General features: G+C 36.6%; 2 protein-coding genes across 2 annotated transcripts; one reads left to right on the top strand and one right to left on the bottom strand.

Annotated features, from left to right (window-relative positions):
- Positions 1-15,928: 15,928 nt before the first annotated feature.
- Positions 15,929-64,707, top strand: LOC122026303 (protein YIPF1 homolog). The gene is made up of 6 exons (XM_042584975.1): positions 15,929-16,216; positions 16,587-16,632; positions 16,748-16,816; positions 17,337-17,496; positions 63,195-63,468; positions 64,387-64,707. Exons 1-6 carry the CDS (start codon positions 16,163-16,165, stop codon positions 64,576-64,578), a joined length of 795 nt encoding a protein of 264 aa, XP_042440909.1. The 5' UTR covers positions 15,929-16,162; the 3' UTR covers positions 64,579-64,707.
- LOC122026294 lies at positions 49,823-52,163 on the bottom strand. The gene is made up of 2 exons (XM_042584965.1): positions 50,087-52,163; positions 49,823-49,982 (listed from the first exon to the last, which is right to left on the bottom strand). Exon 1 carries the CDS (start codon positions 52,005-52,007, stop codon positions 50,289-50,291), a length of 1,719 nt encoding a protein of 572 aa, XP_042440899.1. The 5' UTR covers positions 52,008-52,163; the 3' UTR covers positions 49,823-49,982; positions 50,087-50,288.
- Positions 64,708-72,089: the final 7,382 nt, after the last annotated feature.

The raw sequence follows: 72,089 nt of genomic DNA, 5'->3' as shown, positions 1-72,089 counted from the left end.
TTAAACAAAGCGAAGGAAAGCGACTTTGAACTTACTAATCATGCTATGAAATAAAACAAAAGAGAGCTAATTCAAACTTATTAATCAGGCTATAAAATAGAGCAAAAGAAAGCTAACTTGGACTTACTAAACATGCTGTAAAATAGAGCAAAAGAAAGCTAACTAATCTTACTAATCATGCTACAAAATGGAGCAAAAGTAAGCTAATTCAAACTTGCTAATCATGCTATAAAATAAAGTAAAAGGAAGCTAATTTTGGACTTTCTAAGTATGCTGTAATAAAAGCAAAAGAATGCAACTTTACACTTTCTATCATGTTGTAAAAACAGGGCAAAGGAACCCCTTTTTGCTGGAATTTATGGAAGCAATTAGACTTACACGGGTACCACATTTAAGAACTAAAGGCATGCTTAAAAGACAACCATAGGCTGAAATCAGGGCTGTCCGGTTTAACAAGAATTCAAAACAGAAATTCCATGCAAGAGATGCTCTAATCTACCCGGTATAGAGAGCTTCAATTCTGTAATAGCATAAATTTAAACTAACAGCATGAACCAATATCATCATCAAGGAACTAATGGCACCAACAGGGAGTGCTATATTTCCCCAACCGAACACCTCTAAGCCTTGAAAACTCTCGGCAATTCTAATCACAAGAACACCTAAACCAAAATCCTTAAACGAATGAATAAAGAGTTGTTCACAGAACACCTCTATGCATTCAAAACCATCGGCAGCAATCTTCACAACAAGGTAAAACAAAAATCCAAAACTAAGGAACCAAGCTTGCTGAATTGAAACCTAATAAATCAAGCTTACTTATTATCAGAATTAAGAAGCCTAACTACTTGCCAAACCCATGGAAACCTATTCCAACCGAAACCCCTTCTTTCTTCTTGGATTCACAGCAGCAAACACAACCAACCGGCTGTACATATGATCCGAAAGCAGAGAAAGCAAGGAAACTCATGCAAGCTTCGGAAACAAGAAGAACTACTTATCCAAGACTCACCGCAGAAATCATCCAATAGGGAAACTCACGGCAGATTCAAATCAAGGAGAACTTCAATCCGAAAACAAGAAAACGAAACCCTAATTTTGGAGCAACTCCTACCACAGGTGAGTAGTACTTACCTAGCTTCTTGAACTTACAACCGAGAAGAAGAAAGGGGAAGACTTTTAGGGCTCGACGGCTTGAAAAATCTTGGCTTCCTCTTGTTCCCGCGAGCTCCTCTCCGTCGGGATAACCGCCCGCGGTGAAGGATGACTGGAATAAGGCTTCACCGGCGCCGGAGACCCAAGACCTAGCTTCCTCTTGGTTTCCGCCGAGAGAGACGGCGCTGTCGCGAGGGAGAAGGAGAAGAAAGATTTCGGGAGAAAATGTTGGGTTTTTGGAAAATACAAAACTTAATTCCCTTTTATATATAAGGGTTTTATTCCAAACTATACTATATCCTTAATTCTTTCTATATAGGGTTAACAGAAATCTGTTGGAGCAATCTAGTGACCCTAGGTTTTGATGTTTGGGCAAAGGTTTAAGTTAGTTTTATTGTTGTATTTGATATGCATTGTGAGTGTGCAGGATACAGGTACAACAAGGAAGTCCAAGTGTGATCTTGGCAAAGGAGGAAAGTCCAAGGATGAGTCTTGGCGGTGTAAGTCCAACATGTAGTCTTGGCAACGTAAGTCCAAGTGTAACTTGGCAATGGATGAAGTCCCGGAGGCGCGACCTCTTGGCAAAGGAAGACCTGACAACAATGACAAGGCCGATGGAAGCTCCAGAAGGCAAGACGTGAAGGATAGGGAGGCATCCGAGGGACGCAAGGCTGATGGAGGAGGCTAGAAGGCTAGGTCTAGGTTGGTCGGGCAGGGACGAGTGCTGAGAGATTGTACTCGGAGTAAAATATAAGAATTAGGGTTTACTGTAGCAGCACTGCAGCGTTACTGTAGCAGTACTGTAGCAGTCGACTACATGTCTGGCAGCGAACAGAATGTGTGAAATCGAGCCGTTGAGTTGTAACGGTCGAATTTCCACAGAGGGCAGTCGACTGCATGTTTTAGCAGTCGACTGGTAGGCGGGGTTTTCAACCCACGGCTATAAAACCAAAGCTTGGGAGCTTGATTTGAGTTGACGAAATTAGACTTGGTTAAGTTCTAATTAGTAGTCTACAAGTGCTCAAGAGTTTTCCTTGTGTCCAAGAGGTCTTGGTGAGTTTGTGGTGAGGTTTCTCCACCCACAAGGAGTTTGAGCTAGCCGGAGGTCTTCCGAGGAGTAATCCACCGACGGATAGGGATCGTCCACCTTACGGACACGCCGTGGTGTAGGAGCTTTATCTCCGAACCACGTAAATGATCGTGTAGCTTGGTTTGCATTTTTTTCTTGTCTTGTATTTTGTTTAGCTTGTTTATTTTTGTATTATTCCGCTGCGCAAGCTAACAACGTAGGAAGCGAACGATTTGGGTGAGCCGCTATTCACCCCCCTCTAGTGGACGTCAAGGTCCCAACAATTGGTATCAGAGCGAGGGCGCTCTTCTACGGACTAACCGCCAAGAGAGCAAGAAGGTAGAGGAAGAAGAAGATGGAGTACGAAGGACCGCTCGGATGGGATATCCGAATTCCACCTCCGTACGACAAAGAAGATTTCAATTATTGGAGGAAGCGGTTAGAGACATGGTTCCAAATGGATTGGAACCAATGGGTTATCTTGAGTGACCCATTTGAAGCTCCTACGGACAAGAAGGGTAAACGCCTCCGACCTCGGCATTGGACCGAAGAGCAACGAGAGCAATCGGAGGCAGACAAGGAGGTAACGAGAATTTTGAATAATTTACTACCTTCTAATATTTTGTTGAGTGTAGGTGAAATCACAAATGCAAGTGATCTTTGGAAAAAGATCATTGCCTATCATGAAGACCCTATAAAAATCCAAGAAGTGGAAGAGCCCAAGGAAAATGGCTCATTGGTCCAAGAAGAGAAGGACCAATCCGATGTTGACAAGAGGTCAACATTCGAGGAGGAAAAGGAAGAGGAGGAAGAGAAAGAGAAGGAAGAGGTGGAAGAGGAGAGATCTTCCACATCCTCAAGAGATGAAGAAGTGGAAGAGTCCACATCTTCAAGTGAAGAGGAAGAAGAGAAATCCGAGGAAGAGGAGATCTTGGAAGTTCAACCCTCTAGTTCAACTACCAAGAAGAGCACAAAAGACCACATCAAATGTTTTGAGTGTGGTAAGATGGGGCACTACAAGAGTAGGTGTCCTTCGCTCAAGAAGGTAAACCCTAAACTCACTAAAGTTAATTTAGAAACTAATGTGAGTTGTAGGAAGAAGAAGAAGGAGAAGAAGCACATTAGGTGCTTTACATGTGGTGAGTGGGGTCACTACCACACAAAGTGCCCAAGGAGAGGAGAGCTCAAGAAATTGGCGCACTTGAAGAAGTGGGAGAAGAAGGGAGCTTCCAAGGTAAAAACCAAGGTATCATTTAATGAATCCATTCCGTTGACATATGATAAAAAGCATGCTAGAAATAACTCTTATCATCTTAATGCTATTTATCATGAGAATAGGAGGCATGATAACCTTAAGGATAAATATATTCCTCCTTATGCTAGATTTACCACACCTAAGGTTAGGAAGGTAAATAACAACTTAGGCAATAACACCAAGGATTTTAGATATATGCCTAAAAATAGAAATGCTCAAGGATTCAATGAAAAATCAAAATCTAGAGATTTATGGGGAGAAAATCAAGTCTTGAGGACAAGACTTGATAATTTAGAAAGGACCTTAACAAGAATGGAAAATATTCTTAGGGGTCAAAATGAGCATAACCTAAGAAAAGCTAGACAAGAGCCATCCAATGGCTATAGAGGTTTGGGATACAAACCTAAAGCCAAGAAGGATGTGACTTCCTTTCATAGGGTTCCATATAGTTATGGGACCAACCCTAGGTTTAGAGGTCAAGTTAAAGATACTAGGGAAGGAATCCCTAAGAGTATTTTTGGCAAGACCAATGTGACTAAGGCTCCAAAAAGGCCTAATAAAGACACAAATAAGGTTATAAAGGGAGTTAACCCTAGAAGTGACCTAGTGGAAGTGACCAAGGCTTCTAAGAAGCCAAGAAAGGTCGTTAGGAAGGTATCTAAGGAAGTCATCCCTAGTGAGTACCTAGAGCATCCAAGGAGCACCAATAGGTATTGGGTTCCTAGGAACATATTCTCTACACCCTAGATGGGTTTAGAGAGTGTCAACTCCAATTGGAAAGGTAGTTAACCCAACCTTGGGAAAGTTGACACTTGAGAGCATTTTCAAAGTGATTGTTAACCTTTGAAAATGAAAAGGATGATAAGTGTTACTCTTTGAAAGAGTAAAATGTGTCAAAATTTGAGGAGTTAAATCTAATTTAAATTGACACACTAGAGAGAAGCAAAAGTGATTCCAAATTTAGAATTCGACATTTTCTTATGGAATTAAGGGAAATGTAAACCTTAATCCAAATTGTCACTCTTGGAAAAGAATAACATGTGGCAAATCTTAAGGAATTATGTTTGAATTAAATTGGCGCAATGTGGAAAAACATAAGAAATACCAAATTGGGATTTTGGTATCTTCTTAGAGTAATTAAAGAAAAATCTAGGTCATAATGTAAGATATTCACTCTTTGGAAGAGTGAAATGTGTCAAACTTTGAGGTTTTGAACTTAATTTAAATTGACACATTTAGAAAATGATAAGAAATGCCAAGTTGGAGTTTTGATATTTTCTTAAAAGGTAAAAGGCAAATCTAAGTTTTAATTTGATTTCATTTACTCTTGGAAAGAGTAAAATGTACCATACTTTGAGAAATTTGTTTAAGTTAAAATGACACAAATTTAGAAAGGAAAAATAAATGTCAAAATTGGGTTTTGACATTTTCATGGAAAATCATGGGCAATTTAGGGTTAAATTTTGAGTTAGCTAGGGTTAAGAATACTTAGATAGGTAATCTAGGTAAATTTTATTTATGCTAACTTGCCATGTTTTGTTTGCCTATCATATGTCATGACATCATATTTATATTTAGCATTCATATTTTATTATGAAAAATACAAAAATACCATGTCATGTCATACATACATCATGTAGCTATAGCTTGCTTTTCATTTTGAAAATTGCTTATTTTGATGTATGCCATGTAACATCATGCATTACTTTAATTCCCTTGTTATTTAAGGACAAATGACATCTATTATAAATGGTAAATATCCCAACAAGAGGGATTATATCAAGTGGCATCCTAGATGGATGATCATGATTTTTACAATGCCTAGATAGAGATGCATGATCCCTTAGTTTAGGGCAAGACCAAATATACATCTCACAAAGAACTATAAGGTGACTTGTATGTGTTTTAATACACGTTAGATACAAGTGAGATGTTAAGATGGTGAACTAAACTCAAGATGTTGATCTAGTGCATCTTGTTGAGTTTTAGGTTCATCAAAACACATAGTTATGTGTCTTCCAATCATTGGGAAAGCTAATGTACAAGTCATGTGCATTGAGCTCAAAGAACGTGGTTGGATATTGGTTTTAAAAATGATTTCAAAATACTTTTGAAAAACCTTGGTGAAGACTATCTTTTGATAGTAATCATCATTGGAAAGTTAGACACAAACTAGGAGAAAACATTGAAATTTTCAAGAGTTTTCAAATTTGTGTCAATCTTTGAAAATAGGAAGTATTTTCATAGAAAATTATTTTCCCTTGATAAAGTATACTCTAAATAATGTCTACATGAGTTTTCATGATGAAAACAAGTATGGTTTGGTTAAGAAAAACCAAAGTGAAGTTTCGGTTGAGGTTAGTTTCATTATTGAATTTTTAACCTCAAAACTTCAAGTTTTGGCTTTCCTAATTATTTAGGAACCCCAAGTCATTGTTGGTGCAATGATAGAAGTTTAACCATGTTTTTAGGGGGAGTTACTCCTTTAAAACATAAAAATCTTTTCCAAGACCAAAAGGACGTCAAATGTTAAGGTAGCACATGACATTGGTATGGGAGGTGTTGCCAAGGACAAGGGAGAGTCATCCAAGGCCAATAAGAAGGAATATGCTAGGGTAGCATATAATTATATCAAGGATGAGGTGTCCAAGATTAAGGACAAGAATAAATTAATCAAAGACAAGGTGTCTAAGGTTAAGAAGGTGAGTTTAGTAGGCCAAGTGTCACCCGAGGTGCATCGAAGTGACCTAGCTATAGTGGATGAGTCACCAAGGGAGGTGACTAAGGTTAAGATTCCTAAGGTTAGGAAGAGCCTTTGGGACCCATGGTAGATGGGTTATCAAATGTGCCAAGTGGTTAGGAGACGGACTTAAGTCTCTAACATAGTGGGTTGACACAATTGAGTTGAGTTTCATGCATAGAAATATGAATTGGGTTCATATTGCATGAAAATTAGTTTTTGATATATAGATTCCGTATAAACTAATGCTAGTGATGCATCATGGTTTAGTATGGGCAAATACATCAAGAGGAAGCCAAGACTAGGACTTTAGGTCAAGGTTCAATTGAACTTTTTAGCTAGTTTTGTGTTTTGTATCAATCTTGGGATTGGTGATAGATATATTTTTATATATATTTTTTCCAAGTAGATATTGATATAATAGACCTCTCCACAAAATTTGGGGATTTTTGGAGGTCTGTGGAATTTCTGGCGCATTTCTGAAGTTGGCTAGAAAAGGTTGATTTTTTCATGAATAGTGTACCAGTCGACTGGTACAGTTACCAGTCGACTGGTAACACTGTTCACGAGCACAGAATGTCTCTGTAAGCTCGTTTTCATGGGGGCAGTCAACTGGTACTTCTTGCAGTCGACTGATACGGTCTAAAATTATTTTTCAGCACTAGAAAATGACTAAAAGAGAGGTGAACATGTATGTAATCTTATGGGAAATTAATACATGATGTCTATGGTCATTAGAGGTCAAAGAGTCCGATAATTGGGATATTGTTGGAGCTTTTTTTGATGTATGGCAAAGGGGGAGAAATTTAGGTTTAAGTGGGAAACCTACATACCTTTGCAAGAAATCCTAACTCAAGGGGGAGCTTAGGTGAAGGGGGAGAAGTTTACCTCCGCAATAAATCCTAACTCAAGGGGGAGCTTAGGTGAAGGGGGAGAAGTTTACCTCCGCAATAAATCCTAACTCAAGGGGGAGCTTAGGTGAAGGGGGAGCCTAGGATTAGGTTCCATGATTTATGCATGTGTAGATTGCATGTTTATTTGCATTATTATTGATATATTATTTCCCTAACTTAAACGGTTTGCCAAACATCAAAAAGGGGGAGATTGTTGGAGCAATCTAGTGACCCTAAGTTTTGATGTTTGGGCAAAGGTTTAAGTTAGTTTTATTGTTGTATTTGATATGCATTGTGAGTGTGCAGGATACAGGTACAACAAGGAAGTCCAAGTGTGATCTTGGCAAAGGAGGAAAGTCCAAGGATGAGTCTTGGCGGTGTAAGTCCAAGCATGTAGTCTTGGCAACGTAAGTCCAAGTGTAACTTGGCAATGGATGAAGTCCCGGAGGCGCGACCTCTTGGCAAAGGAAGACCCGACAACAATGACAAGGCCGATGGAAGCTCCAGAAGGCAAGACGTGAAGGATAGGGAGGCATCCGAGGGACGCAAGGCTGATGGAGGAGGCTAGAAGGCTAGGTCTAGGTTGGTCGGGCAGGGACGAGTGCTGAGAGATTGTACTCGGAGTAAAATATAAGAATTAGGGTTTACTGTAGCAGTACTGTAGCGTTACTGTAGCAGTACTGTAGCGCTACTGTAGCAGTCGACTGCATGTTTTAGCAGTCGACTGGTGAAGTCAACTGGGGCAGTCGACTGGGGCAGTCGACTGGCAGCGAACAGAATGTGTGAAATCGAGCCGTTGAGGTGTAACGGTCGAATTTCCACAGAGGGCAGTCGACTGCATGTTTTAGCAGTCGACTGGTAGGCGGGGTTTTCAACCCGCGGCTATAAAACCAAAGCTTGGGAGCTTGGTTTGAGTTGACGAAATTAGACTTGGTTAAGGTCCAATTAGTAGTCTACAAGTGCTCAAGAGTTTTCCTTGTGTCCAAGAGGTCTTGGTGAGTTTGTGGTGAGGTTTCTCCACCCACAAGGAGTTTGAGCTAGCCGGAGGTCTTCCGGGGAGTAACCCACCGACGGATAGGGATCGTCCACCTTACGGACACGCCGTGGAGTAGGAGCTTTATCTCCGAACCACGTAAATGATCGTGTAGCTTGGTTTGCATTTTTTTCTTGTCTTGTATTTTGTTTAGCTTGTTTATTTTTGTATTATTCCGCTGCGCAAGCTAACAACGTAGGAAGCGAACGATTTGGGTGAGCCGCTATTCACCCCCCTCTAGCGGACGTCAAGGTCCCAACAAAATCTCCTAGCTTATTTGGTCAGGCCGGTTTTGGCTTGGGTCAGTCTGACCCGAGGTCCCGGGTTCAAACCTCGCTTCCAACGCTTTTTGCCTAAACTTCTTTGATTTTGTAAAAATACTAAACGACCTCCAAAAATTACGCAAAAATACTCTAAAAATTTCTAAAAATCTCTAGAATATTTTAAAAGCATTTTCAAATATCTTTATGGACATTTGAAACTCAGAATATGGAAAATTGGGTCGTTACAAATTTGCATCAAAAATAAATTTCCATTGGTAAGTTAACAATGAAAATTTAATTCCACCGCTAATTTAGCAATGAAAATTTAATTCCCTTGCTAAATTAGAGATAGATTTAATTTTCATCGCTAAATTAGCGATGAAATTAAATATTCATCCCTAATTTAGCAAATTTAGGATTTCTCGGCCTAATTTTTTTTCCCTATCTCACCGATCTCTCCTCTCTCTCTCTAATCGTCGGCTTCATCCTCTCTATCACATGATCTTCTCTCTGGCACACAAATAACTTTCTTTCCTCTCCTCTCCTCTCCCCTTCCCGTCGGTCATGTGGTCGAGTGTGGCTTCGGCCTAGGTGACCATGAGCAAGCTCACACATTAATGCTACGAGCTTGGCTGACAACAGCCTCAGCCCTTGCTACGATTTTAGTCGGTCGTGGCCAAGCTCATGACCTTAGCCCTTGCCATGAGCTTGGTTGGCTACGGCCAAGCTTATAGCCAAGATCGCGGCCTCAGTCCCTAGCCTTGAGCTTGGCCAACTATAAGATCGGTTGTGGCCTCAGCTAGCCCTAGCCACAAGCTTGGTCTGCTGCAAGCTCTAGCTAGCCCTAACCATGAGCTAGTCTTGATGGGATGGTGCTTGACGCGATAATTCAAATATGGTGCACATCCAAACAAGTTCAATAACATTTCTTTTTGCAAACAAAATGATAGTGAGTTGTGCCATTAGTATAGCTTGCAATACAGATTACAATTTTAGCTATTTTGATGACTAAATGCATTTGCATTAATAATTAGAAACTTAATACTTTATTGTTAGTGTTATCTATTGCTGCTTGTTTTGTTTATCACATGAGACTCTATAGAAATATCAAATAGATTCATATTATGTTACATGTGTTAGTTAGAGCCTTAGAGCCAATCATTTGATGATTGTTGTATGAACTCGTTGTATCATATTCTTGTATATAAATAAAGATATTTGTTTTTGGTTATTATACTTACTTGTATTGGTACCAAATAACTAAGTATAATAGCGTCCTTGAGTAGAAGTTAAGGTTCTTACCTATATCAATCGATTGGTTGAATCGATAGTGAGATGATATATATGGAACACTACTCTTAATCATTCCTAGTAGAGTATTAACATTCAGGGACAATGTTAATGCGACGAGACTAGCATGTAGGTCAACTCGATGACTTGATCTCACAAGTCATGGATATAGATATATCAAGTTGGCACATGAGTATGCATTGGAGAATGTATACTGAATGACCCGCCATGAGAAAGTATCATGGATCGTTATATGAGTGTCATATACTTTCTCATGTGGCTATTAGTATGACTACTAGTCCTTGGACCTGAAGTCACAATGGTTCCCTACATAAGGAGTTACATACTTTGGCTTCGTCAAACGTCACCCGTAATTGGGTGGACTATAAAGGCGATTACTGGATATGTAACAAATTATGCAGAGGGATGTGAGTGATGTAGATGAGATCTATCCCTCCTATATAACGGGAGAGACATCGATATTCTTGAAAGAGTGAGACCACTAAGTGCATGACCATGCCCAAATGAGTCAATATGAGATGTTGATCTCATTTGATTGAGTGAGTCTACTTGGGATTCAAGATTTAGATTGATTAGAGGATGACACGGTCTATGTCTCACATTGATCAATCTAGATGTCTAGGATAGAAGGACAATGTCATATATTCTGAGGAGTCACAATTAGTAGTCACAAGGTGATGTTGGATCTCAACATTCTTGTAACTTAGGTAGTAATGATGTGTTGCTAGATACTGCTCATTACTTATGCTTCTAAATGAGTTTAGGAGCATTGCCAACATTACAAGAACCTATAGGGTCACACACAAAGGGCAATTAGATGAAGATTAGGTTCATTTGATGAACCTAAAGGATTAGGTCCATGTGATGAACCAAATTAGATTAAGAGTAATCCAAATTAGGCTAATTGAGTTAGACTCAATTTGGTTCATGTGTTAGATGAGTCTAATTTGGGCTTAGACTCATTAAGTCAACTTAATTTAATGAATAGATTTCATTAAATTAAAATTGACTTGAACCAATGGTTAGATTTGATCAACCATGGGAGAGAAGTGGTCAAGTTTGACTTGACTTAAGTAGGAAGATGAAGAGTCAAATTTTGACTTGATTTTGACTTGACCAATGCCACATCATTAAAGCTTCTTCATTTGGTTAAGTTTGACTTGACCAAATGCCACCTCATGGAGGAGATCAAGAGACTTGACTCTTGATATTCCATGGGGGTTAAGAAGGATAAAGTGGCCGGCCACTTTGGATGTAAGTTACAAGAGTGAATTGATTTTCATTCAAGTGTTCTTCCTCCTCTCAACCTATCTTCTCTCCCTCTCTTCCTCCTTGCCGTGACCATCAAAGGTGCTAGAATACCTTTTTGTTTGGTTTTTCTCCATCTCTTGCTTGTGTGGATACACATAGAGGAGTATCTACTTTGATACTCTCGAGATCCAGCGAACCTTGGACGAGTGAGATTAGCGAAGGGCATCGCATCAAGGGTAAATCTCTTCTCCTTTGTAGATCTAGTTTAGATCTAGGCTTAGAAAACTTGTACGTGAAAGTTTTTACCATTTTTATTTCTTTGCACAGATCCGTGGCATGGGAATTTCGGGGTTTCCACAACGCAAAAAGCGGTTTTTGCGGTCCAAAAAATCCAACAACATGAGTTGGCTAAGACTATTGATCGAAGATTTACTAAATTTGATGAGTGGTATATTGAAAGAGTTTCATTGTTGTATTTAAGACATTATGTAATATGATTGATTTTAACTACTTTTTGGTAGTTTTTTTTTGTTATCTTTAGGTATATTGTATTTTTTTTTTGAGCTCTTACCTCTTTTAGTAGTGGAGTGGAGGCAACACCATTTTTAAGCTTTTATCTCTAGCTCGTTTGCTATCTTCTCTTTCAATGCTACTATGCTTCTTTTGAGGCTCAAAATTAATGTTTAGTTTAAGTTTAAGTGTTATTCTCTGTATTAAGTTTTAATGATTTACTTAAGATTAAGTTTAAACTATATGCCTATTTAGTTTTACACATTTAATAATGTTGTAATTTATTTCTAATTAGGTTATAATGTATATTAATAAAGCTGGGATGTACAATAGATTAGAAAATTGATTTATTACTGAAAAATATTTTAATGGAGTTGAAGAGTTTATGAATTTTACTAAGCGTCATCCAAACTATATGAATGGTAACAAATTACTTTGTTTGTGTAATTATTACAAATGTAGATATAAAATTTTCCATAATGAGGATACCGTGAAATACAATTTTAAAATACATCTAGGTAGAAATAATTTTGTTCTAAATTACTATAATTGATATAGTCATGGAGAACCTTATTTGTTTAAGCCAATTGGACCTTCAATTATTTCATCATCTAACCCTATTGCCCAATAGGAATCATCATCTAATGATAATGGAGCAAGAACATTCATACTCCTAAATTATGATAAAATCAAACCCTACATAAAGTGAGTTAACTTCTATATTCAAATATTTATCCCCTTATGTTAGTTTGTTAAATCATATATCCTAAAATTACCTTCATTAACAACTTGTATGAATAACAACTACAACTATAAAATGTATCAATAGGTGTAAGTGAGGTAGAGAAAAGTTAGAGAGGGAATTTGCATTCTGGTTTGGAATTTATGTAAGACTAAATTATTTTCTTCAAGTATATTATATAATCCATAATTTATATCATAACTACTTTTCTAGGTAAACGACCATAGAATATCAAATGTGCAAGATGAAAGGATAATAGATCTTACACTAGGATATCTCCATAATATAAGAGTGTACTCTGGTTACTATATTAATGACTTCAAATTTCACATGGAACAATGTGATTCACACAAACTGACCTATAATTTAGGTGTTTGCATAAATAATCTATCAATAATACTAATATTGAATTTGATTATTATGGTAGACTTAACAAAATTATTGAGGTTGAATATCATACTTTACCCATAAAAAGGTGTGTGTTATTCAAATGTTCATGGTATGATCCGACTCTAAGAATAGGTAGTAGAATACATTCAAACTATAATTTAGTTGAAGTTCATGCAAACAAGAGATTCAACAAGTTTGAATTTTTCATTTTCACTATATGAGCTGGTCAAGTTTTTTATTTTTAATATCCGATAAAAAGAAGAAAATCTAGTGAATTGTTAACAGTTTGTTGAATGAAGTCTCGCTTGACCATAGAAATGCCGAACTCCATCATGGCCCAACACCATAAGACATTTCAAAATGAGGAAGTAGAGATACATTTAGTTGATTCACAAATTTAATCCACATCTTAATTACTTGAAAATGTAAATGTCACTTATGAGAAAATAGATGATGGAGATATATCTAGCCGTGAGGAGCTTAATGTACTAATAGTATCTAGTGATGAAGACTTACAAACTGTTAATGTTAATGATTCAGATTATAATGATGATTAAATTTTAAGATATACTTACTTTTTACATATAAATCTTACTAGTTCTACCATATAAGTTCTGATTTAATTATTATTTGGTATGTATATGTGTTATTATATTATTTTGCAGATATTATCATGTTGGATATTGTAGTAGTATACAGTGGCTAGATTATTTTGAGAATTGTTGGGGATTGGTAAATATTAATGTTACTAGTAATTTCAATGCATCTAATCTTTTATTTATTATTTTGATAAATGATAGTTTTTTATACAATTTTACTCCTGATGGTCATAATGTAGCTGCTTGTATAAGCAAAAAATTTAATGAGCATTAGTACACTTCTGATTCTATATAGAGACATATAGACCAAGATCTTAAAGATTTTTATTATTAAGAATTTTTAGTAAATAATTTGAATATTATTGATACTATATAATATACTTTTATATGATTTTTCTTGATATTATTATAGAAAAAAATATATTTGGGAGCAACGACATGAGGCACAATTTAAAGAAACATAGAATAATTATTGTGCAAAACTATACAAGTACTTATTATACAAGTGAAGAAGGAATGAAACAAGGTCATCCTATATATCAGATGAGATTTGGGATGTATGAAAAAAACACTTGGGTTGTAGAAAAATGATAGTAAAATCCATTAATTACTTGAAATAATAAAAATACTGAGCTCATTGGCCCATGCACTTGATCCACAAAGTATATGGCTAGATCACAATCTATTGTAGAGAATGCAATAGATTTGGTAAGTTTACTATAAAGTTATACTAGAATTTTTTATTTATTAATGAACTTATTTTATTTTATAAAAAAAATTGTGCATGCAAACTGATACTTTATAGAGACCTCCCCTTTGTTGGAAGGTATTTCGCAATAAAAAAAATGATGACACTTTTCGATGCTCAATCAAAGGTCATAGATGTAAGAATATAAACTTTATTACCACTTACATTTGACAATTGCTAGTTTATTAATTGTATATTATATATTAATAATATTTTTTTACATAGAATGAAATCATTGATCTAGTTGTTGCAGAAGCATCTTAGCTTAATATTGAGGGAGATGAGTTACAAATTCTATCAGACGATGTACTAAATGATATATATTATGATTTTATTGGTGGAAGGAAAAAGAACTCCCTCTTGGATGTTGGCTCCTATACAAAAGTCACATATGATCGTGTAATGGATCCTAGGCTAAGGGGTCATCCCACTTCTTCATCTACTCGAGTGGAAACCTTAATATAAGAACATTGAAGGATCAGGTCATGCCATTAGAGCAGTCTCGGGTCAGTAGTGAACAGTCGATGGTAGATCAGGTAAAGACTTCAGAAGAGTAGTAAATGTAAGAATTCTTCTCTCACTTTCCATTAATGAGTCATTCTTCTTTCCCAATACCACATGATTTTAACTCACATAAAACTCAGGATTTGAATACTACTGAATACGATAAGTAGCTCATGGTTGTAGTTTTTTTTTGTTTATCACTAGTTATATTAATTTTAATCCCATACGCATCTCAAATTTTGTTTGTTGACTTCTTTCCAAGAACAATGTAGGTAAATGTATATTCTATTACCATTAGCAGATATTCAAATTCGTATTATGATATATTTTTTAAAAAATATGCCTAACTTATGTTTATCAGTTTATACATTTTTTTGATAAGTTGTTTTGCCCTTATATATATTTATTTTAACTTTAGGCTTACCATATGCATATGTTTTTTCATATATGAGAAGTTTTTCCCTTGTTTTTTTAATAACTTATTGTATTATACTTGTTATAGGATTCAATGATAATATGTTGCATTTAGATGTGTTGATTTTAAGTAGGATGTGATGTATGTAGGGTTTTGTGATGAAATTATTTCAGATGATACTTTAAATGAATAATGTAATTATTTTTAAATGTATCGTGGATGATTTATGAATTATTTGTTGAATTCTTTGTGGATATTTTTATCCTGTTTGTGAATTGTTTATGGATGCTTTTGAATTGTTTGTAAATATATCGTGAATTAGATATGTAATATTGTATCATTTGAAATTTGAATGTAAACAAGATTTAAATTGCAAAATTAAAGGATTTCTGTTAAAATTATAACATAAATTAACGACAGAAATAAAAAAAAATCCATCGTTGAATTTTATCTTAAATTAGCGATGAATATTTTATATCCATCCTTAATTTAGCAATAGATGTTTTATTTCCGTCACTAAATTAGCTACAATGTTTTATTTCTATTGCTAAATTAGCGGAAATAAAATATCTGTAGCTAGATTTAACAACAAAGCTAAAATTGTCTAAATGTAGTGATGACAATAAAATTCAGTTGTTAATTTTAACGATAAAAATTAAATTTTATTCTAGCGAAGTAAAATATCCTCTCATGTAATGACTTGCTCGATTTCTTAATTTATTCTTTTACATATGACTATAGGATCGACCGTGTAAGATGTCTATGATCCATGTAAGATATTTATAGAATGATTTGATTTTATTTTATAATTTAAGTATTTAAATTTTATTTAATTAATCGTAGAGGTAGATGACTGCCACTATCTTTTTTTGGTTCATTTATCAAGAATTAAAACTGAGCTTATGCATACTGAGAACAAAAAATTAAGTTTGAGAATATTTATGAAGTTTAAATTTAAATTTAAATTATTTCATTATTTTTCGAAGTGTTTTACCAGTTGTCCGGGGTCTAATAAATTTTAGACCCGTTAGCATGCATATCAGGTTCGGAGCTTGCTTCGGGGTCAATGGATCCGAGCTCGCTGTTCCTTTCACTCACTGGCTTGAGAGACTTCAAAACGTAGCTGAGACGACGAAAAGATTGTTAGGGTTCCTCGAGCTGAGAAGGGAGAGGCAATCGGACAACCGAATAAAGCTAGAAAGAATCGGAGATTTTGATCGTTTAGCTGCTTATGGTCTCTCTTTCCCTCCTCTTCTCTTCGTGTTGCTGCTGAGGCTACTCCTTATGGAAGACGGATACACCAGCCTTCCAACAAGCCACCTACTCGGCTCCGTTCCCGTACGCCTTCCTCTTTTTTCTATTCCCATTCTAATGGTCTCTCTTATGATTTCTACGTTGGTTTATTATTTATTTCTTCTTTTGCCCCGAACTATTGCTGATATCAGACATCAAATCTTTATTCGAGCATGCCGATATTTTTTTTCCTATTTGCTTTTCTTCCTAATTTTGTTAGATTTTTCTGCTGATTCGTCTCTGATCTAGCTGCAAGAGTTTCCTCGTGTTTGTAGACTTTCGCACTTGCATCTTTGAGCTTCTAGTTGAGGACTCTCTAGGCTCGCAAGATCTTTTTTTTCTCCTTTCTGTTTTATCTCCTTTTGCATTCTTTTTCTGTAGCTGGATACATAATCACGCAAGTTTCTTGTTCCAGGCTGTGGTTGCTGATGAAAAGCCCAATGTCAGTGCGATCCCATCTGGTAATTTATTTCTTCTTCTTACTAGAGAACATGGAATCCGAACTTCCCTTTTGTGCTTCACTTTCATTTCAAAATATAATTTTTTTCACTCATATTTTGTTGGTCCTCTTTTCAGCCTCACCTGCAAACTTGCATATCTTTCCACCTCCCAACGGAGGTTATTTGTCACCTGAGAGTCCATATGGTATGCATGTAAAATTAATTTGCCTCATTCTTCCACTCTGTTTACTAGTTCATCGATTCTTTTTTGGCGGCTCATGGATATGGATTTTTTTTTCTACCTTGTGATCCACAGATACATAGCCACAATAGTTCACAGAATTATCAACAATATACATCGTATTCATAAAATGCCTGAAGTTAGGTTGTATAAACTAATGGCAGTTATTCAGGTTTTTATGTAGGATGAGCAATGATAATTGAATTAGATTCTTTGCTCAATTATTTCTTTGCTTATGGCAGAATGAGTGTTGATGATTGGAGGCTAGCATTTCGTGTTCTTCAAATATGTAATATTAACCATTCCAGATACTATCCTACAGAGTAGTTTTGATGTGTTTATATAGTTTATGTTATCAGTTTCAACATGCTAGTCTATTCACTGGAGCTCTGGTATTGTAATACTTTGTATTGACCTATGTGTTTCTGCCTTATGCATTTGCTCGTTTCCTTGCGGCTCTGCTCATAGATTATCATCTATGCAGTTGGAGACGAACAAGCCACAAACAATTGGAAAGGACTATTGAGTATTTCGTCATTCACCTCATATTTCAACGTTGACACTGATGTTGTGGTTGACAGAATCATTAGTTCTGTGTATCCTTTGAATGACTTTTCAAGGAAGATCGATGGTAATCCTGATCTGTGAGTCTTCCTTCTATGCTTCTTGATTAACTTGTAGATCACATAGAGCATATGTTTATTATTTAAAATATACCTAACTTATAGTTATTTGACACACTATAATTTCCAATTTAACTGTTATAATAACCAAAATTCTTAATAGTCTATAGCCTTGCATAAAGGTTAATAGTTGGTTAAGATCCATGTAACTAACCTCAGAGAGTTGTTACTTGGAACATACACTTGTTCTAAAAAGAAAGAGGAATTGAATGACCTGGTCAGGTATAACTTAAGAAACACTTTAAGGCATCACCTCTCAGGTTTGAGTATTTGTGCTTGGATTAGCTAAAACAATAATGCAAAAATAAACTAATGTAAAATGGTGAAAACCATTGTCATGTTTGTTATTTCTTTCTTAAATTTTTTTCCTACTTTACTAGTTATTTTTGACTATGTCCAAGCTTAGTGTTTATTGAAGATTGCTTGCATGAAATGATGTAGCATGAAGACACTATTGATGTAGCATAATGAAGAAACAAGAGAGCAAACTTCACATAGAGGAAACTCACACACAAAAAAGTAAGTAAAAAATTAATTATTGACAAATACATGGACTTTAATGCAAACAAGAAATGCAATAATCCAAATAAGGAAATAACATTAAAGTCAAATTGGAAATTCAATTATCCCTAATTATTTAGTAAAAGAGAAATGCGATAATCCTTAAATTATAAAATTAAATTTAAAATTTATTTGTAAATGTGCTGATTTTAAATTATTCTCCAAGTTGTTTCAGCTAATTGTTAATGTGCTAATCTTACCATCAACTTTATTTTCTTTTTATGCATTATTCTTCTCCACCAAGTAGATCTTGTGAGGTAATGAAACTATCAAAATCAAGTCCAATGGTGTTGCATATAAGTGCCAAGTAAAGACACCTCTCAACTAGATTGAGCGGATGTTCCACGGGAAATTCATCGAAGCTCTTCTATGATGATACAAGAGCCGTCAATTTTCAAAATTCCTTTTCCATGAACTAGGTATTTATTTGTAAGTCCTTCGATCTAGCAATATTACCATTTGAGAATTCATATTGTGCTTGATCTGATTAGAGGGTTGTGGCATAAATGAGAGCGTTGGAGTTGACATCGTCCAAATGTGACTTGTACAAGAGGAAGACTTGAATGTCCACGATATGGTTGTAAGTCTTCAACATTCTTGAATGTCCCATGATATACTTGTAACTCCGTGGAAGGAGAGCCTTTGCACAACGGTAAAGTTATTAGTATGTGACCTATAAGTCATGGTTTGAGTCACGGAAACAACCTCTTGCAAAGCAGGGTAAGGATGTGTACAATAGACCCTCTCTTGGAATCTCGCATTGGCGGGAGCTTCGTGCATCGGGCTGCCCTTTATACTTGTAACTCCGTAACATTAATAATTGGATTATGCTCAACGATCATTGGAGTAAGTATGAAGCTTTTTGGAGTAAGTTTACAATGTATATTATCTGGAATTTTACAAGGTCCATTAAATGCAAATTTCCTCTTGACATGAGCATGGATCTCTCAACAAAACATTTAGTTGAAATGGGAAGTAGTAGACAAGGGAATAAGGTGAATGAGTTGATGAGCTTTCGACCCATACACATTCTCAAATCGAATAAAATTGGTGGATCGAATTATTGTAAGTAAATTTGGCAAGTGGTATCATTAGATATCAAATATTTAGATTTTTGCCCACTCAACAATTCAATAAGTTCCTTATATTGTGGTGGACAACCCTAGTCTGTCCATCAATCTGTGGGTGGGTGGAAAGTAGATAAACACTTAAGTTGCATTTCAAATAATTTCCATAGGGCTTTCTAGTAATAATTGACGAATTTTCATCTTTATCTGAAACTATAGACATGGTCAATCAACGCAACCTAATAACTTTGGAGTACAAGTTGGTTATTTGTGATGTATTGTTGGTTTTATTGTATGGAATGAAATATGTTATTTTAAAAAAATAGTTTACCACTAGTAAAAAGAATTGTGGCTTTGATTGGTTCCAGGTAACCCTAAAAATTAGTTTACCATTAGTTTACTCTATTGCATCTTTCTAAAGCTTCTGGGGAGCACTGTGGTGTGTAAAAGCCTATATTTTGCCTATATTGTAATGCAACCCATGTATATATCATTGTAGTGAGGGCCAGTAAAACCAATATAACAAGGGTTATGGCTTTATCCTTTTCAAAATGTCTAGCTAGTGTATATTTTTCAAATAAGAAAGTCGTTCTAAAAATATATAAACGTGTGCCCCTAAATATGTAATCATTTTTATCAAAAAATCAACTAAATTTTGATAGTATCCATTTTGAACATTTTAAAAAATTATCCCAAAGTGAGAACAAGCAGTGTAGTCATCTTTGACATGGTTGAATTTGATCATTATTGTGATCATGGTATACAGCGTGTGGAGACAACATGATTTATTGCATCTGCGGTTTTATAATCCACTCCTATTTAATGTTTTGGATGAGTGTATGTAGGATCACAGGAGAGGTAGAGGAGGTTGAATACCCAATTGAAATTGCTCTGCAAGAACAAGTTATCCAACAAAAAATAAAATGTGGCAAGGCAAGAACCAAAATAAGAAATACAAGTTCTTTCTCTTCTTATTCAACCGCTAAAGGTGGAGAAACCATCTAACACAATCTCTAACAAGGAAGCACAAAAGTTTCTTTACAAGAGTGCTTTTACAAAGAAAATAAAGTTGAAAGATTTGTGCATTTATTGAGTTAGAGATTCAACTTCAGGGCTTTCGCTTATGACTTCTTGAGCTACCTTGTACCCTTATTTATAACTAAATCATTAATTTTTTCTTTCCCTGAAACAACCTTTTCAGTGCTTAGTTGATTGATAGGTCATTATCAGATGACTAGTGACATGCTTTGACAATTTCTTGATTCAATTTTCAATTCTAATGGTAATTTGAGTTGGTACTGCTGGACCATTTGTTGACTATTAGGAGTTGATTGATGACTAACAATCTACTGTCCCTTTTGGCCGAAACCTATAGAAGGATTTTAGGCGATTGCACTCTAGCTGATTGACACATTCTGTTAAGCCGCTTGCAAGGTTATGTTTGTGCTTGCTTTCTAGGTTTCTTTGTTTCTCAATTTACCAACCCTTCTTGTGGAGTTAACCTTGGTGCCAAGAGGTTTCCCAAACCACCAGGACTTCCTCCATTCTAAGTAGCTTCTTGTCTTTAGGACTTCCTTGTTGTGCCTAGCATCTAGTCCACTTGAACCTGTTGGGACTCCCTTCATGCTAAGTGTCCACTTAACTCTTCTGTGCCCAGATTCTTACTGGACTTCCATTATGCTAAGAGCCTTCATGGACTTTCATAATGATAAGAGCCTTCCTGTACTTCCATTAATGTATGTGCAACTTATGTCAAACTTGTACACACTTGACATATATATGAGATACCATATAGCCTAACTTAAATATTGCTTAAACATCAAAACCCAAACCACATTTAAATACATTCTAGAGCATGATTGCACAAATAGTGTATTCTTTGAGGAACTTAGCCCACCTAACATGTGTGACATTGAGATTAAACGAAATTTAGTGCCAGGATGAACTCGTGGGGTAGGGGGTTAATGCGAATGTCTATAAGCCTGAACAATAATATAAAACTCATTGTCATAGGTGGAATAGTTCCACTCTAGATTTAGACTTCCACTCTGGTTCATAGTGTCTTAAGTTTATCTTCAACGAGCTTACACCTATTATCTACCTCTTTAGTGGTAGATGGTGGAGTTTCTCATCATAGATGAAGTAAATTTTTTTAATTATTGCCCTTTTTAAATCTATTGTTAATTTATGTTTGCCTTTCTAATTTTAACAAATTAAGTTCTGTAAATTTTGCTAACCTCTTTCCTTTTGTCAAAGGAAATGTTGGTAAAGAAAACAATTCACCATCCTTTTTTTTCCTTTAAAATTTTTAATCTTTTTTTTCCTAGTTTTCTTCATCTATCGCAAATAAGATCTTAAGCGCTTCTACCTTGTCCCCAGGGCGTAGCGCAGACGGTGGGCGCATGATATCTCTGACGTAACGGCCAGGGGTCGATTCTCAGGAACTGCCGACCTGGGGTTTACCCCGCCATGCGCCTATGACCTGTGTACCTGCATGAACCTCTCTCCATATCCGTAGGGCCGACACTAGGGGGGCTGCTAAAGTAGCGGATCTACCTTTTTTAAGCGCTTCTATCTTAACATGCCTATAACCATATCTGTCACATCTCGAAGGAGTCCCTGCCCGGGCAACATCTCCCCCTTATGACAACCTATGAATTCTGGATACATTGCCACAAGACTGCACAAGTATAATAATTACAACTTACACGGCTGAAAATAAACAAGCGGAAGATAATAATATACATCCCACACTGTCAGTATAAAGGCAAATCACGTAGATATGAACTGAATAATTGACTGTATGCTAGCACGACTTACACAACCACAACACATAACCGAATAAAAGAAACCACAAGACTTAAATCCAAGAGCAAGGTAAATTATTACATACCAAGTCCGAAAAACAAAAATGCAAGTAGTGTAGTAGGAAATAGCATAAAAAAATGATCTCAGTGTGACGTGAGACTAGAAACTAAGATCCTCCAAGCAACTCCACCATCATCTATCTGTTACCTGGGAATGGATAACAGTAAAAGAGGTGGTGAGTCTATGTGACTCCGCGGGTAATAGGCAAATGATAGTGCGTGGATAAATGTGTAAGGAGATTAAAGTATACAGTGTAGTAGGGAAATAAGAATATGATCATATATGACATAATAAATGCACATACCAGTACCGGTCTAACACACACGGTATAATGATCAATAAATCATTAGGGATCAACAATAGATCTGCTTGTAACACCTGGGTAATATATATACATATATAGACACACACACATACACTCACACACACATGACAACCATGCGCAACATGCATCTACAACATGCATCAACTATAAATAATGCAATGAGCAGAGCCAGATAATGATCAATATGGTACCGCAAAGCCTAAACATGTGTCAGTACATATAACAGTAATAGATCATCATGTGTGGGAGCAAAGCTCCACCACCAGAAATATCATTCTGTGGTGCCAACGCTCCACCACAAGCAAACCATCATATGCGAGGGCAACGCTCCACCACAAGCAATACAACATATGTGAGAGCAACGCTTCGCCACAAGCAATACATCATACGCGGGAGCAATGCTCTGTTGGGTTTTTCGGGCCACAAAAATCGCTTTTTGCGTTGTGGAAACCCCGAAACCCAGCCACCGGATCCGTATGAAGAAATAAAATTTCGTAAAAACTTTCACGTATGAGTTTTCTAAGCCTAGATCTACTTTAGATCTACAAGATAAGAATTTACCCTTGATGCGAAGCTATTCGCTTAATCCCGCTCGTCCAAGGTTCGTCGGATCTCGAGAGTATCAAAGTAGATACTCCTCTATGTGTATCCACACAAGCAAGAGATGGAGAAGAAATCTTGAGTGTGCTAGCACTCCAAGAAGTCTCGGCCAAAGAGGAGGAGAGGGAGAGAAGAGAAGAGAGCAATGAGGAAGAAGAAAGAGGTTTCAACACAAAATGAAACTTACACTTGAATTGATGTGGCCGACCACATTAAGAGGGATTATAACCTCCATGGAATGCCAAGAGTCACGACTCTTGGTAACTCCCGTGGTGGCATCCCATAGCAACCGTGATGATGTGGGCATCATCGTTGGCCACTCTTTGCTTGACTCACGATGGGGTGACAATGGTCAATCAAACTTGGTCTTTCTCTCGAGTCAAGTCAACTTGACCACTTCTCTCCTTGGTTGATCTAATCTAACCATTGGTTAAGTCAATTTTAATTTAATGAATCTCTATTCATTGAATTAAATTAATGAGTCTAAGTCCAAATTAGACTCACTTAACATAAGAACCAAATTGAGTCTAACTCAATTAGCTCAATTTGGATTACTCTTAATCCAATTTGGTTCATCACATGAACCTAATCCTTTAGGTTCATCAAATGAACCTAATCTCCATCTAATTGCCCTTTGTGTGTGCCTCTATAGGTTCATAGCGTTGGCGATCTTCTTAAACCCATTTAGAAGCATAAGTAATGGCGGTGATCATCAATAGATCATTATTACCAGTTAAAGAATGTTGAGATCCAACATCATTGTGACTACTAATTGTGACTCTTCGCGATATAATGATGTCCCATCCTTGGCGTCTAGATTGATCGATGTGAGGCATAGACCGTGTCATCCTCTAATCAATCTAAATCTTGAATCCCAGTAGACTTACTCGATCGAATGAGCTCGATATCTCATATTGACTCGTTTAGACGTATTACGTGACTCTATCGAGAATATCGATGTCTCTCATCGTATAGGAGGATAGATCCCATCTACATCACTCACATCCCTCGCGTAATTTATTACGTACCGATGTCGCTTTATAGTCCACCGATTCGGTGACGTTTGTGAAAGCAAGTATGTAACTCCTTATGTAGGGAACCATGATGACCTCAGGTCCAAGGACTAGTAGTCGTACTAATAGCCACATGAGAAAGTATATGACACTCGTATAACGATCCATGATACTTTCTCGTGGCGGGTCATTCGGTATACATTCTCGATGCGTACCGTATCGACTTGATATCTACATATCCATGACTTGAGATCAAGTCATCGAGTTGACTTCGTCTGAATCTCGTCGTATTAACATTGTCCCAGATGTTAATACTTGACTAGAATGATTAAGGTAGTGTTCTATATCATCTCACTATCGATTCACGATCGATTGATATGGTAAGAACCTTCTCGAGACATTATTATACTTAGTTATTTGAAACTAATACGAAGTAATAATAACTAAAACAAATGCCTTTATTTATATCTGAGAATACGATCTGACGATTCCATACAATGATCATGAATGATTGACTCTGGGGCTCAACTAACTGATCTCCCTGCTTTAGTCTTTGTCGATTATGAGGCTCAGGCTAATGACCTAGTGTGATCATCATGCTTTCTTTGTGCAAGCCGGTCGAGGATCTGCGATGTTAGCCTCTGTGGGTACTCTGGAATCTTCATCTCCTCTCTCGATAAATCTCTCGAATGAGATGGGCCGTATTATGTGTTTGGTCATTTGGTGTGGCGAGGTTCCTTAGCTTGTCTTATTGCTCCATTGTTGTCCTGATAAAGCTTTATGGGATCGGTATGCTAGAACCACCCCAGCTCGATAATGAACTTGCGGATCCAAGCTGCCTCCTTTTGTTTCGATGCAGTGATATACTCGGCCTCTGTTGTAGAATCATTCTGTGTCTGTTTGAACTCTTCCATTTCACCACCATTTATGCAAAACACGAACCCATTGCGATCGATAATCATCCGATCGGTTTGGAAGCTAGCATCACCGTAACCCTTTACAGCTAGCTCATCATACCTCCATATATCAAGAAATATTCTTTAGTCCTTCTCAAGTACTTAGGAATATTTTGGCCATATCGATGACTTTCACGGATCGGTAGTATCTGCTCGTCGTACTCAAGCATCTGAGACATTAGAACAATCATGCGTGATATGTCGTGATAGATCGTATGGGTGGCGTAAGGGATATGATCCGTGCGGTCTCTCTCTTCTAGAGAGAGACCTTGAGTCTTGAAGACTCATACCATGTGACATCGACAATCCCTTCTTGGAGTTCTGCGTGGCAAACCGAAGTGTATGTACTCTGACTTAGGCAAGCGATCTCTTAGATCTATCTCATAGATCGTATGCGAGAATGTGGGATGCTTCAAGTCCCGTTGAGAAACAAGTCCCTAGCGAGTTTTGTGATTGCGTGAAGGATGTCTTTCCCGATGAGTAGTATGTCATCCATACAATATAAGGAAGACAACTATGCTCCCAACAACCTTCTTGACACAAGGTTAATCTTCATTCTTGATGAAATCAAACTGTTTGATTACATCATCAAATCGAAGATTCAGCTCCGAAAAGCTTGCTTTAGTCCATAAATGGACTGTCGACTGCGTACTACTCTAGTATCTTGTGGATCTAAACCCTCGGGTTGTGTCGTATACACATCCTCGGTAGGTTTCATTCGAAGCGGTTTGACATCCATTTGCTAGATCTCATAATCGTGGTATCTTGCGATATGACGCGTGATCCGAATGGATTTAAACATATTCTAGAGAAAATGTTTCATCATAGTTAATACCATGAATTTACTTGAAACCTTTAGCTACTGCGACCCTTATAAATATGTCCATCCTATGGTCTTTCTCTTAAGACCACTTACACCGATGGGTTTTACCCTTGGTGGATCGACCAAGTCCATATTTGATTAGGTGTACATGAATTATCTCGGATCTCGTGGCCTTTAGTCATTTCTTGGAATCGGTCTCATCACAGCTTCACGATGGGAGGTAGGCTCGTCCTCAATGAGCCTGACGTCATCGTGGTCGAGACGAGAGAAATGAATATCTCTCGGTGACGACGTATCCTATCTGCGAAGGTAGGTCTACTTGGCGGTTGTGGTTCCTCAACTCCTTGTGGAACAAATCATCCATAACACTTTGTGGTTCGATTCAACTTCCATCGAGGCTTCGTCTTATGGTTCACATCTTGAACTTCTTCAGATCAAACGTACTCCACTAGTCTTTTTGAAACAAAATCCTTCAGAAATACCCGGTCTTAGCCTGACTATCCCTGTTGTTGGGAATGTAAATAATATCCTTCGTTTCCTTGGGATATCCAATAAAATAGCACTTATCGGATTTGGGTCCCAGTTTGTCCGAGACTTGACGTCGAACGTAAGCCTCACAACTCCAAATTCTCATAAAAGACACCTGGGCATCTCTCCCAGTCCATATCCTATATGGTGTCTTTATTGCAACCTTAGATGGAACTCGGTTGAGAATGAAGGCTGCTGTGTCTAGAGCATAGCCCCAAAGATACATAGGAAGATCTGTGTGACTCATCATAGACCGTACCATATCTAATAAGGTACCATTCCTCCTTTCGGATACACTATTCCACTGTGGTGTTCTAGGAGGAGTGAGTTGAGATAGAATCCCACACTCAGCTAGATAGTCACGAAACTCATGGCTAAGGTATTTACCACCTCGATCTCATCGAAGTATCTTAATACTCTTGCCAAGCTGGTTTTGTACTTCATTCTTGAATTCTTTGAACTTTTCAAAAGATTCTGACTTATGTGTCATCAAATACACATAGCCATATCTACTGAAGTCATCAGTAAATGTAATGAAGTACCTATGACCACCTCTAGCCATATCTACTGAAGTCATCAGTAAATGTAATGAAGTACCTATAACCACCTCTAGCAGTGACATTGAAAGGGCCACATATATCACTATGTATAAGACCTAACAAGTCAGTCGCTCTCTCACTGTGTCCACTAAAGGGAGTTTTGGTCATCTTGCCTAGAATGCATGACTCGCATGTCTCATATGATTCAAAATCAAATGAGTTCAGCAAACCATCTTTATGGAGCTGGGATAAGCGTTTGTCATTTATATGACCTAAGCGACAGTGTCAGAGATAGGTTTGGTTCATGTCTGAACCTCTTGGTACTTATGTTATAGATAGAGTTCTCAAGGTCTAGAATATAGAGTCCGTTCATCAGAGGTGCACTACAATAAAACATATCATTTAAATAAACTGAACAACATTTGTTCTTTATTATAAATGAAAAACCTTTCTTGTCTAAACAAAAATTGATATAATGTTCTTAATCAAAGCAGACACATAACAACATTCATCTAATTCTAATACAAGCCCAGAGGGTAGAGATAGATGATAAGTTCCTATTGCCTACGCGTAGGTCCACCTCGTCCTTCGTCAATGCCTTGCTATTTCTCAGCGCCTGCACATTAGTACAAATGTGAGAAGGACATCCGGTATCTAATACCCATGATGAAGAAATAGATAGATTGACTTTTATAACATGGATACCTGAAGTGGAAGTCTCACTTCTCTTCTTCTTAAGATCTTTCAAGTATCCTGTGCAGTTCCTCTTCCAGTGCCCTGCTTGTCCTTGATACAGTTGACGAAGATGTTCAATCATATCATAAGCACCCATCAACTCGTGTTGCTTCTGAAGCTTAGAGTTCATGGTTGCGAGCATGAGACAAGACACATTTAATGCGTCATCTTGATGCTTCTTGTAAGCATCTCGGTCAGCTCGCGTGACAGTGGTAGGAGGTGCCTCCGGAATGGGCTGCTCCAGAACGTACAGTTTACGTTCTTGTGTGAGAATGATTCTCAAATTCCTGTACCAGTCTAGGAAATTAGCTCCGTTGAGCTTGTCCTTCTCAAGGACGGAACGTAGGGAGAAAGAGTTCGTATTTGACGTCATGGTTATCTACAACAGAAATTGCAAAAAATAAATAAACATCATATTCTAGTAATAATTTAATTAGGTTTTTAATTAAACGATGCTTCCACTGAATTATAGAACTTTTGTAGAATCAAGTCATGGATGTGGTCAAATCACACTTACTTGATTCCAACCAACTAGCTATAATTCTTGTGGGACAAGATCCACATCATACTACGCCTTGAGTTAGCTTTGGCTAAATCGCCCAAGACTTAGTATGATCAGTAAGTAACTAATTACCAATTACATCTCTATACAACTTTTGTTTATAGGATCAAGATCCGCATTTATATTAAAACTCGAGTTAGCTTTGGCTAATACGTCCAAGAATTAATATAAACGTGATTTTGTCCTATCTTCTAACCATTGGAAAAATACCTATAGTGAAACTCGATCAAATTGAATTAATTAGTTATTCAATCTAATTGAGTTGTACTTACCCATGCGTTGATAGGCGGGACCAAAATTGTCCCTCCGTACCCTACCAAGATAATATGTGTTGCTCTGCTTTGGCAGATTCAACAACAACATGTGATCGAGGTAGTGATAGATATCACGACATGTTAGGCATTGCGAGTTGACGCGATTGAGATCTAATCTAATCGACGAGGTGTATCATATACGCGATTTAGATCTAATCTAATCGTTAGGGCGCATCATATACGCGATTTAGATCTAATCTAATCGTCGAGGTGTATCATATACGCGATTTAGATCTAATCTAATCGTTAAGGCGCTAATTAATTACTATTCTAGCATGCATCACATATACACACACAAGCAATTAATTAAATATTTTGTGATTAGTCATGACCCTACTACGATCTTCTCAAGCCAATAAGAAGATCGGATGGTCAACCTAAGGTCAACAGCTTCTCAAGCTCCTTCCTTTGACCACCTTATGTTGCTCGCGCCCTCCTTGTAACTCCGTCTCGAGTGGACCTTCCACCGCTCCATTTTGTACATTACAAAAGTGAAACTCGAGTTACATTCGAGTCTAAACTATTTACAATAGGAATAAATAAATAGAAAGGCATGACGTACAGGTCGCGTATCAAATATACAACACGCACAATCACATGACGGCACGCAGGCCGTATTATGAATTACAACATACAATATCCAATCAAATTAGGTCTTTTGGGCCATGACCATCACAAAATAATACATAATTCTAAATTATGTAATTTCTATAAATTTCTGTAATTTTTCTTACAATTTTTATAATTTTTATGAGTAAATTCCCGGCGGTCCCGTTTAGCGATTTTCGGGCGCAATCGCGGAATGAAGCCCCTTGCGGGGTCCGGGGTAGCACCCCTACCCGCGATATAACCAACGCGAGTATTTCTAAGCGATCCTACAGCGCCTTAGCCTGCTGTCCCAAAATGATTTGGGGCGAAACCTTGCAGTTTCGGAAATATTTTCTCGATAGTCGAAGCCTACAAGTGTCTAAACACTTGTGCTTCGCTTCTACGAGAAAATTACCCATAAAATCTATAAAAATCATAAAAACACAGAAACTTACATATCTGTAGAATTTCATAAAATTCAAAATAAAACTTGTACGCGCTTCGCACGTGGCTCTGATACCACTGTTGGGTTTTTCGGGCCGCAAAAATCGCTTTTTGCGTTGCGGAAACCCCGAAACCCCGCCACCGGATCCGTGCGAAGAAATAAAATTTCGTAAAAACTTTCACGTATGAGTTTTCTAAGTCTAGATCTACTTTAGATCTATAAGATAAGAATTTACCCTTGATGCGAAGCCTTTTGCTTAATCCCGCTCATCCAAGGTTCGTCGGATCTCGAGAGTATCAAAGTAGATACTCCTCTATGTGTATCAACACAAGCAAGAGATGGAGAAGAAATCTTGAGTGTGCTAACACTCCAAGAAGTCTCGGCCAAAGAGGAGGAGAGGGAGAGAAGAGAAGAGAGCAACGAGGAAGAAGAAGGAGGTTTCAACACAAAATGAAACTTACACTTGAATTGATGTGGTCGGCCACATTAAGAGGGATTAAAACCTCCATTGAATGCCAAGAGTCACAACTCTTGGTAACTCCCATGAGGTGGCATCCCACTTAAGCAACCATGATGATATGGAGCATCATCATTGGCCCATTCTTTGCTAACTCATCAATGAGGTGGCAAATGGTCAAGTCAAACTTGACGCTTCATCTTCCTCTTAAGTCAAGTCAAACTTGACCACTTCTCTTCCTTGGTTGATCTAATCTAACCATTGGTTCAAGTCAATTTTAATTTAATGAATCTTTATTCATTGAATTAAATTAATTAAATGAGTCTAACTCCAAATTAGACTCACTTAACACATGAACCAACTCGATTAGCTCGATTTGGATTACTCTTAATCCATTTGGTTCATCACATGAACCTAATCCTTTTGAATGAACCTAATCTCATCTAATTGCCCTTTGTGTGTGATCCTATAGGTTCTCATAGCGTTGGCAATGCTCTAAACCCATTTAGAAGCATAAGTAATGAGCGGTATCTAGCAACACTTATTACTACCCGAGTTACAATAATGTTGAGATCCAACATCACCTTGTGACTCTACAATATGACTCTTCACGATATATGACAAGTGTCCTTCATCCTCGACATTTAGATTGATCAATGTGAGGTAGGCCGTGTCATCCTCTAATCGATCTAAATCTTGAATCCCAGTAGACTCACTCAATCGAATGAGCTCGATATCTCGTATTGACTCGTTTAGGCGTGTTTCATGCATAGTGGTCTCACTCTATCAAGAATATCGATGTCTCTCCGTCATATAGGAGAGATAGATCACATCTACATCACTCACATCCCTCCGCGTAATTTGTTACATACGGTAATCGCCTTTATAGTCCACCGATTCTGGTGGCGTTTAATGACAAGTATGTAACTCCTTATAGGAACCGTGGTGACCTCGGGTCGAGGACTAGTAATCGTACTAATAGCCAGAGAAAGTATATGACACTCGTATAACGATCCGTGATACTTTCTCGTGGTGGGTCTTCTCGATGTATACCGTGTATCGACTTGATATCTATATCCGTGACGTGAGATCAGTCGTCGAGTTGACTTATCTCGTCGCATTAACATTGTCCCTGAATGTTAATACTCGACTAGGAATGATTAAGAGTAGTGTTCCCTATATCATCTCACTATCGATTCAATCAATCGATTGATATAGGTAAGAACCTTCTACTCAAGGACGCTATCATACTTAGTTATTTGGTACCAATACAAGTAAGTATAATAACCAAAAACAAATGCCTTTATTTATATATAAGAATATGATACAACGAGTCCATACAACAATCATCAAATGATTGGCTCTAGGGCTCTAACTAATATGCTCCATCATAAGCAATACAAATAACCAAGACATCAAGCTATTTAGCTAGGGACTGCGGGAGATCACTCTATCACAGATAACCCGTGGGCAGTTCGAAATGTTAGGGTCCTTGTCTGTGCGAGATTACTCTACCACAGATAACCTATGGACAGACAGGATGCAACTATTTAACTATGGGTTGTGGTAGATCACTCTACTACGGATACCTCGTGAGTAGTCCAGGGTATAACAACTCGAGGATAATAATATAGCGAACATATCACACACCCCTCTCAACATCATAGTGGAGACATATCATTAACCACTCATAGGAGACTTAATTGACATGATATACATACAATGACACCGAGTAGTGTTACTTACCTAGTAACTAGTTGCATCAACAAGAGTATATAAACTCTATGCAATGTTATGCTATCATACATTGTATGATAGATCTAGATTTATCTAGAAACATGATCCATCAATCACATATATCTATATGTATGAAAAGGTCCAACAGGTGTCTACCAGACAACATATACAGTAAGTAGCAGCACCTATAATACACACCAGATACATGTGCACACTACAACATAGATATAATCAACATAATACTTCCAATAGTACACTAGACACGTGTGCACACATAGCACAGGTATAATCAACATGATATCTTCAATAGTACACACCAGACATACGTGCACACATAACAGATATGTGCGCACACACAACAGATACTTCCAATAAAACATGTCGGACAAGTGTGCACATACAACGTAGGTATAATTAACATGATAGCTCCAATAATACATACTAGACACGTGTGCACACACAACATGAGTATAATCAACATGATACTTCCAATAAAACATATCGGACACGTGTGCACATACAACATAAGTATACTCAACATGATATCTCCAATAATACACACCATACACGTGCACACACAATAGACACGTGTGCACACACAATATAGGTATATCAACAAGATACTTCTAATAAAATATGCCAGATACATGTGCACATACAACATGGGTATACTAGAAATATGATCTATTAACCACATATATATCTCTCTCTCTCTATATAAAGATCTAACATGTGTCTATTAACAACATATACAATAAGTAGCAACACCTATACATATGTGTACACTAACATATACATAATCAGCATGATAATTCTATAATACACACCATACATGTGTGTACGCTACAGAGTAAGAATATTCAAAGATGAGACTGTGTAGATAATAAACAAATTATCTCTAAGATCAAGTATGTAAGTATCAAACTCAGATAAAATATGAGTAGAGTAAAGGTAAAGCAACCTAATCAGTCAATTATATATATACACTAAGGTAAATGAACTATCGAGGTCAAGGAAAAAATACTCGCTTTTATATGTAGATTGTTTTAAATAAATTCCACGTCAAGATGACCATCTTAGGATCAGAGTCCTACATCAACACGTGTTATTTAGCTAATTATATAGGAATAAATAACTAAATCAAATTAAGGTTAATCCTGTTATCAACCCTAATTAATCCATCTTATTAACTAGTTAGGTTTAATCCAACAATTAACCCTAGTCATACCATAACCTAATTAAATTAGGGTTTACAACCATGGATTATCCCCAAAACTCACCCAAACTCAAGGTGATCGCCGGTGGCTCATGGCTGGAGGGGTTCATAGCTGGAAGATGGTGGCCGGATCTGTGAGGGGCTGCAGAAATCCAAATTAATTAACCCCCAAGTCAACATAGTGTTATTCTCTTCCCCTTGCTCTTCCAGTTAATTAAGATTTAACCCAACCAATTCATATAATCTTAATCAATCCGAAATTATTAGATTAATCAATTATGGTTCACCTTACCCAAATTCCATTCCTCTCCAGTAATGACAGTAGGCAATAGAGAGCCGGTGGCTGTGGTTGATGACAAGTGCTCATGGTGAGGCAAGCTACTACTCGCAACTGAGATCAGGGTAGGTGACTGGTCACGGGTGAAGAGGGAAACAACAGGGAAGGTTGGAGAAAGTCATCAATGCTCGTGGCCGAAGCAAATAAGAGACGTCGGTAGCTGCTTGATCGAATAATGATTGCTCGCGGTAGTCGATGGTTGCTTGTTGCAGTTGAGACGCGGGAGCTAGAAGGTAGGCGGTCGGTGTGAACCCGTGAATAGAATGGGCGGTGGCGATTAGGCGATCGGAGATGATAGTGACGGTTATGACGATCGTGGGTTCCATTTATACGGGAGAGAAATTGGAGAAATTTTCCGTAATCTTCTTTAAGCGATGATATAAAAGACACTGTATTACTTGAAGAAAATGTACCTTTTAAGATTACTATCAAAAGATGTTTTAGCACATCTAAAAGTGAACCTTAAGTGATGGGAGTTATTAGCAAGGAAGAATAGAATTTTTCTATGTGAGAACCACGCCTTAAACGGTTGGATGACAAATTATACCATGGGTAAAATGTAACACTAATGGTCAAGATTTTGTAGGGGTTATTTGACTAAAATCATAAAGTTAAGGATAATGAGTTTAGATAGAAGATCAAACCCACTTGGCCAAAAGTTAGAATTGAGTTTAACTCATTGAAATCTAAGTGGAGGTTAAAATAAATGAGTTAGAAGTAGTATTGCCATGTGTTGCAATTGACTAAGAAATTGAGTCAAGTGTCTCTAGAAGAATAAATGCAATCATGGTCAACACTCTAATTAGCTATGACTCGATGAGATTGAAAGACCAAGGGATGTATACTTCTTGAGTTGATTGTCTTTGAGAGTAATAGAATCCTGGTTAGTACTCCATCAAACGACCGCAGTTTTGGCTCGACGAGATTGGAAGACCAAGGGAGTTTAACTCATTGAAATCTAAGTGGAGATTAAAATAAATGAGTTAGAAGTATTGCATCACATGTGTTGCAATTGACTAAGAAATTGAGTCAAGTGTCTCTAGAAGAATAAATGCAATCATGGTCAACACTCTAATTAGCTATGACTCGATGAGATTGAAAGACCAAGGGATGTATACTTCTTGAGTTGATTATCTTTGAGAGTAATACAATCCTGGTTAGTACTCCATCAAACGACCGCAGTTTTGGCTCGACGAGATTGGAAGACCAAGGGAGTTGAACTCATTGAAATCTAAGTGGAGGTTAAAATAAATGAGTTAGAAGTATTGCATCACATGTGTTGCAATTGACTAAGAAATTGAGTCAAGTGTCTCTAGAAGAATAAATGCAATCATGGTCAACACTCTAATTAGCTATGACTCGATGAGATTGAAAGACCAAGGGATGTATACTTCTTGAGTTGATTGTCTTTGAGAGTAATACAATCCTGGTTAGTACTCCATCAAACGACCGCAGTTTTGGCTCGACGAGATTGGAAGACCAAGGGAGTTGAACTCATTGAAATCTAAGTGGAGGTTAAAATAAATGAGTTAGAAGTATTGCATCACATGTGTTGCAATTGACTAAGAAATTGAGTCAAGTGTCTCTAGAAGAATAAATGCAATCATGGTCAACACTCTAATTAGCTATGACTCGATGAGATTGAAAGACCAAGGGATATATACTTCTTGAGTTGATTATCTTTGAGAGTAATACAATCCTGGTTAGTACTCCATCAAATGACCGCAGTTTTGGCTCGATGAGATTGGAAGACCAAGGGAGTTCAACTCATTGAAATCTAAGTGGAGGTTAAAATAAATGAGTTGGAAGTATTGCATCACATGTGTTGCAATTGACTAAGAAATTGAGTCAAGTGTCTCTAGAAGAATAAATGCAATCATGGTCAACACTCTAATTAGCTATGACTCGATGAGATTGAAAGACCAAGGGATGTATACTTCTTGAGTTGATTGTCTTTGAGAGTAATACAATCCTGGTTAGTACTCCATCAAACGACCGCAGTTTTGGCTCGACGAGATTGAAAGACCAAGAGATGTATACTTCTTGAGTCGAGTGCCTCTCGAAGAATAAATACCATCCTGGTTCGCACTCTGATCAAATGACCATAGTTTTGATTCGATGAGATTCGAAGACAAAAGGATGTATACTTCTTGAGTTGAGTGCCTCTCGAAGAGTAATATAATCTTAGTGAGTACTCCAATCAGACGATCGCAACTATGGCTTGACCAAGGGATGTATACTTTTTGAGTCGAGTATCTCTCGAATAGTAAAAATAATTTTGGTCAGTACTTCGATCAGAAGACCACAATTTGACTCGATGAGATTGAAAGACTAAAGGATATATACTTCTTAAATCGAGTATCTCTTGAAGAATAAATACAATTTGGTCAACACTCCAATCAGATAATGGTAGCTCTAGCTCGATGAAATTGGAAGTTTAAGTGATGCATATTTTATAGATTGAACACTTTTAAAAACAAGTGCAATTTGGTCATCATCCTGATTAGACAACTACAATTTTTAACTTGGTGAAATCAGAAGATTGGAGCTATGGAAACTTGCTTTTAAGCAAGATTTAGGCCTTTGAAGTGTTTTAAAAATACTAGAAATGTGGTTGGAAAAATTGACTAAGGGAGATCATTTATGGTGATTAAGGGAGAGAATACAGGGTATTGCTCAAGGAATCTTTCTCGAGGAAGTGCAACATTCAATAATCGACTATATCATATTCACCTTAATTCAACAATGGTGATAAAAGATATGTTGATAAGTTTTGGGTTTATCTTGAAAATTATGGGAGAAGTTATCCTCTCGACAAACCACAAGCCTTAGTTAGATAAAAATGAAAAAAAAATTCTATAAGGCATTAAAAGGTTACAAACCTTCCAATGAAGCCTATAAATGTGGGGGTGAATCAATAAATGTGGGGTATATATACCCAATTGGGGCTCAAAGAATTAATTGCATAAAATGCATCAATCTGTGCCAATATATATGAAATATTATGATATCTAAGAAATTATGAGGACATTAGTATAAAATGGTAAGTCTTGAAATGACTTAATACATTATTATAATAGTAGATCTCTAGTGGTGAAATTTTTATTGAATATAGAGAATTGTGTGGATCTACTAGTTAAAAAAGGTCTACTGAGAGATCAAACTATACTGTATGTTTAAGGGAATGAGTTTAAAAGTCAACATTTAAATCGAGTAGTGGTAATCTAACCATGTTAACCAAAGATCCTAAGATTATAGTTCAAAAAAGACAACTAAGCTGCAAGATTGGAGGCACCTAGGGTAATTACTCCAACTCCTTCTTAAGACAAAATGTGTAACCTGTAAAATGAGTACATGGTGAACAAAAATTCTTAATGATTCCTATATTATACTGCAAATGGTATAATAAGGTATCAGGATACTCTTTAATGAAACACTTATGAATCTCAAGTTTTGTCCATGGCCAAGACGAACACGATAAAGAATTGGTAAAAACCTAGGGGTTATTGTGTGGATATATTTATCTTGGTTTACACTAACGGATGAATAATTTAAGACATAGTTCATTGGGCTAGTAAATCCTATCATATTCTACTACGGAGGTTTCAAAGTCATAAGCTACCTCTCTTGATGTGATAATCTTCCAATGAAATTCTTGTTTGAGACTTGAAACTTATCCATAATTTCCATTCATGTGGGGATAGTTGGAAAATTGGTTTTGGTGACCAATAAATTAATAGGGATAAGACGATTATTTTGTGAGTAAGTCGTCGTAAACTAATTTCTCGAGTGAATGAGAAATTAATATCTAATCAAAGGTTGGTCTGATATGATATGACGGAAGTTTAACTCGCACACGAGTTGAATTCTTGGATAAGATTACATGAGAGCTAACTCGAATATGAGGAACCATTGAGATGTGTGAAATTATAATTAATTTCGTTAGTTGATTAATTGATTATTTAAAAGATTAATCATGATTGTAATATTAATTAATTGATTAATTAATATTTATAATTGATTAAGTAAATAATTAATCAGATTAATCAATTGAATTAATTAGTGATAATTGAAATGCTTTAAGTGAAAACACATACCCATGTCTTTGCACCTTTGGAAGAAACCTTTTACCTGTTAGGAGTAACACTTCATCCCTATAATAGGAACCCTATTTCTTTGATTCAATTCACTCATTCTCAAGTTGTAAATTTTTCTCTTGGGTTTTTTTTTTCTCTCTTCTCTCTTAAGAGTTTCAAGGCTTAGAAAGTTTGACATGTTTGAAATTTGGAGTGCTCCTATTTCAAGATGCAAGTTGTTGTTGTTAGGACCCTTGGCGACCGGCTAGAGGGGGTAAATAACTCCTGCATAAAAATAAAACAAAAAGACATTTCTCAAACTTATAACTTAATTAAAACATTTGGATAAACATAGAAATAATAATAAACTAAAAAGACGAGACTCAACAAATTTACTTGGTTACAACCAGGGAAGTTGTTAATCCAAGACATATGAAAAAGCGCATTAAAAATCTCCTTTGGGTGGAGAAGGCTCGTACAACAATGAACACACAGAATCAGAAAGCTAAACTCCGACAAACTCAAGCACAAGTATTGTTACTTTGTAATTCTTGTTGTTGTTAGCTTCTGGGAGCAGGGCTACTTATATAGCCCTGCTCGGGGCGTCTGGAAGGGTTCCAAGCGCTTGGAATGAGATAAAATTCTATTTCCGACGCAACGTTCAAACGCCACGTCGAAATGACTAAGAATTGAGTTCCGGGCGGTCGGAGTCCGGCGCCCTAGACTGGTCTGGGGCCCCTAGTCTGGGCATCCTGGACTGGTTCGGGCGACCCGACCAGGTCTGGGTGCCCCTAGTCCGGGCACCCCGGGGACAAAAATCAACTCTTTGCTGATTTGTCGTCCCGACCTCCTTCTTTGGTTCCGCTCGCATCGGTCCGGGTCTTTTGCTCCGGCTCCGCTAGCTTAGGTGATTTCGGCCATCCGGAATACGGCTCACCCGAACTCAACTTACAGCCTTCTCGAGCAAGCTTCCGCTCCGGCTTCTCGTTACTTGAAAACATCGCGCGCCTTCTTCTCATCCGCCTGCATACTCTTCCACAGCACCTCGTCCCTCAGACGCACCGAGCTCGTCGGCTCTTTCTCATGCCTTCCTTCTCGCTAGTTGCGTCTTTTGCTCGACAGTGCTCCTAACTTCCTGCAAATTTAAACACAAGATTAAATATAATAGGACCTATTTAACTTGTTTGATCACATCAAAACTACCTTGGGGTACTAACAATCTCCCTCTTTTTGATGTGAGCAACCCAAGTTAAATTAGGATAAACCAACATAAAGTAAAAAGAAATAAATTTTGCAATAAAGTGCAAAAATTGAAAAAAGTTTTAAACTATCTTCCCCTTGATTTAATCTTTCCTTCTTCCCCTCTGATCACATAAAAAAATGGAGTATCTAAAAAAAAAAATCGAAGGGTAACTTTTCAAAAATAAGAAAGTTTTTAAAAAAATTCTAATTTTCCAACATTTTGAAAAATTTATCAAGTTTTTGAAAACTTTGAAAATAACTTAGATATCACTTAAAAAAAAATTTGCAATAATTTTGGAAATTATAAGTTTTGTAAAAAAGTATTTGAGTAACTATTTAAAGCATTAATTACAATTAAATACTTTATCAGTTAGTCAATTAAATATTTTATTTTATTAATTGATTTTTAGGTTGTGGCGAGACATTAGGTCTTGTTGGTTATTGGAGTAACAACCACTTTTTAGATAAACTCTCTTAAGGAAATCAAATATTTAATCTATTCTCTGAAAACCCTAACTTTAAAGTTTTAATCGAAGAATGATTTTGGAACCCAATATAAGTTCCTTCCAACTGGGTTGATTAAAAATCTTTTAGGAATATATTTCTAAGAAATTTTCTTAATTTACCCTTTATGGTAATTAAGGTATTAATTTAGACCATTAACTTTTCTAATACTTGTATTATACGAGCATGTATGATTTTTTAAGTTCTTTATTTCTTTTTGCAAATTATCATTTTTTAATTTTATTTTGTCAAATTCTTCTGATGGACAAGATTTGGCTAGAATTAATTTTAACTCTTGGTTTTCTTTTTCTATCTTATAACAATCCTTTGACAATAATTTAACAAACTTGAATAATTTATCGGGAGGCAGAGATCGTACCTGACTTACATTGTCGATTCTGTTGTCCGTAGCTCCCCCTGAACTCTGCATTCTTCCGATGTTGCTCCTTCGTCATCGATGCTCTTGATGTTCATTTTGGACGAGCTTGCTTCGTTTTCGTCTTCTTGATGACTTGCCACTAATGCAAGTTCGGCGATGACTTCAATTTCCTATTTGGACGACGTTTCGTCCCACGTCGCTTTTAGCGTTTTGTACTTGTTAGATTGGACATGCTTCTTGTTCTTGCCCTTGTCCTTGTTCTTCGACTTAGGGCAGTTATCTTTAACGTGCCCTTCTTCATTGCAGTGGTAGCATTTTATTTTTCTTTTCTTTCTACCCCGTAGATGGTTAGTTTTTCTAAATTTAAATAATTTTTTAAATCGCCTTACCATCATTGCCGTTTCATCATCGTCGTCGAGAGAGGATTCTGAATCTAGATCATTCATCTTTTGTCTTGAGGGTAATATTGTGCTTCGGCTCCTTCGAATCTGCACATCTCGTTTCATGGACTTCAAATTTTGAAAACATTTCTTTTAAGGTGACAGATTCTAAATCTTTAGATATATAGTAAGCATCTACTAATGATGCACACTCGGTAGTTCTAGGAAATGCATTAAGTGCGTACCTTAGTGAATCTCGGTTGCTTACCTTTTCTCTGAGATTCATGAGGCCGGTGATTAGTTCCTTCATTCTCGAGTGAAGATGTGCAATAGTTTTGTTTGCTTCCAATTTTATATTACTCAGTTGGTTCCTTAGCAGATCTCGTCTCGTGAGCTTGGCTTCGGACGTCCCTTCGTGTAGCTCAAGAAACTTCTCCCAAAGCTCCTTTGCTTAGTTGTAGGCGCCGATCCATTTGACTTTTTGTGGCAGTAGGACACTCAGCAGATGGAACTGCTTTGTCGTTTGCCACAAAGTCGGTCTGCTCCTTCTTCGTCCACTGGTATTCTTCCTTATCTTCGAGTGCTACAAAACCGAACTTCATTATTAAAAGCAATTCAAAATCAGTTTTAAAAAATACCTCCATTCGCTTTTTCCAGCTCGCGAACTTCCCCTTGAACTTTGGTGGGTAGATGCTTGGTCCGGCCATCTCGCGTGCTTCGTTTGGCGGTTAGTCTTCCTGAAGCGAACTTGGCTCTGATACCACTTGTTAGGACCCTTGGCAGGCGACTAGAGGGGGGGTGGGTGAATAGCCCCTTGACAAAAACAAAATAAAATGACTTTTCTTCAACTTATAACTTAATTAAAATACTTGCATAAACATAGAAATAATAATAAACTAAAAAGACGAGACTCAACAGATTTACTTGATTACAACCGGGGAGGTTGTTAATCCAAGGCAGATGAAAAAACGCACTTAAAATCTCCTTTGGATGGAGAAGCCTTTTACAGCAATGAACGCACATAATCAGAAAGCTAAACTCAGACAAACTCAAGCACAAGTGTTGTTACTTTGTAATTCTTATTGTTGTTAGTTTCTAGGAGCAGAGCTGCTCGGGGCATCTAAAGAGTTCCCGGCGCCTGGAATGCGATAGAATTCTATCCCCGACGCAACGTTCAAATGCTACGTCAAAATGACTAAGAATCAGGATCCCAGACTCGTCCGGGCATCCCTAGTTCGGGCGCCTCGACCAGGTCTGGTCGTCCCGAGGCCAAAAATCTACCCTTTGCTAATTTTTGGTCCCGACCTCCTTTGGTTCCGCTCGCATCGGTCTGGGTCTTCCGCTCCACCTCCGCTAGCTTTGCTGATTTCGGTCATCCGGAATAGGACTTACTCGAACCCAACTTTTGACCTTCTGGAGCAAGTTTCCGCTCCGACTTCTCGTCCATTGGAAACGCCGTGCGCCTTCTTCTCGTCCGCCCGCGAACTCTTCCGCAGCACCTCGCCCCTCAGATGCACTGAGCCCGTCGGCTCTCTCCCGTGCCGACTTTCTTGCTAGCTGCATCTTTTGCTCGAAATCCTGCACACTTAGACACATGGTTAAATACAATAGGACCTAACTTAATTTATTTGATTACATCAAAACTACCTTTGGGTACCAACAGTTGTATCTTGGGTAGGGCTGTAAATGAACTAAGCGTTCATGAACAAGCTTGGTGTTCGGCTTGGTAAGACCTTGTTTATGTTCGTTCAATAAACATAAGATTAAGCTAAACAAACAAGCTTGAACAGCTCGTTAAGCTAAACAAACAAGCTTGAACACATATGTGTTCAACTCGTTAACGTTCGTGAACAATGTTCATGAACAACTTGAACAATGTTCATGAACCATATTTATTAATAAAACTCTTTTCAATATGCTAAATAAATAATAAAATAAATAAATTTAAATTATCAATCTTAATACCCAATCAAACAATTAAAAGCTTCAAACAATCAAACAAGTTTGAATTGAGAGCTTGATAACATTTAAATGAACCAAGCTCAAACCAAGCTCAAGCCAAGCTTGAATTGAGAGCTTGATAACATCTAAATGAACCAAGCTCAAGCCAAGCTTCAAACAAGCTCAAGCTCATAAAAAATAAACCAAGCCAAGCTTGAACACTCATTTGAAAAGGTTGGTTCATTTTAAACTTAGCTCGGCTCGGCTCGGCTCGGTTATCTTATCAAACAAACTTGAACACCCCAAAGCTCGGCTCGTTTACAGCCCTAATCTTGGGAAACGAATGCCAATAAACCGTAAGCACCTGGGTGGACTATATCGTCTTAAGAAAGAAGGTCCAGCCTTTACCTCGAACTTACTACTCTTATCCGTTGGGATAAGCTTACCTGAAGGGGGTGTGTTAATATCCGAATAGATAACTACTGACGAGATTAAGTCGGTAATGATGATACCGAGAAGGATACGTCTATTATCCGAAAGGGAGTCTCAATAACCAAAAGGATGTGTCGAGAGTATAAATGGGACAAAGTCCACGTTGCCATACCAAACTCCACCGGTTCGAGTCATCATCGTCGAGATGACTAATCGGACCTAATTGTTGGATCAACACTACATATCCATCTACATGTAAAAAATTCATACAGACACTAATTGTTAGAAAATTGATTTTGGTGATCAATAAATTAATAGCGATAAGATGACTATTTCATGAGTAGACCGACGTAAACCAATTTCTCTGAGTGAATAAAAAATTAATATCTAATGAAGGGATGATTTGATATGATCAGATAGATATTTCACTCGCAGAGAGTTGAATTCATGGATGAGATTACATGAACGCTTACTCGAGTATGCAGAATTATTGGGGTGTAAAATTATAATTAATTTCGTTGATTGATTAATTGATTGATTAAAAGATTAATCATGATCGTGATATTAATTAATTGATTGATTGGTTAATATTTACAATGAATTAAGTAAATAATTAATCAACTTAATCAATTGAATTATTTAATGATAAATGAAAATGTTTAAGTGAAAAGATGTATTCCATGTCTTTTCACATTTTAGAAGAAACATTTTGGTCATTCATTCCAATAAAATGAATCTTATTTCTTTGATTCAATATATTCAATTCTCAAGTTGTGAATTCTCTTCTTGAGTTCTCTCCTCTCTCTCCTTTCTTAAGAGTTTCAAGGTTTCAAAAGTTCAATAGGGTTCAAAATTTGGAGTATTCCTATTTCGAGACACAAGTCGTATCTTGAAAGACGATTGTTGATAAATCGTAAGCACCTGGGCAGGGCAATATCGTCTTAAGGAAAGAAGACCTAGCATTCACCTTGAACTTAATACTTTTATCCGTAAGGATTAGCTTATCTAAAGGGGGTGTGTCGATATTCGAATAGATAACTTGACGATCCACAAAATTAAGTCGGTAATGACGATACCAAGAAGGATACGTCTATTACCCGAAAGGGTATCTCGATAATTGAAAGGATGCGTCGAGAGTATAAATAGGACAAGATCCATGTCAGGGTACGTCTATTACCCGAAAGGGTGTCTCAATAACTAAAAGGATGTGTCGAGAGTATAAATGGGACAAGGTAGACATCGCCATATCCAGCTCCACTGGTTCGAGCCATCGACTCATTGTCGAGATGACTAATCGGGGCCAATTGTTGGATCAACACCACATATCCATCTACATATAATAATTTCTGACAATCTTAAGACGATATTGACGGTTATGGTGACTGTGGGTCCCACTTTTAATGGAGAGAAATCGGAGAATTTCTCCGTAATCGTTTTTAAGTAATGATAGTAAAAGATATTGTATTATTTGAAGAAAATGTTCCTTTTAAGGTTAACTATCAAAAGATGTTTTAGCGCATTTAAAAGTGAACCTTAAGTGATGAGAGTTATTGGCAAGGAAGAAATGAATTTTCTTATGTGAGAACCATGCCTTAAAAAGCTGGATGATAAAATTATACCATCGGTAACAATAATGGTCAAGGCTTTGTGGGAGTTATTTGACTAAAATTGGATATGAGTTTAAACTATCTAAAAAGAGGGCTAATGAAAGATTTCAGATAAAAGATCAATACCACTTGGCTAAAAGCTAGATTTGAGTCTAATATAATGAAACCTAAGTGGAGGTCAAAATAAATGAGTTAGAAGGATTGTATCATATGTGTTACAATTGACTAAGAAATTGAGTCAATTGTCTCTAGAAGAATAAATGCAATCATGGTCAACACTTCAATTAGACAACAACAACTATGACTCGACAAAATTGGATGACCAAGGGATGTATACTTCTTGAGTTGAGTGTCTCTTGAAGAGTAATACAATCCTGATCAGCACTTCAATCAAACCACTGCAGCTTCAGCTCGACGAGATTGAAAGACCAAGGGATGCATACTTCTTGAGTGGAGTGTTTTTCGAAGAGTAAATATCATCCTGGTCAGCACTTTGATCAAACGACCAAAGTTTTGACTTGATGAGATTGGAAGACTAAGGGATGTATACTTTTTGAGTCGAGTGTTTCTCGAAGAGTAAATACTATCCTGGTTAGCACTTTGATTAGACGACCATAGTTTGATTCGACGAGATTGAAAGACTAAGGGATGTATACTTCTTGAGTCGAGTGTCTCTCGAAGAATAATACAATCTTGGTCAGCACTCCAATTAGACGACTACAGTTTGGCTCGACGAGACTGGAAGACCAAAGGATGTATACTTCTTGAGTCGAGTGTCGAAGAGTAAAAACAATCTTGGTTAGCACTTCGATCAAACGATCAAAGTTTGGCTCGATGAGATTGAAAGACTGAAGGATCTCAACTTCTTGAATCATTTGTTTCTTGAAGATTTAATGCAATCCTGATCAACACTTTAATCAGACGATCGTAGCTCTAGCTCGATGAAATTAGAAGACCAAAGCGATACATATTTTCTACATTGAACACTTTTAAAAACAAGTGCAATCTAGTCATCATCTTGATTAGACAACCATAGTTTTTAACTTGGTGAAGTCAGAAGATGAGAGTTATGGTGACTTGCTTTTAAGCAAGATTAGGTCCTTGAAGTGTTTTAAAAACAATTGAAATGTGATTGGAAAAATTAACAAAGAAAGTTCATTTATGGTGATTGAGGGAGAGAATGCATGATATTACCTAAGCAATATTTCTTGAGGAAGAACAACATTCAATAATCAACTATATGACATTGACCTCAATTCAACACTAGTGATAAAAGATATGTTGATAAATTTTGGATTTATCCTGAAAATTATGAGGGAAGTTGTCCTCTCGGCAAACCACAAGCCCTAGTGAGATAAAAATTTAAAAAATCTCTATAAGGTATTGAAAGGTTACGAACCTTCTAATGAAGTCTATAAATATGGGAGTGAATCAACAAATGTGGGGGTATAAATACCTAAATTAGGGCTCAAAGAATTAATTACATAAAATGCATTGATATATGCCAATATATATGCGACATTATGATATCTAAGAAATTATGAGGAGGACACTAGTATAAAATGGTAAGTCTTGAAATGACTTAATACCATTACAACAGAGATCCCTAGTAGTGAAATTTGAATATGGAGAATTATGAGGATCCGCTAGTTAAAAAAGGCCTACCAAGAGATCAGTTGTGGTAAACCAATCATGAAACCTTTCACCTCTTGGGAGTAACCCTTCATCCCTAAAAAAAAATGTAGATCCGCTATCTTAACGATCTCCAGTGCCGACCCCGGGGATATTAAGGGAGGTAAATGTAGGTACATAGACGTTAGGTGCATGGTGGGTAAACCGAGGTCATCAGTTCCTAAGAATTGACCCTGGACATTACGCCAGAGATGTCATGAGCCCATCGTATGCGTTACGCCCTGGGGACCCTTCATCCCTATAAAAGAAACACCATTCCTTTGATTCAATACACTCAATTGTCAAGTTGTGAATTCTTCTTTTGAGTTCTCTTCTCTCTCCTCTCTCTCCACTCTTAAGAGTTTTAAGGCTTCGAAAGTTCGACCGGGCTCGAAATTTAGAGTGCCCCTATTTCGAGACGCAAGTCACTGTATCTTGGGAGACGATTGTTGATAAATCGTAAGCACTTGAACGGGATAATATCGTTTAAAGAAAAGAAGGCCTAACCTTCACCTCGAACTTAATACTTTTATCCGTGGGATAAGCTTACCCGAAGGGGATGTGTCAATATTCGAAGAGATAACTCGACGACCGACGAGATTAAGTTGGTAATGACGATACCAAGAAGGGTACGTCTATTATCAGAAAGGGTGTCTCAATAACTGAAAGGATGTGTCGAGCGTATAGATGGAACAAGGTCCATGTCGTCATATCGATCTCCATCGGTTCAAGTCATTGACTCATCATCAAGATGACTAACCGGGCCCAACTATTGGATCAACACCGTAGATCCATCTATATATAAAAAATTTCGACAATTGTTCGAAGTTTTTATATGGAAATAGATCTACTTGGCGTCGATCTAATTGTTGGGGCTGGTTAGTAATCTTGATGATGAGTCGATGACTCTAATCAGTGGAGCTTGGTATAGCGATGTTGACCTTGTGCCATTTAAACTCTCGACATACCCTTTCGGATATAAAGACACCCTTTTGGGTAATAGACTACCTTTCTCGGTATTGTCGTTACCAACTTAATCTCGTTGGTCGTCGAGTTATCCCTTCGGATATCGACACTTCCTTTGGGTAAAGTTACCCCTACAAATAAGAATATTAAGGTCGAGGTGAAGGCTAGACTTTCTTTCCTTAAAATATTAGCCCGCCCAAGTGTTTATAGTTTATTGGCAATCGTCTCCCAAGATACAACGATTTGCGTCTTGAAATAGGAGCACTTCAAATTTCAAGTTCTGACAAACTTTTGAATCCTTAAAACTCTTGAGGAGAGAGAGGATAACTTAAGAGGAGAATTTACAACTTGAGTTTTGAGTATTTTGATTGACATTCATGTATACCTCTTAATAGTTCCATATAGATTGACATTCATGTATACTCGAATTAACGTTTATGTAATTGCATCTATAAACTTAACTCGTGTGTTAGTCAAAACTTTTGTCGAATCATATCATATCAAACCTTCACTAAACATTAATTTCTCATTTATTCGAGAAATTAGTTTAAGATGGTCTACTCGTAAAATAACCGTCTTATCCCTATTTAATTTATTGGTTACCAAAATTAATTTTCTAACAATTCTTCACATAAATGGAAATTATGAATAAGTTTTAAGTCTCAAACAAGGGTTTCATTGGAAGACTCGTATAAGGAGGGGTAGCTTATGGTTTTGAACTTTCTGTAGTGGAATACGATCGGATTTACTTGGTTGTCCAATGAACTATGTCTTGAATTGTTCAACTGTTGGTGTAAACTAAGACAATCATATCCACACAATAGCCCTCTAGGCTTTTGCTGATTTACAATTGTGTCTGTTTTAGCCATGGACAAAGTTTGGGATTCATAAGTGTTTCATTGAAGCGACTTATTTTCACACTTATATAGGTGCTCTTCTATTAAGAGTATCCCGTAATACCCTATTATACCCTTTGCGGTATAATATAGGAATCATTAAGAACTTTGTTCATCGTTTACTCATTTTACAGGTTGTACCTTTTGTCTCCACGAATGAGTTGGAGTAATTACTCAGGTGTCTCGAATCTTGTAGCTTAGTTGTCCCTTTTGAACCATGATCTTGAGATTGAGTTACTACTATTCGATTTAAATGTTAAGTTTTAGACTCATTCCCCTAGTCATGCAATCTGATATCTTGGTAGGCCTTTTTTAACTAGCGAATTCGTATACTTCTATGTATTCAATGGAAATTTCACTAATAGAGTTCTACTGCTTTAATGGTATTTTACTGCTTTAATGGTATTAAGTCATTTCAAGATTTACCATGTTATACTAGTGTCTTTCTCATTATTTCTTAGATGCCATAATGTGTCATATATATTGGCACATATCGATGTATTTTATACAATTAATTCTTTAAGCTCTCAATTTGAGTATTTATATCTAATACCCCCACATTTATAGGCTCCATTGGAAGGTTCCTGACCTTTCAATGCCTTATTAAGATTTTTCATTCTTTCTCATTAGGGCTTATTTGTTTGTTGAGAGGATAATTTCATCCCATAATTTTAAGATAAATCCTAAACTTATCAATATAACCTTTATCATCTTTTCAATGTGTAAGCACCATTGTTGGATTGAGATGAATACGATATAATCGATTATTGAATGTTGTTCTTTCTCTAGAAACATTCCTTGAGTAATATCTTGCATTATCTCTTAGATGATCTTGCTTAGTTGATTTTTCCAACCACATTTTTAGTGTTTTTAAAACACTTCAAATGCTTCAATCTTATTTAAAAGCAAGTCTCCATAACTCCAATATTTTGATTTCACTAAGTTAAAACTGTGGTTGTCTAATCAGGAAGATGACTAAGATTGCACTTGTTCTCAAAAGTACTCAATCTAGAAAATATGCATCACTGATTGAACTACGATCGTCTGATTGAAGTGTTGATCAGGATTGCATTACTATTCAATTGACACTCGACTCAAGAAGTATACATTCCTTGGTCTTCTAATCTCATTGAGCCAAAACTGTGATCGTATGTTCGGAGTGTTGACTTGGATTGTATTTACTCTTCGAGAGATACTCGACTCAAGAAGTATACATCCTTGGTCATCCAATCTCGTTGAGCCAAAGCTGCGGTTGTCTGATTGGAGTGCTGACTAGGATTGTATTACTTTTTAAAAGACAATCGACCCAAGAAGTATACATCCATTGGTCTTCCAATCTCATCGAGCCAAAACTGTGGTCGTTTGATCGGAGTGTTGATCATGTGCTCTTCGAGAGACACTCGATTCAAGAAGTATACATCTATTGATCTTCCAATCTCCTTGAGTCAAAGCTGTGCTCACCTGATTGGATTGTTGATCGGGATTTTATTACTCTTCGATAAACACTCGATTTAAGAAATATGTATTCCTTGGTTTTTCAATCTCGTTAAGCCAAAGCCGTGGTCGTTTGATCGGAGTGTTATAGTGTATTACTTGAAAAAAATGTACGTTTTAAGATGACTATCAAAAGATGTCCTAGTGCATCTAAAAGTGAACTTTAAGCGATGGGAGAGTTATTGACAAGGAAGAATAAATTTTTCCTATGTGAGAATCATGCCTTAAAAGGATAGAGAACAAAATTATACCATGGGTATAATGTAACAATGATGATTAAGGCTTTGTGGTGATCATTTGACTAAAATCATAAAGTTGAGGATAATGAGTTTAAACCAGTGTTTTAAATCGCGTAGCGTTGGTTCATAGCGTTTTTGTCTTGTCATTGCGTAGCGTAAATAGCGTAGCGTATAGCGCAAGCTTTTCGTGCACGTCAATGTTTAAATTTTAAAAAATAAAATATACTTATATAAGTAAAATAAAAATAACATAACCTAAAATTAATCATAATAATTCATTACATGTCAAAATATCCCATACCAACAATTTAAAAAGTCTTATAATTAAAACAACATAACTTAAAAATAATCAGTATCATCCAACTCTATATCACTATCATCATCAATAGTGTCTATGGTTGGAAAATTTCCACTATCAAAAGTTGGAATTATTCCATAATTTTCAGCATCAAGATGATTATCTTCCACATCAACAAGACTCAACCTTGCTTGTTTGTCGTTGCTTCCACCTATTATATAAGAGATACAACATTTAAGAATCAATTATAGATGAAGTAGATATAAATAAATAATTTGCATATGCTTAGTGCTTACTTGAATTTTCAGCAACTCTTTTTTTTGAATTCGTAGGAGGAACTTCAACTATATCCTTAACATCTTCGACTCGCTTATCTGAGTCGAAAAGACTTTCAAAGGTAGCAGATGACACACTCACAATAGAATCACTTTCAAATAATTCATCATCTTCAAGCCATTTAATAGTTACGGGGAGAACTGGACCTTCTTTCTCAGTTATCCATTCATCATTTGAATTAATTTCATCAACTACAATGGGATCAATCTTGTCTCTCCTCCTAATACTTCTCTCCCTAAGCTTGAAGTTATATTTCACAAACACCAACGCATTCAACTTTGCATGTTCAAGCCTATTTCTCTTTTTTGTATGAATCTAATATTACAAAAAAGAAAACATATATATATATAAATAAACAATGATATGAAAATTATAAAACAATTAAAATTCAAGTAGAGTTAGAAACTTAGAATACTCACCGATTCAAAAGTGCTCCAATTTCTTTCACATCCCGAAGCACTACAAGTGAGACCAAGCACTCAAATTGCAAATGTAGTAAGCTCGGGTGTCTTACTTCCAAAACGTTCCCACCACGAGACTAATAAGTAATAACATTAAAAAAAATTACAAGAATGTATATAATTTTAAAATATGAATGCTAGTATAATTTTACAAGAACGGTTACAAGAAGAAAATTTTACCCGGAGTTCGCAATATTCTTGTTCGTTTTGCTATTGGAGTTCCAAATTCTCCTTCAGCTTTATTATATAAGTCCAATTGGATGTCTGCTTTAAGACGATCATCAGAAGACAACATCCTATCCATGCAAGTATACAATCCATCTCTAACTTCATCACAATAAGAAAATCTTTCTTCATAACACAATTGTGGATTCAAATAGTACCCGGCCGCGTGTAGAGGATGATGAAGTTGTGGAGTCCATCGTGAATCAATTTTTTTCCAAATGGGTTTGTATTTTCTGTCAACTCCCCCACAATTAAATTTTATTGTCTCTTTTGCCTTATCCATAAGTTCATAAATATATCCCATGGCCGATCTCTCCTCCGAATCAACTTCCCTTAACACACTTACAAGAGGAACAACACTCTTAACACAAAATGCAACATGTGGCCAAAAGTTGGGATCATTAATAACAATTCTCTTCACGACCTTCCCCTGAGTTGTTTGAGATAGTGGTGAACTAACCCAATCTTCGGAAGCAAACATTTGTTCAAGTGGCCTTTTAACCTTATACATACTCTGAAGAGTGAGAAATGAAGTAGCAAAGCGAGTAACAGCGGGACGGAGAATTTCTTTACCGTTTGTATACTTTCTCATCAAAGAAAGTATAGTCCCATGACCATAAAGGAACTTCACAACCATCTTAGCATGCTCAATTGTGTCAGAAAAAATCTTCAACTTTGCAATTTCCTCCAACATTAGATCAATGCAATGCGCCGCACAAGGTGTCCACCAAATTTTATGTCTAGTCTCCATAATTTTTTTCCCCGCCTTAATGCAATTCGAAGCATTATCCGTGACAATTTGAATTACATTTTCCTCTCCCACCTCATCAACAATATCGTTAAGATATTTAAAGATCAATTCCCCATTTTTAATAGAATCTGATGTATTAATAGATTTCAAAAAGAAAGTGCCGGCGGGACTATTTACTAAAAAATTGATCAAACTTCTATTCTTTCCATCCGTCCAACCATCGGACATAATAGTGCATCCATATTTTTTCCATGCCTTTTTATGCTCCTCATATATTAGGTTGATGCCATCAACCTCAGCTTTAAGTATCCAAGTTCTTAACTCATGCATTGAAGGAGGTTTGAACCCTCTTCCATATTCCGCAATGCCCTCAACCATAGGCAACCAATAAGGATCATTCACAACATTAAACGGAAGTGCGGCAGAGTAAATAAAACGACCAATTCTACGCTTCACATCAACCAACAAATCTTTTTTGTATGTCGAATTTAGGGTTGTTTGTCGAGGTTCGGAACTAACAAACCCATGAAGAGTACCTTTACCTTTTGATTCACCACTACCAGAACATCCAATTGAATTTCCCCCTACACTTCCAACTTTTGATGATTGCGTACTCATACTTTGGGGACCTTCACCGATCTCTCGTAACAATTCAGTTTGTTTACTTTTAGATGCTCTAATTTTGTCAAGTGATTCTCTAATTTCTTTCTTAATATCATCCGGAACACTAACACAAGGTGCAACCCCTTTATGAGTTTGAGCTAAATGTTTCTTCAAGCGAGTAATCCCTCCATTCGATATATGATGACAAAATTTGTACCGAACAGCTATTTCCCCTTCATTTTGATAACAATACTTCCAACCAATATCTTTTTTATCTTTTTTTGATAAATTCGTAGACATTGCAAATTCTAACTAGACAATCAAAATCCTAGAAAAACAAAAGAAAAAAATCAGAATAAATAATTAATTAATTAGAAACAAATCAGCAAAAAAAAAAAAATCAATCCAGGGCATCTGGATCGATCATTGCATCGATCCAAGGAATTGGATCGATCTAGCGATCGATCCAGGGTCGAACAGAAAGGATCTGGATCGATCCAGCGACCGATCCAGATCCTTTCTGTTCGAACAGAAAGGATCTGGATCGATCGCTGGATCGATCCAGACCCTGGATCAGTCGCTAGATCGATCCAGATCCTTCCAGGATCGAACAGAAAGGATCTGGATCGATCCAACGATCGATCCAGGGTCTGGATCGATCCAGCGACCGATCCAGATGCTCGACTTCTGGAAATCGCGAAATCGTTTTTGCTCCTTCGAGAAAAAAACGAGAAGGAAAACCTAAACGAAGAAAACGAAAGGAAGGAGAAAAGCTTACCTCCAATCGCTGTCCCTCGCCACCACTCAAAGGTCACCGCTCGCCGCTCGTTGCTCGCCGATCGCCGCCTGTCGCCTCTGCAGTCTGCCCTACCTTCGCCTCTGCCACAGTCACGATTCGACTCACCTTTGCCCTAGCTATTGGTAAGCAATTTGTAATTTTAGCGCCCGCTATGGGGCGCTAGGGCATGATAACGCACGCTATGTGCGCTATCGACGCTTTTGTCCCGAATAGTGTGGGCTATTCGGGACAATCGCGATTCAGCGAACGCTCTGCAGCGTTCGTTGGTCGTAGCGCGCGATAGCGCGCTATGTGGCGCGCTATTCGCCGCTATTGAATACACTGGTTTAAACTATCTAAAAAGAGGGCTAATGAAAGTCTTCAAATAGAAGATCAAGTCCACTTGGCAAAAAGCTAGATTTGAGTTTAACTCAATGAGATCTAAATGGAGGTCAAAATAGATGAGTTTGAAGGATTGCATCACGTGTTGCAATTGACTAAGAAATTGAGTCATGTGTCTCTTTAAGATTAAATGCAATCATGGGCATTACTCTAATTAGATGACTATAGCTATGACTTGATGAGATTGGAAGACCATCCCTCGAAGAGTAAATATAATCCTGATCAGCATTCCAATCAAACGACCATAGTTTTGACTCGATAAGATTGGAAGACCAAGGGACATATACTTCTTGAATTGAGTCTCTTACAGAATAATTGCAATCTTGGTCAGCATTGCTCTAACTCGGTGAAATTGGAAGACCAAGTGATGCATGTTTTCTAAATTGAACGCTTTTTTAGAACAAGTGCAATCGTAGTAAATCATCCTGATTAGAAAACCATAGTTTTAACTTGGTGAAATCAGAAGATTGGAGTTATGGATACTTGCTTTTAAGTAAGATTGAAATCCTTTAAATGGTTTAAAAGCACTAAAAATGTAGTTGAAAAATATCAACTAAGCAAGATTATTTATGGTGATTGAGGGAGAGAATGCAGGATATTGTTTAAGGAATGTTTCTCGAGAAAAAACAACATTCAATAATCAATTATATCCCATTCACCTCAATTCAACAATGTTATGGCTAAACATTGAGAAGATGATATAGGGTATGTTGATAAGTTTTGGGTTTATCCTAAAATTATGGGGGAAGTTGTCCTCTCAACAAACTACAAGTCTTAATGAGATAAAAATGAAAAATCTTTATAAGTCATTGAAAGGTAGAAACCTTCCAAATGTGGGGATATTTGGGTAAGGTATAAATACCTAAATTGATGGCCCAAAGAATTAATTGTATAAAATGCATTGATATGTGACAATATATATGATACATTAAACCTTCCAATGGAGTCTATAAATGTGGGGGTATTTGGGTAAAGTACAAATATCCAAATTGAGAGCCTAAAGAATTAATTACATAAAATACATCGATATGTGTCAATATATATGATACATTATGATATATAAGAAAATTATGAAAAGAGCACTAGTGTAAAATGGTTAGTCTTGAAATGACTTAATACCATTAAAGTAGTAGATCTCTAGTGGTGAAGTTTTCATTGAATATGAAGAATTGTGCGGATCTAGTTAAGAAAACGCCTATTGAGAGATCAATTATTCTGCATGTTTAGGGGAATAAGTCTAAAATTCAATATTTAAATCGAGTAGTGGTAACCTAACCATGTTGATCGGAGATTTCAAGATCATGGTTTAAAAGGGACAACTAAGCTACAAAATTCGAGGCACCTAGGAGTAATTACTTCAACTCATTTTTTAAGACAAAAGGTGCAACTTGTAAAATAAGTAAAAGATGAATAAAATTTTTTATTGATTCCTATATTTCATATAAGTGTGAAGACGAGCTATTTCAATGAAACAGTTATGAATTCCAAGCTTTATCCATGGCCAAAACAGATAAGATAGAGAACCGGTAAAAGCTATTGTGTGGATATGATTGTCTTGGTTTGCACCAACGATTAAACAATTCAAGATATAGTTCATTGGACAGTCAAGTAAATCCGATCGTATTCCACTCCAGAAGGTTCAAAGCCACAACTACTTTTCCTGATGCGATAGTCTTTCGATGAAACTCTTGTTTGGACTTGAAATTTATCCATAATTTTCATTTATGGAAGGGATTGTTGAAAGATTGATTTTGATGACCAATAAATTAATAGGGATAAGATGGTTATTTCGTGAGTAGACCCTCGTAAATCAATTTCTCAAGTCAATGAGAAATTAATGTCTAGTGAAGGGTTGGTCCGATATGATCGGACGAAAGTTTGACTCGCATACAAGTTAGATTCATGGATGAGATTACATGAACGGTAACACATATACAGAACTATTGAGATGTGCGAATTTTAATTAATTTCATTGATTGATTAATTGATTGGTTAAAAGATTAATCATAATTATGATTTTAATTAATTGATTTAATTAATATTTACAATAGATTAAGTAGTAATTAATCAAATTAATCAATTGAATTCATGAATGATAATTGAAAATGTTTAAGTGAAAAGATACATCCATGTCTTTTTACCTTTTGGAAGAAATCTTTCACCTATTGGGAGTAACCCTTTATCCCTATAATAGGAACCCCATTCCATTGATTCAAATCATTCAATTCTCAAGTTTTGAATTCTCCTTTTGAGTTCTCTTCTCTCTCCTCTTACGAGTTTCAAGGCTTCAATTGTTCGACAAAGTTTGAAATTTGGAGTGCTCCAATTTCGAGATGCAAGTCGTATCTTGGGAGACAAATACTGATATATCAGAAGCACCTTAGCGGAGCAATATCGTCTTCGTCTTGACCTTAATACTCTTATCTATAGGATAAACTTACCCGAAGGGGTGTGTCGATAACTGAAGGGATAATTCAGACAACCAATAAGATTAAATTGGTAACGACGATATCAAGAAGGGTATGTTTATTACCCGAAGAGGTACCTCGATAACTGAAAGGGTGTGTCGAGAGTATAAACGGGACAAAGGCCCACGTCGCCATATCGAGCTCCACCGATTCGAGTCATTCACTCATTGTCGAGATGACTAACTGAAACAACCCATATTCCTTAGCCAGACACCAAAATATGTAACACCATAATTACCTAAAAAAAATAACTTGCATCACAATTGAACCACAATCCTGGGCATATACTATTCTAATGACACTTTTATGAATTCTTGCTAAAGTAATCAGACAAATAGTTTCTAACTCAAATCCACATTACAATTCAAAAGTCTAAATAGAATAAGCACTAAGGACCCCTGGACAGTGTGTCGTGCATTTCACGTCATCTCCTCAACTACTTCACCTCCACGTTCCCTATCATATCCTCGGTGCCATCTTTTCCACCTGTATCATTTACATTGTGAGTCTATGAACCCAACAAGTAGATTCCATCAGTAGGTACTTAATAGGAATGACAACACGAGAGCACAACAAAAAGAAACAAAACTAGGGAATATGGAGCTAGGTCTTATCCCTATTTCAAGGTAATATTATTCATAACTTAAAAAGAATTAAATACTAACCACTTTGGGCATGGTTTTACATTCACAATAAAGGAAACTTCAATATAGCATGAAAAGATAAACATGATGCCATATTGGTAACTTCTATTAAAGCACATTCATTTGGTCTTTGTTTATGATCGGTTGGGAGGCACCTCCTAGGAGAGCATAAATCATCTTCCTGTAGCCATTATACATTTCTTTATCATTCATATTTAGAAGGGCCTTCCTTGAAGTTCATCCGAGGACACCCATCTCGTATTGTTACCACTCATGTCCATATTCATCTAGCTAACCATTTGGAGAAAACACGATTTGAAATGTATCTAAACATGCATAGTTCATATACTGACATTCATACAGCGATCTTTTTGGAATTACAAGCAATGCATATTCAATCTAAGTATCTTAAGAAAATAATGGAGGAGCAATTTACTTTAGCAACACATGCTCGGATTCTATCAAAAACCGCCCTAAATCTACGACAAAAGAAAAAGGTAAAGCATAGTTTCATGAACCCAACCCCCATTTCCAAATCAGTTCAGAAAGAAATAGAAATCTTACATCAACTCAGGGGTCATACACACTATGAACCGAATCACCCCTTTTTCCTTTGTCCAAATTCTGAAATCATCACCAAGAGATAAAGCACGAAATAGAACAAGAATACTCCATTGTATCTGATCTGAGAGTTCAACACCGTCATAAAGAGCAAGAACTTAACACAACAATAACACTTTCACCCAAAATCTGGTCCAAGAACCGAAACCATCTCTAGAACAAAACCGAATGCAGAACACCCCACCTAAAACTGTTTCAAGAACAATACCGAACTTTCACAGGAACATGAACAATGTTGAAACCATCTACAACCTCCTGAATCTGTCCACTGCATCACAACTAGCTTGAGAAACCAGGAATTTCTTCAAATCCGAACCCCTCTGTCCAACACCAATCAGCAAACAGAAACCTATGGAAGACAACGCCAGAAAACATAATCAATTAGCCAACGCCCAAATCCATTCCGATGAATCAAAACCAAGCAAGGAGCAAAGAAATTCACCGAAAACCAAACGACATTTCTAAAACTGAAGCAGAAATTGAACGAACCTTGCGCAGAAGCAGAGATGACAGCCGACACTTGCTTCTTGCCTATCAAAAACACCCACCCCTAATTACAAGGGAAGCTACTTGCCTTGCCGTCGAGAGTCCTCACGCTTGGAGGAGGTGCGCCGCCTTCGAGTTCTCCCCAACAAACATCGTCTACCGTCGGCTCTTGCCCCTGCAGATACCACCCTCTCCTTTCCCCACTTCCTCTCCCTTTAGGGCACTAACCCCTTTTTCCTTTATTTGGGCCTCAAGTATCACTAATAAATCCAGACACCAATCTGGCCCATAATTTAAATTAGAACCCCTCTAGTATTTTTTTTCCTAGAAAATCTTTGCTTAGCCTTGAATAAAACTCGCATGAACCATTGTTTCTTTTTTTTTTACCTTTCGTCATTGATTCATCATTGCCTTAGAAAACAATGACTTAGCTTTTATAATTTAAATTTCCTAACTTAAACATTTACAGCATGCAAGCCCTTACAACTCTCCTCTCCTTAAAAGAATTTTGTCCTCGAAATTTTGGACTTACCCTTAGTCTCCCATGTAGCCTTCTCCGTCAGCTGATTTCCTCATAAGACCTTTACCATTTTGATTGCTCTGTTCCTTAATTTTCGGATTTGTCTGTTTAGGATTTGAATCGCCGTTTCCTAATATGATAGATTTGGCGTCTACTGAACCGGTTCATGGCAAATCACATGAGCAGGGTTAGGGATATACTTCCTAAGCATGGAAATGTGGAACACATTGTGAACTCTCGATAGATTAAGTGGTAGGGCAACTCAGTATGCTCGAGTTCCAATCCGGTATAGAATCTCAAATGGACCGATGTACTTGGGGCTGGGTTTTTCCTTTTTCTCGAATCTCATCACTCCTTTCATTGGTGGCACCTTAAGGAAAACATAATCTCCCACTTCAAACTCCAATATTCTTCGCCGTCGATCAACATAACTCTTTTGGCAACTTTGCCCCGTCTGCATTCTGTCTCAAATCTTAGTCACTGGACCCAGAACTGCTCTCTCACCTATCTCATCCTAATGTAACGAAGTTCTGCATCTCCTCCTGTACAATGATTCATACGGAGCTATACCTATTGTAGCTTGATAGCTGTTGTTGTAAGTAAACTCCACTAGGAGCAATTTGACTCCCAACATCCCTAAAAGTCAGGTCACACAAGCTTGGAGCATATCCTTAAGGATTTGATTGACTCGTTCGGATTGACCATTTGTCTGGGGGTGGAACGCAGTACTAAAAGCAAGCTTCGTACCTAAACCGCGGTGTAAACTTTCTTAGAGTCTAGAGGTAAATTTTAGATCTCAATCGGACACGATTTGGGTTGGAATTCCATGTAGTCGAATAATCTCTTGTATATAAATTTTTGCATAGTGTATCATAGTGAAGGTTGCGTTTATCGGCAGAAAGTGTGCCTATTTTGTCAGTCTATCCACAATAACTCATATGACATTTGATCCCCTTGGTGAAGTTGGTAATCCCATCACAAAATCCATAACGATATCTTCCTACTTCCAGGTAGGAATTAGAAGCGGTTTTAGTAGTTTAGTTGACCTCTGATGTTCGACCTTCATCTACTAACAAGGCACTCATGAACTAATTTGACTATGCCCTTCTTTATGCTCGACCACCAATACAATAGCTGCATATCTCTGTACATTTCTTATTTTTAGGGTGAACGGAGTACGGAGTGGTATGTGCCTCAATCATAATGTCTTCTCTGAGCGAACCCGCCTTAGGCATCCATGTATGACCCTTGTATCACACAATTCCATCAACAGTCGTGTAGGTAGCACTACCTTTAGCTTCATCTATGTGTTTCTATTCTATCAGTTGCTAATCTGATGCTTGTCCCATCCAGATTTGGTCAAGTAGGTTCGATGTAACTGCCAATGTTGACAAACCAATCTGCTCATTTGGTCTTAACACTTCCAGACTCATCCGTTGAAATTTTGATTCAATTGTTGCTGGGTTGTCAACTACGACAACGTCGCAGACTTGCGACTCAGAGCGTCTGCCACTACATTAGTCTTACCTGAATGGTAGGTAATGTCACAGTCATAGTCCTTTACCAACTCTAGCCATCTACTTTGCTTCATATTCAATTCCTTTTATGTGAAGAAATATTTTAAGTTTTTGTGGTCAGTGAAGATCTTGCAACGTTCGCCATAAAGGTAATACCTGTAAATTTTTAAAGCAAAGACAACTGTCGCTAGTTCTAGATCATGTGTGGGATAGTTTTGCTCATGTACGATAGCATAGGCAATTGCCTTATCATTCTGCCGGAGCATTGGTCAGCCCAAATGACATAACTAGAAACTCGTAGTGGCCATAACGAGTTCTAAATGCGGTTTTAGGGACGCCCTCATCTTTCACCTTCAACTGATGGAAACCTATTCGTATGTCAATTTTTGAGAATACCGCTGCTCCTTGGTCGAACAAATCATCAATCTTGGGCAGAGAGTACTTATTCTTAACTATGACCCGATTTAGCTCTTAGTAGTCGATGCACCAACACATTGTCCCATCTTTTTGTGGACAAACAGCACCGGTGCTCCCCACGGGGACACACTCGGTCGGATAGAACCCTTATTAAGTAGCTCCTGTAGCTACCCTTTCAATTCCTTCATCTCTGTAGGTGCCAATATATACGGTGCTTTAGACATTGAACTCCCGATATTAGCTCAATCCCAAATTCCACTTCCCTGACTGGAGGCAATCTCGAAATGTCATCTAGAAATACCTTTGGAAAATCCCAAGCCACTTCTACTTTGCTCAGACTCAGTCTACGTGACTTCGAGTCAACTGAGATGTTGGCGAGGAAGCCCTCACACCCTTTACTCATCATACGTTAGACTTTACACGCTGTAATGATACATGGTAAATTCGGTTTTGAGGTAGCCTTGAAAACAATGGACTCATTACTTGGTAATTTCAACTTAACATTCTGTCGTTTGAAATCGATGATAGCCTTATATTGAGTCAACCAGTCCATCGCTAAGATCACATCAAATTCTATCATACTTAAGGACAATAAATTTTGCATACACAGTATGGTTTTGCATTAGCTTTTTACAGTTCTTTACCATACTATTGCTGTGTAGTTCCTCCCCTGAGAGTAAGGAAATACTATATCTCCTAATCATTCTATCAGGTATAATACCTAGCTTTGCTCTCTCTCTTAGTAGTTGTTGAATTTGTTCCCATGAATTCGACTCTGTTCTTGCAAGAGCGCAGTAAGTTCAACCAAGAACTGGTTGTTCTAACCCCCAACCTTGCCATTGTTTCTTCTAGCCGCTATACCCTATATATCCAAAATATTTATATCATTGCCTCACGTATATTCATAAACATAATTAAATTCATGTTTATAATTTGGGTAGATAAATCTTACAGACTTGAAGGTGGAAGTATCCGAGTCTTTGATGAGATTGCATGCACACACTGTCCCTTGGGAACGACCGTTCTAATACCAACTGAAATAGCCCATTTTCTTACCCAGGACATCAAAATATGTAACACCACAATTACCTCAAAAAAAAAAAAAACTTGCATCACAATTAAACCACAATCCGGCATATACCGTTCTAATGACAGTTATGAACTCTTGCTAAATTAATCAAACAAATAGTTTCCAACTTAAATCCACATGACAATTCATTAGTCTGAATAGTATAACAAGTACTAAGGATCCCCGAACAGTGTGTCGTACATTTCACCTCATCTCCTTAGCTACTCCACCTCTATGTTCCCTATCATATCCTCGATGGAAAGAGTGTCGTACATTTCACCTCATCTCCTTAGCTACTCCACCTCTATATTCCCTATCATATCCTCGATGCCATCTTTCCCACCCATATCATTTACATTGTGAGGCCACAGACCCAGCAAGTAGATTCCACTAAAGGAAACTTCAATATAGCATAAAAAGATAAACATGATGTAATAGTGGTAATCTCTATTAGAGCACATTCATTTGGTCATTGTTCATGATTGGTTGGGAGGCACCTCCTAGGAGAGCATAAATCATCTATCTGTAGCCATTCTACATTTCTTTATCATTCATATTTAGAAGGACCCTCCCTTGAGCTCATCCCATGACACCCATCCCGTACTGTTACCACTCATGCCCATATTCATCTCGCTAACCATTTGGAGAAAATATGATTTGAAACATATCTAAACACATACATAATTATGCATAGTTCATATACACATTCATACAGTGATCCATTTGGAATTGCAAGCAATGCATATTCAATCTAAGTATCTTAAGAAAATAATGGAGGAGCAATTTACTTAAGCAACACATGTTCGGATTCTATCAAAACTGCCCCAAATCTACGACAAAAGAAAAAGGTAAAGCACAATATCATGAGCCCAACCCCCATTTCCAAATCAGTTCAGAAAGAAACAGAAATCCTACATCCACTCAAGGGTCACACACACTACGAACTGAATCACCCCTTTTTCCTTTGTCCAAATTCTGAAATCATCACCAAGAGATAAAGCACGAAATAGAACAAGTATACTCCATCATACTGATCCGAGAGTTTAGCACTGTCACAAAGAGCAAGAACTTAACACAAAACAATAACACTTCCACCCAAAATCTAGTCTAAGAACTGAAACCATCACCAGAGCAAAACCGAATGCAGAACACCCCACCAAAACTGTTTCAAGAACAATACCGAACTTTCACAGGAACATGAACAATGTGGAAACCATTTACAACCTCCTGAATCTGTCCACTATCACAACTAGCTTGAGAAACCAGGAATTTCATCAAATCCGAACCCCTCTGTCCAACACCAATAACCCCTCTGTTCAACACCAATTAGCAAACAGAATTCCTCCATAAGACAATGCGAGAAAACATAATCAATTAGCCAATGCCCAAATCCAATCCGATGAATCAAAACCAAGCAAAGGAGCAAAGAAATCCACCGAAAACCAAACGACATTTCCAAAACTGAAGCAGAGATGGTAGCCGACATTTGCTGCTAGCCTACCAAAACCACTCACCCCTAACTATAAGGGAAGCTACTTGCCTTACCTTCGGGAGTTCTCACACCTAGGGGAGTTGCGTCGCCGTCGAGCTCTCCCCAGCAAAAATCGGCCACCATCGGCTCTTGCCCCAACACACACACACACACACACACACACACACACATCCTCTCCCCCTAGGGCACTAAACTCTTCTTTCTTTATTTGGGCCCCAAGCATCACTAATAAACCCATACCCCAATCTGGCTCATAATTTAAATTAGAACCCCTCTAGTATTTTTTTTTTCCCTAGAAAATCTTTGCTTAGCCTTGACTAAAACTCGCATGAACCATTGTTTTTCTCTCCCCGTTTTCCTTTCATCACTGATTCACCCTTGCCTTAGAAAACAACGATTTAGCTTTTAATAATTTAAATTTTCTAACTTAAACGTTCACAACACACGATCCCCTACACTAACTGTCTCAACTGATGGATCAACAACACTGCAGATCCATTTCCATATAAAAATTTCTATCAATCCATTTCCAAAAAACAATTAAGGATATAATTAATTTTCCTGTATACTTAAAGGTTTCATTAAAATTATGAAATAAATCAATTAACAAATTAGGAAAAAGACTTAATTATTTTTACCTGTACCAACACTTTCTAAGCTCCTAAATAGAACAATTGCCAAGTTGGAAATTTTCATTTAGGATTTATGAAATAAATCAATTTACAAATAAGGAAAAAAAAATCCAAAGTAACTTGAACCTTTAAATTTTTTTATACTGTCTAAATACAACATTTACCTACTTGGAACTTCCATTAACATTTGTTAAAGTGGAGAACCTACTAATGTAACATAAATTTTAAAACTTTTAGAAAATAATTTCTTGGTTTTGCATTATGGAATCTAGAATTAACAAATTCAATATTCATGCAATAATGGTTTTTTTTAATACGTAATATTGCACTCTTTGTCCAAAGCAATCTGACAAATATATCTTTTCTTTAGCATATTGGCTTTGCTCTATATTATATGCTATGAGAGTTGTATATGGTTTCACCATGCAACTAATACTTCAGGTATGGCCCTGTTTGGATTTCTACTACATTGGTCTTCATTCTTGCTGCCCTGGGAAACTATGCCAGTTATCTAATTCATAAAAAAAGTGAACAAGATGCTGATTGGGAATTTGATGTCAATTATATAAACTGGGCTGCATGTGTGATATATGGGTATGCAGTTGTTGTGCCAGTTGCATTCTACTTCTTGCTTCAGTACTTTGGAGTTACTGCAAGCCTAGTGCGTCTCTGGTGTTTGTGGGGCTACTCTTTGTTCATCTTTATACCCACTTCAGTAAGATATTCTTTCTTTTCTCCATATCCATACAATTGAATTTATCTTTCATTGTTCATACTGTATATTGCTTTGGTTTGACATGAAACAGCCAAGCCCTGGTATTAAGGTTAGACTTCTTATTAATCATCTTATTGAAGCAAGTAAAGATGATGTCGTTTCTTTTTTTTCATTTACTATACTGTCGTGTATCAAAATTTGTGAAAATCCATGTTAAAACAACATATCTCTCTCTTTCTTCGCATGGACTATAGAGCTTCTTTTCATGGTGTTAATTCAAGTGTCATACTTGGCTGATATTTTCTCAACCATTATCTTCTTTAATGCTTTTGTTTATTGATTGCTATCCTCTCTTTATCTTATGAGAATGTATGATGAATGTGTGACTGCAACTAACGAAGAAAGAATCTTGGTCTTTTATCAACCACTAATTTATTGTTTCCATTTTGTGGATTTTTTCATCTAGCAATCTATTGCATCTCTAGCACCAACCAACATATACTTTTTACATCGACTGCGACAAAGCCACTTCAGTTTGCTAAACCATTCTCCACCTGATAATTTCTTGTCATTGGAAATCTTTGCTAAAGTAGGAAAATTAGGATATGATTGTGTAAATGTAAAATAATAATGTTCTGATATCGTTTGATTGATAGAAGACCTACAAAGGCCTGCTAATATACTGTTTTACATGCTCAGAGTAATGACAATAGCTACGCACTTAGAATCTGATTGAATGTACACTAATGTTTTCTTGGGCAAAGCATGTCTTTAACAACTGACATTTGTTTGAAGTGCAATTTTGGTGGATCTCAATGCATGACATAACTATACTGTTATTCTTTTGCAATTTTTGATGGTTTTCCTTTTCAAAGCTCTAGTATAAGTGATACGAGTTTCTTTTGAACTATCCACTAGTTGTTCTTGCTTGTTCCTTGGGAGATCTTTAGATGGATCATTATTATTCTCGCTGGTTCTGCATCGTCTTGGTTCATCTATCTGAACCTGAAGATTTCTACCGAGGGGAGTAATATGATGCTTCTTGTTGTCAGCGCCGTGGCGTTGCAATTTGCTTTAGCACTTTTCATCAAAATTTTCTTCTTTGCATAGAAAACTTGCCTTGAGGTTCTTTTTCAGAGCGTTTATAGTTAAATACTTGAATTCTGGGTAATGGACGCATGGACTGTATTTTCAATTGTATAATCATCTGGTGATTTGCATGCTGCTAATTATTCTTGATGACTTGTTCAAATTCCAGAATTTTTGAACGTACAATCTCTTGATATTTGTAGTATGCTTGGCTGAAATTATTCTTTGGACTCATTCTCACTTGGTGAGTGTGTCCGGTTAATAAAATATGCTATAATCCCGGGCTTATCTTTACAAAATAGATTTTTTTTTGTTTTTTTTTAAACTTATGGAATGGAGTTGGCAACACTAATAATTTAAATCTGCGGTATAAACTCACCAAACTGCAGTCTAGTTTAGTTTCTATTAGTATTCTAATAATATCTGCATAATATTAACGTATTCGTCTTGCACAACAATTTCAAATAATTTTTGACTTTGTATAGCTTTTTAATTGTTGTAGTGAATTATAACATATGAGTTGTGCTTTTTTTTATTTTCAGTTAATAATAATTTGTAATGAACTTCAGGAAATACGATTAGTTTCTATTACGAATATTAATATGTATAACTATTTGGCAATAATAATATGAGCCCTTTCTGTTAGAATAACTAATTAAGTCCTCCGAGGAATCAAGTTCCATTGAAATTAATGTTAAATCTCTCAATATATAATATTATATGCTATACGCAGTAGATCTTCTCATGTAATTCTTTTCTTATAACTTTTAATTCTTAAATTATTTTTTTATCATTATCTATGTCTATATTAATTACTTACTGTATAAAAGTTGGACGTTGTAATTTTAAATACAATATTTAATTCTAAACTTCTTTTAAAAAGTTTTTTTTTTAAAAATTTAAAAAGGAATTTCATATATGAAAAGGGTCCATAGCCCTCATACTAAGATTACAGGCCACAAAGGATTTATATTTATACTCAAAAAAACATCTTCACTCCATACATTTTAAGATCTCAACACAACTTATTAACAACATAACGCTAAAATATCAAAAGAGTTTGTAGCTATTTGATGGAGTCAAAGAAAAATAACAATAAGTTAATGATATAGATTATGATCAACCCATTCTAAATATTAATGATGATCTATCATGTATCAATGAAGGTCCAATTACAAGAGCTAAGACTAGAAAGATGAAGGAAACATTTAATGTACTAATTGAAGATGTGAAGGCTAAAGTTACCATTAAAGAAAGTTTGACTAAGAGTAAGTCATTCGACATAGTTAACCTAATTCAAGCCTCAGATGAGCTTAATTAGCACTTAAGTCTCATGTCTACGTAGTAGGGATATGTAGGTTCAATTTAAACTCAATTTTTACTTTTATTTGGTTTGTAATAAAGCCATAAGTTTAAAATGGCTAAGTAGTCTATATAGACCTTTACTAAATGAGCTTTCTTTTGGCCCTTTAAGGATTTTTGGTTACCTTATAGCTATAAATAAAGAGGGTGACGATCACACATGTATCTTTGACATATTTTTCAATCTAAAGCACGGTGAGACTCTCACTTGTTGGTTTTTCATTGAATTAGAACTTATCAAGACATTTCCTTATGGCGTTTGAAGACTTATCAACCTCCATCCCAAGGTTGTGGTGTTTACCATCTTCTATACCAAGGTTCATGCTTTCTTAAGCATTGGGTCGATGTTCTTTTCATCAAGCTTTTCGATTTAGTTCTTTTTTTTCTTTCTTCTTTCATTCGTTGTGGGTTCTTGAGATATCTTTCTCTTTGGATTCACATCATTTGGTATTAGAGCTTTGGTTTTTCTAAATCGATTTCGTTATCCTTTTTCTTTTGTGCTTGAATTTTTGTTTATTTCGTTCAACATTATCTACTTATCATTATTATCTCAATCTTAGTGAATTTTTAGTCGTCTTGTTGCTAAAAAAAAAAGGTCGAAATTCAAAAAAAAATATTTCTAGTAAAAATAACAAAAAAAAAGGAGGTTGAAATTAAAAAAATAAATATTTTCAGCAAAAAAAAGATTGAAATAAAAAAAAACATATTTTCAGCAAAAAAAAAAAAAGAATGAAAATTAAAAACAAACGAAAGAAAAAAAAGAAGGTAGGTATAGAGACTTGTTATTTTTATACTTGTATTTTCTAATTCTATATTTCATTTAAAGTCTTGTCTAGCATACTTGCATTTTCCAATTCCGTATTTTTATTTAAAGTCTTGCCTAGTATATTCCGCATCTCCTTTAAGTTTTTCCTAGTATACTTGCGTTTTCCAATTCTGTTTTTTCTTTCAAGTCTTGCTTACTATACTTGCGTTTTCCAATTCCGTATTTTCTTTAAAGTTTTGCCTAGTATACTCCGCATCTCTTTTAAAGTCTTGCTTAGTATACTTGCATTTTCCAATTCCGTATTTTTCTTTTAAGTTCTGCCAAGATTTAATTCTGACAAGTTTCCTTTCAGTCCTTAATATCAGTTTTCAATTCTGCAATTTGTATTTTTATATCAATTCCTATCTTGTATCCTAATGCCCTTGGGAGTTTAAATTAGTCAACGAACGCTTATAGGGAAATTGCCACAATTCTAAGTTCTTTAAAGAGCTAACATTAGTGAGTTGAGTGATTGAGTGTCAATCGATTGCATTAATGGCGACAAGTGGAAAGGAAGCAAGATCGAGAGGAACACTTGAACAACGAGCCTTGAGACAACACTTGGAACGCATGGAAATCAGATTCAATCAAATTCTCGACAGATTAGAGAGACAAGATGCTGTAATTTCGGGATTGCAAAATAGTCAAGCTGGTAGAGTTCCTACACGAAATTCAAGGCAATATAACCGTGATGACAACAATGATGATGATGATGGCGTATCTGAGGACATTGATGATAGAATTTCTAGTGGCAGATCTGGTCATGCTAGAATTGGTGGTAGAAGAGAAAGAATGAATGATTATGTTGATAGAAACTTGGGAAATATCAAGATGAAGATTCCTTCATTTCAAGGCAAAACGATCTAGACGTATATTTGGAGTGGGAAAAGAAAGTTGAATTAGTGTTTGATTGTCACAACTACTCTGAAGAGAAGAAGATAAAACTAGCTGTTGTTGAATTTATTAATTATGCTATTATTTGGTGGGATCAAATTATTCTAAGCAGGAGAAGAAACAACGAGAGACCCGTTGGCACTTGGGAAGAGATGAAATCTATTATGAGAAAGAGGTTCGTGCCATTACATTACTATCGAGATTTGTACCAACAACTACAAAGTCTAACCCAAAGATCCAAAACTGTGGAGGAATATCATAAGGAGATGGAGATTGCCATGATTCAAGCCAATGTGGAGGAGGACCGAGAAGTAACCATGGTAATATTTTTACAAGGTTTGAATTCAGAAATTGCAAATGTAGTGGAATTGCAACATTATGTGGAGCTAGAAAATATGGTGCATATGTCCCTGAAAGTTGAAAGGCAACTCAAAAGGAAGGGTTCAATCAAGCATGGTCAAAATTCATCCACTTGGAAATCTAGTTGGAACAAAAGAGATGATAAATTTACATCAACGAGTAAGACCGAGTTTTTGAAGAATAAAGATGCTGATTCTCCATTGTTCAAAGGTAAAGAACCTATCCAATCTTCAAGAAATAGAGATATTAAATGCTTTAAATGTTTGGAAAGAGGACATATTGCTTCACAATGTCCAAACAAAAGAATTATGCTTTTGAAAGAAAATGGTGATATTGAAACTGAGAGTGAGTCCGAAGATGATAATGTCGTACCATCATTGATGGAAAGTGATGTAGAAGAGTATCTCATCGAAGGTGAAGCCCTTGTCACTAGGCATGCTCTAAATGTGCAAGTGAAGGACGAAGATGAAGAACAATGAGACAACATATTTCATACCCATTGCCACATCAAAGACAAGGTATGTAGTATGATTATAGATGGGGGAAGTTGCACTAATGTTGCTAGTACTATCTTGGTTGAGAAATTGTGCTTACCTACCACTAAACATCCTAGACCTTATAAACTACAAAGGTAGAATGATTGCGGAGAAATTAAGGTCGCTAAGCAAGTGTTGGTTTTATTATCCATTGGTAGGTATCATGATGATATTCTTTGTGATGTAGTACTAATGCATGCAAGTTATTTACTTTTAGATAAACCATGGCAATTCGATAGGAGGGTCATGCATGGTAAACCATGACTTCAAAAATAAATATTCTTTTAAGATGCATGGTAAACTTGTAACTCTTGTACCATTAAATCCTAAGCAAGTATATGAAGATCAATTGAGGATAAAAAAAGAGAGTGAAAAAAGAAAAGATTGTGGAGAAAAAAAATGAAAAAGAAAAGGAGTGTGAGCATAGAAAAAGTGAGGATGAGAGTAGTGAAAAAAGAATGAAAAAGAAACAAAAAAAGATAGAGCAAGAGAGTAAAAAAGGAAGCTTTTATGCAAAAGAAAGAGAGGTTAAGAGAGCTTTTTATTCTCAACAGTCGATGATTGTACTTTTGTACAAGGAGACTTATTTCAACACTAACAATCTTAACCTTTCTTTGCCTAGTGTTGTTAAATCTCTTTTGCAAGAATTTGATGATGTTTTTCCTGAAGAAGTTCCTGATGGATACCACCACTTAGGGGAATAGAACACCAAATTGACTTCATCCAAGGAGCAACCATTCCTAATCGACCAGCCTATGAGAGCAATCCTATGGAGATGAAGGAGCTTCAAAAGCAAGTTGAAGAGTTGATGAGAAAAGAGTATGTCCGAGAAAGTTTGAGTCCTTGTTCAGTTCCTGTTTTGCTTGTGCCTAAGAAGGATGGAACTTGGAGAATGTGCGTTGATTGCATGACTATCAACAAAATTACGATAAAGTATCATCATCCTATTCCTAGATTAGATGATATGTTAGATGAACTATATGGTTCTTGCATTTTCTCTAAAATTGATTTGAAGTATGGTTGCTAACTAATGTACCTAGTACTTTCATGAGATTAATGAACCATATTTGCATGCTTATATTGGGAACTTTGTTGTAGTATATTTTGATGACATCTTGATTTATAGTAAGAATTTAGATGAGCATGCTAATCATTTACAAAAAGTTCTACTGGTTTTATGAAATGAAAAATTGTATGCTAACCTTCAAAGATATTCTTTTTGCACTAGTCAAATAAAGTTTCATGATTATATTGTTAGTGCAAAGGGAATAGCAGTTGATGAAGAAAAGTTTAAGGCAATTCATGAGTGGCCAACACCAAAAATGATAACTGAGGTACGTAGCTTTCACGGGTTGACAAGTTTCTATAGGAGGTTTGTTAAAAATTTTAGTTCTATAGCTGCACCCTTGACTGAAGTTGTTAAAAAGAATATTGGGTTTCATTAGGATAGTGAACTGTTAGAGTGTATACTAAAAGCCTAGTTTTTTGTAAACATTTATTTTGAAATAAAGAATCACATTGGTCAAATGTCTACATTTATATGCTAAGTGTAGTTGTTCAATTAATTTATATTGTAGATAACATGGTGTGTGGTGTCACATACAGAAGATCATGTTATCAATTCCTTATAAATTATAAATAGTAGCTCACGACTAAAATAGAAAGGAACAAACTATTAGAATAGTCATAATGTAATTTGATATTAGTTTATCTGAACTATAAAATTACACTAGTACACTCAGAATGTATTGAGCTGGACCATTTAAGGAAGATTATAATTTTTGATAAAACTTTCCTTTTTTGTAACCATCCTCATGATTTAAAAGAGAGTTTTAAAATTAAATATTTCCTTTTATAGTTTCTACAAAAGATTAAGAAAAGATTTGATATCTTTCCTTATTTGTGCATTGAATGGAGGATTTTAATTTTAGAGAAAACTTTCCTTTTGTAAATCATCCACATGTTTTAATAGAGAGATTTTAATTTATAAAAGTTTCCTTTTATGACCAACCATGAAGGGAATTTTTTAAAGAGAAATTTTTATTTAAAATTTTCCGGAAACAAATTAGGAAGTTTTAATTTTGTGTTTAAAACTTTCCTTTTTTGGAGGGATTAAGGTAGCCGACCATATAAAGTTTGAAAGGAAATTTTATTAAACTTTCGTTTCATTGGCAAAGAGAATAAAGAAGTTTTAATAAAACTTTCCTTATTTACCAAAACCAAGGAATATAAAAGAGAGGGTAGAGGTGCCTCACCTGATAACAATATCTCTTCTATTGGTTTCTCTCTTCCTTGGTTGTTGGCCGACCCCTCTCTTCCTCTCCATCTCCTATTCTTCTTCCTTGGCCGACGACATCTTCATCCCAAGGAGTTTTTGTTGGTGGCTGAATATTATTAGAGGAAGAAGGAGAGATAGGAAGCTTTGTTTCTAGCATCCCTTGGAGCTTGGTGGTGGTGATCGAACCTCATCTTTTCTTGGAGATCTTATGGTGGCCGAAACTTGTTGGAGAAGAAGTAAGCTTGGGTGGTTTCCGTCTCGGTAGATCGTCGCCCACACGACGTCCGAGATAAGATAAGAAATACGATAGAAGATCAAGAGGTTGTTGCTTACAAAGAAAGGTATTACTAGTAATTCTATTCCGCATCATACTAGTTTTCTTTGTATACATTTTGAAATACCAAACACAAGAGGCATATGATTCTAGGTTTCGAATTTGTAATTTGAGTTTGTGTTCTTTTTTTTTTTTCGATCTTGTGATTTGATTGTTCTTATTGGTTAAACCTAAGGTTACTATAAGGAGATTGAATATTGAATTTCTTTAAAAGGCTTTGTCAAGGAAGTGGTGAATGATCCCATAACCAAGAAGGCCTAGTGCCTCGCCATGTTTAACCTGGAACCCAATTTTAGAAATAAATATTCAATCAACTTTATAACATGGGTGGACTTGGATTAATAATGTTAAGTATCGTTTGCGATCCAAGTCTAAACCTCTAAGAACAGATAAGTTAAATTTGTAATCAATAATGTTAAGTTCCGCATGCGATTCCTAATTTAATTTCTAAAGAACACAATAGGTTGTTAGGAATGATTCATGACTTGTATAAAATTTTTATACAGGGGAACCGGTACGATATTCCAGGTATCAACCAACAATTGGTATCAGAGCTAGGGTTTGCTTCTGTGTGTTTGGTTTTCAGTTTGATTATGCACATGTCATACATAATTTAGGCAGGATAATAGTATGATGTGCTAACTCTGTGGTTGCAGGCTCCAACTATTATGGCTTATAGATATTATGTGTGATTGGATCCTTGGACATGTCAAGGACATTTTTGTGTGTGCATGATTGTATGTATTAAATACAGCAGGAGCTGTATTAGTTTTAGGATTTATATTTTTGTTTCGATTTAGATTACATGTACATTCCTTTGTGGAATATAGGATCGATAAATGTAAAATTTTATTTTTGTCGCAGATTGTATCCTTGCGAAGCGTGGTACTTTTTGAGGACTAGAGACACAGCGGAAAAAGAAGCAAGATGGATGTGGCGATTGGACCCGATTGCGGTGGCTAA

This window comes from Zingiber officinale, chromosome 1A (genome assembly GCF_018446385.1).
Source record: "Zingiber officinale cultivar Zhangliang chromosome 1A, Zo_v1.1, whole genome shotgun sequence".
Classification (NCBI taxonomy): Eukaryota; Viridiplantae; Streptophyta; class Magnoliopsida; order Zingiberales; family Zingiberaceae; genus Zingiber; species Zingiber officinale.
Note: the sequence above shows the minus strand (reverse complement) of the source record. Positions and strands in the feature narration are given on the sequence as shown.

Coding starts and splice junctions, on each gene's coding strand:
- LOC122026303 (XM_042584975.1), top strand. CDS start 16,163: ATGGAAGACGGATACACCAGCCTTCCAACAAGCCACCTACTCGGCTCC. Junction 16,217..16,586: donor ACCTACTCGGCTCCGTTCCC/GTACGCCTTCCT, acceptor TTCTTGTTCCAG/GCTGTGGTTGCTGATGAAAA. Junction 16,817..17,336: donor GTCACCTGAGAGTCCATATG/GTATGCATGTAA, acceptor TCATCTATGCAG/TTGGAGACGAACAAGCCACA.
- LOC122026294 (XM_042584965.1), bottom strand. CDS start 52,007: ATGTCTACGAATTTATCAAAAAAAGATAAAAAAGATATTGGTTGGAAG.